Source organism: Carcharodon carcharias, chromosome 6 (genome assembly GCF_017639515.1).
Source record: "Carcharodon carcharias isolate sCarCar2 chromosome 6, sCarCar2.pri, whole genome shotgun sequence".
Taxonomy (NCBI): Eukaryota; Metazoa; Chordata; class Chondrichthyes; order Lamniformes; family Lamnidae; genus Carcharodon; species Carcharodon carcharias.
In genome coordinates this window covers 72,973,378-73,045,466 of record NC_054472.1, presented here as the reverse complement: position 1 = coordinate 73,045,466, position 72,089 = coordinate 72,973,378, and the positions used below count along the sequence as shown (strand labels likewise).

Genomic DNA, 72,089 nt, shown 5'->3' with positions numbered 1-72,089 from the left:
AACTGTACAAGGCATTGGTGAGACTGCACCTGGAATACTGTGCACAGTTTTGGTCCCCTTACTTGAGGAAGGATGTAGTTGCAGGATGTGGTTCAGAGGAGGTTCACTAGATTGATTCCAGAGATGTGGGGCTTGTCTTATGAGGAGAGATTGAACAGTTTAGGCCTATACTCACTAGAGTTTAGAAGGATGAGAGGAGATCTAATTGAGGTATATAAGATGCTAAAGGGGATAGACAAAGTAGGTGCGGTGCGGATGTTACCCCTTGTGGGGTATTCTAGAACAAGAGGCCATAGTTTTAGGCTAAGGGGTGGTAGATTTAAATCAGAGATGAGGAGGAATTACTTTTCTCAAAGGGTCGTGAATCTGTAGAATTCTGAATAAATTTAAGGAGGATATAGACAGATTTTTAATTAGTAATGGGTTGAAAGGTTATGGGGAGAGGGCAGGAAATTGGAGTTGAGGCCAAAATGAGATCAGCCATGATCGTAATGAATGGTGGGGCAGGCTCGAGGGGCTGAATTGCCTACTCCTGCTCCTAGTTCATATGTTCTTATGTTCTATAACACTCTTGTAAAGTGCCTTGGGCTGTTTTACTATGTTAAAGGAACAATATGAATGTATGTTGTTGTTGGTTGACTCAGCTGAATAGGCAAACATGAAGAAGACTAGAAGAGCAACGGTGATAGGTATTTCTGCAGCCACAGACATGAATCCAGGATGGTATGTTCCCTCCCTGATGTCATGGTCAAGGGTGTCACTGAACGGCTGAGGGGGGAGAGTGAACATCCAGTGGTCATGGTCCACATTGCTACCAATGACATAGGTAGAAAGAAGGATGTTGTCCTGCAGTCAGAATTTAGGGACCTAAGTAGGAAATTAGCAAGCAAGATCTCAAAAGTAGAAATCTCTCGATTACTCTTGGTACCATGTGCAAGTGAGTATAGAAATAGATGAATGCATGGCTGGGAAGATGGTGCAGGAAGAAGGGCTTTAGATTCCTGGGATATTGGGATCAGTTCTGGGGGCAGATGGTATCTGTACAGACTGGATGGGTTGCACCTAAACAGGGCAGAGGAGTCAATCTCCTTGTGGGCCAATTTGCCTGTGCTATTGGGGAGGGTTTAAACTAACTTGGCAAAGGTGTGGGAACCAGGAGGTAATATCAGAGGGGAATACCAAGGTGCACAGATTACTGAGAAAGATATATAGCACTAGAGTAAGAAATAGTAAATTATTAGGTGCGTTCAGCATAAGAGGGAAAGTAATAACACCTAAATTAGGGTTACTGTGCATGTATATGAATGAACAGTGTGCTAAATAAGGTTGGTGAGTCACTGATGCAGATAGCCACATGAAAATATAATGTTGTGGTGATAATAGGGACCTGATTCAAAGGAAGGAAGGACTGGCTATTAAGTACCCTGGATTCAAGGGGCAGAATTTTCTGCCTGTCGGGTGGGCGGGCCCGACCCAATGTCCAGCAGTGGGGAGCTGATCCCCGCCGGAGAAGTGGGCCCCGCCGCCATTTTACGTGGGCCGGCTAATTAAGGCCCACCCCGCGTGATGTCCGGCGGGAAGTGCTATGCGCTTCCTGTGCGGGTGGGGGGGATTCCCTAAAAGCAAGCATGCGCTTTTTCGCACATGCGCACGAAAGAGCACACATCTCCCTGGAGCTAAGTGCAGCCTCAGGGAGATCACTTACACTTTGAAAAATATTAAAAATAGAAAAAAAAACTCCCTAACATGTCTCCCTCATGTGACAATGTCACATAAGATGGGACACATTCATAATTTACAGAATAACGTTATTAAAATTTTTAAAACCCTGCTTGAAACCTCATCCCGCCAATGGATGAGGTTTCATGTTTTCTTTATTTGCCACCGGGGCTCCTGGCCTGCCCGCCAACCTTAAGGTTGTTTAAATGATCCCGTCGATGACCTCAATTGGCCATTGACAGGTCGGTGGGTCCACAGCTGATTTTGCTGTGCCCCAGCCTTCCTGAAAATTTAAATGGGGCGCGGTGACGTCGGGGGTTCCGCCCAACATCATCCCGCGTCATTTTACATGTCGGCAAGTGGGCCCCACCCCCTGCTCACTGATGGCAAAATTCTGCCCAAGATGTTCAGGAAAAATAGGGAAGGGAGTAAAGGACAAGGGATAGCAGTATTGATTAAGGAGAACATTGCAGTGCTGTAGAGAGAGGATGTCCCAGAATGGGCAAGGACAGAATTAACTTGGTTGCAGCTAAGGAACAAAAAAGGTGCAATTATATTGCTTGGTGTAGTCAATAGGTCTCCAACTAACGGGAGAGATGTAGAGGAACAAATTTGCAAGGAAATTACAAAGAAGTGCAAGATTGATGGTGTAGTTAAAATGGGAGGTGTTAATTATCTGAATAAAGGCTGTGATAGTAGTAGTGTAAAGGACAGAGAAGGGGAAAAGTTCCTAGAATGTGTTCAGGAAAATTTTCTACAGCAGTATGTCTCCAGTCCAATGAGAAAGGAGGCACTGCTAGATCTGAGTCTTGGGAATGTGTTGGGCCAAGTGGATCAAATGTCAGTAAGGGAACAATAGGGGACAGGGTTCATTGTGTCATAAGTTTAAGTTGGCTATGGAAGGGGACAAGGAACAATCAGAGTAAGAATAATTAAGTGGATAAAACCAACTTCAATGGATTAAGAATAGATCCAGCCTGGACAAATTGGTATCAAAGATTAACATGCAAAACTGTAACTGAACAAAGGGCTACCTTTAAAGAAGAGATAGTTCAGGTACAGTCAAGGTATATTCCCACGAAGGGGAAAGGTCAGGCAAACAAATCCAGAGCTGCCTGGATGATGAAACAGATAGAAATTAAAATGAAGCAGAAAAATTGTGCTTATGGCAGATGTCAAGTAGATAATACAATTCAGAAACAGCCTGAACATAGAAGGTCCATAGGGGAATTGAAAAAACAAATAAGAGAAGCAAAGAGAGTGTATGAGTGGAGACTGGTAGTTAACATAAAAGAGAATCCAGAAGTCTTCTATAGGCATATAAAAAATAAAATGGTGGTAAAAGGACGAGTGGGACTGATAAGGGGTCAAAAGGGAGTTATGCATGGAGGCAGGGGGCATGGCTGAGGTATTAAATGAATTCTATGAATCTGCTTTTACCGAAGAAAGAAAATGCTGTCCAGGTCATGGTGAAAGAGAAAGCAGTTCAGACACTTGAAGGGTTTAAAATTGGTGAACACAGATAGTAAGAGTTTCTATAAATATTTTAAAAAGAAATGAGTTAACAAAGTGAGCATTGATCCTATAGAAAGTGAGTCTGGAGAATTGATAATGGAAAACAAGGAGATGGCAGATGAATTGAACAGGTATTTTACATCAGTTTTCACTACAGAGGATAGAAGTAACATCCCAGAAGCATCTATAAATCAGGAAATGGAGGAGAGGGAGGAACTCAGGAAAACTACAATTACCAGAGAAGTGGTACTGAGTAAATTGTTGGAGCTGTGGGCTGACAAGTGCCCGGGTCCTAATGGACTTCATCCTAGGATCTTAAAAGAAGTGGCTAGTGAGCTAGTTGATGCATTGGTTTTAATTTCCCAAAACTCCCTAGATTCGGGGAAGATCCCATTAGATTGGAAGATAGCAAATCTAACTTCGCTATTCAAAACAGGAGGGAGGTAGAAAGCAAGAAACTACAGGCCAGTTAGCTTAACATCTCTCATAGGGAGGATGTTAGAAGCTATTATTAAAGCAGTTATAGCTGGGAACTTGGATAAATTCAAGGTAATCAAGCAGAGTCAATATGGTTCTTTGAAAGAAAAATCATGTTTAACCAATTTATTGGAGTTGTTTGAGGAAGTAATATGTGCTGTGGATAAAGGGGAACCAGTGAATGTACTGTACTTATATTTCCAGAAGGCATTTGATATTAAGTGCCACATCAGAGGTTATTGTGTAAAATAAAAGCTCACGCTACAGGGGAGTAACATATTGGCATGGATAAGAGATTGACTGGCTAACAGGAAGCAAAGAGCAGGCATAAAAGGATTTTTTCAGATTGGCAAGATGTAACGAATGGTGTGCCACAGGGATCACTGCTGGGACATCAACTGTTTACAATTTATATAAGTGACTTGAATGAAGGGATGGATGGGATAGTTGCCAAATTTGCTGGTACAGCAAGTAATTAGGAAAGCTTATAGAATGTATAATTTATGGTGAGGGGAATTGAATACAAAAGTAGGGAGGCTATGCTTCAGTTATACAGAGCACGAGTGAGACCACATCTGGAGTGCTGTGTACAGTCTTGATCACCTCTCTAAGGAGGAATGTAAATGCGTTGGAAGCAGTTCACCCACCCATTCCAGGCTAATACCTGGAATGGATGGGTTGCCTTATGAGAAAAGGTTGGACAGACTAGGCTTGTATCCACTGGAGTTTAGAAGGGTAAGAGGCAACTGATTGAAACATATAAGGTCCTGAGGAGTCTTGACAGGATGGATGTGGAGGGGATGCTTCCTCTTGTGGGTGAATCTAGAACTAGGGATCACTTTTTAAAAATAAGGGGTCACCCATTTAAAACAGAGAAGAGGTAATTTTTTTTCTCTGAGGGTCGTGAGTCTTTGGAACTCAGTTCCTGAAAAGGTGGCAGAAGCAGAGTCTATGAATATTTTTAAGGAAGAGGTGGATAGATTCTTGGTAAGCAACGAGGTGATAGGGTATCGGGGGTAGGCAGGATGCAGATTTGAGGTTACTATCAGATCAGCCATGATCTTATTGAATGGCGGGGCAGGCTCGAGTGGCTGAATGTCCTACATCTGCTTCTTGTTCGTATGCTTGTATGTAAGGTGGAGGTATAATATAGGCTACCTGTATGTAAAGTTGATGGGGCACCAGGACCGGATGAGGTTCATCCAAGAAACTGGAGTAAGTAAGAGTGGAGTTGGTGGAGGCTGTGGCCATAATTTTCAAACCTTCCTTAGGCCCAGGGGTAGTGCCAGAAGACTGGAGAATTGCAAAAGTTATACCCTTGTTCAAACAAAGATGTAAAGATAAGCCCAGCAACTACATGCCAGTTTGTTTGACCTCAGTGATAGGGAGGCTTTTAGAAATGATAATTCTGGACAAAATTAATAGTCACTCAGGCAAATATGGGTTAATTAAGAAAAGCCAGCACAAATTTGTTAAGGGAAGATCATGTTTAACTAATTTGCTTGAGTTAACAGAGGGCTGATGAGGCTAATGCAGTTGATGTGGTGTACATGGACTTCCAAAAGACTTGTGAGCAAAATTAGAGCTCATGGAATAAAAGCATAGTAGCAACATGGATGTGGAATTGCCTAAATGACAGGAAACAGAAGGCTGGATTTTATGGGGTGCCATGGTCCCTGCCCACCACCCTCCAGGTAAAACATTGGGAAGGAACCAGCCCACAATCCCGATGGCTGCTCTGCAGCAATTTAACTCTGGGAACAACTTCTTTGACGAAAGACTTCTGCCTCTTTTTCAGGAGGAGGTCCCACCTTAAAGAACTGCCAGCCAATTGGATGACAGGCAGCTCTGTTATCTAAGCAACACCAACTGGGTGTCCCACCACACCAAGGAGGCCAGGTATGTCTGGGCCAGGGATCTCATGGAAGGAGTGAAGTGGGCCAAGGGGAGGGTTTAATGGGTAAATGATGGGGTGGGGTGGGGGGGGGGGGGGGGGGGTTGGGGGGGGGGGGTTCGGGGGGAATGTGGGGCTGGGAGGGTGGTGGGGGGAGAGCGCTTCTGATAGGCTCAGGGCACTCACAAAGGAAGTTTTCCTCCCCCTTGACACCAGCTACAGGCTTCCCATGTGCATGGGCCCCTCCCCATCATAGTTAAAAAACCAATGGGGGCAGGATGAGGCAGCTTTTAGTTGACCATTTAAAGGCCTCAATTGGCACAAGGGCAGGCAGGCTGCTTCATGCCTCCCCTGCCCCCCTGTAAAATTTCAGGCAGGTTGGCAGTGGGCAGATAGACTCAGGAAGGGCACCCACTGGATTTTATGTGCTCTCCCACCCCTGTCTTCAAACCCACAAGTGGGGGAGCATAAAATCTAGTCCAGAACAGTTGTCTGGAGAAAGGTTTATAGTGTCCTGCGTCCTGTGGTTTAATCAGTAAGGGAATCAAGGGTTATGGGGAAAGGGCAGGAAAGTCGAGTTGACGATTATCGTATCAGCGATAATCTCATTGAATGGCAGAGCAGATTCAATGGGCTGAATGGCCTACTTCTGCTCCTACGTCTTATGGTCTTATGGTCTTATGGTCTGTTTAGCCTTTCATGATTTTGAATATCTATCAAATTTCCTGTCAACCTTCTCTTCTCCAACGAGAACAGTCCCAACTCCTCAAATCTAGCTACACAACTGAAGCTCCAATCCCCTGAAACCATTCTTGTGAATCTTTTCTGCAATCTCTCTAATGGTGTTAGGATCCCTGCTCCTCCTGATTTATATTAATGACCTAGGCCTTGCTGTGCAGGGCACAATTTCATAATTTGCGGAGACACTAAACTTGGGAAGTATTATGAACCATGAGAAGGATAGAGTAGAACTTCAAAAGGATATACACAAGTTGTTGGAATGGATGGATAAGTGACAGATAAAATTTAATGCAGAGAAAGTGTGAAGTGATTAATTTTGGTAGGAAGAACATGAAGAGGCAATATGAAATGAAGGGTACAACTCTCTGCAGGAGCAGAGGGACCTGGGTGTATATGTACATAAATCATTGAAGGTGGCAGGGCACGTTGAGAGCGTGGTTGATAAAGCATACAGCATCCTGGGCTTTATAAATAGGGGCATAGAGTACAAAAGCAAAGAGGTTATGTTAAACTTGTATAGAATACTGGTTCAGCCTCAGCTGGAGTATTGCTTCCAGTTCAGGGCACCACACTTTAGGAAAGATGTGAAGACATTAGAGAGATTGCAGAAAAGATTCACAAGAATGGTTTCAGGGGATTGGAGCTTCAGTTGTGTAGCTAGATTTGAGGAGTTGGGACTGTTCTCGTTGGAGAAGAGAAGGTTGACAGGAAATTTGATAGATACTCAAAATCATGAGCAGCTAAACAGACCATTAGATCATAAGACGTAGGAGCAGAAGTAGGCCATTCAGCCCATTGAATCTGCTCTGCCATTCAATGAGATTATGGCTGATACAATAAGCGTCAACTCCACTTTCCTGCCCTTTCCCCATAACCCTTGATTCCCTTACTGATTAAACCACAGGACGCAGAGTCACTCTACAGCACCACTACCAGTGACAGATTTGGCTGGGAACGGAGGTCAGCTGGAGCAGCGTGGGCCAGACCTTCTTTGCGGGTCCAGAGGAGCGCCAGCAAACTATGAATGGCCTTTGGACTTAACTCCTCTTCTTCCCTGCCATATTTTACTGAGCAGGGCAAAGTTAAAAATGCCATCAGGGCCCTAACGACATTAATGGACCCCAATTGGCAGAAAATAATGAAGCTCCTGTCTGAATGAGGTGGATTCTTTGGCAGTCTAAAATTAGGGCCCAGTTAAGATTGTGGTGGGAGCAAATGGAGCAGAAACAGGGCATTAAGTATTTGCATATGTTATTAAACTATGCACCCACCCTATTCCCATCAGATCGAGTAGGTTAAAATTGCCCCCTTTCTTTCATCTGATGACAATTCTACTCAGCATTTGCAATGATTCTACTTTTTTTTCAGGGTTTGGGCATTCATGGTTTTAAGAAATAATGACAGAATCATTTATCTGATTTATACCAAATGCTATGGCCTGAATTTTCAAGATGGAAGGGCTCTGCACCTTAGCCAAAATGGTGCCAGAGCCCAGATTCCAGAAGTGTCTCCACCTAATCCAGCACCCACCATTTTCGCTGGGTGGTGGTTTGGGGGGGTGGGGGGGGGGAGGGAAAGGTGGTACTTTGCACATCCATTGTTCGCAGAGGCAGCTATACATGTAAAAGTGCAGTTGCCTTCAAATGGGTCTAATTTTCATTACTGGGATTTCCAAAACGCAACTCATGGGATTTAGACATTTGAGGAAAAGGTCTAAAGCTGCCAGAGTTATTTCGAGAAATAAAGTAACCCTTTGGGAGAGGGAAGGCACCCTTTTGGGAGAGGGAAGGCACCCTTTGGAAGAGGTCAGGTGCTCCATGGAATTGTTAAGAGTAGACATGAATGTGCATAAAAAGTAAATAAGCTCCATGGAATTGTCCAGCTGTCACATCATTTAAATATCCAGGTCCTTAAATTTTTTGAAAAAAGCATCCAAGCTGCAGATGAAAAAAGTTCCTTTTTGTTATTTCACTGTTTGTTGACATAAGGATTAGTGTTACTTGGTGCCTTCCACAATCTATCATTATCACAGTGGAGAGGCCTGTAATGTCACAGTTTGATTGATAAGTCCAAGTAGTTATAAAGATATTAGCAATCTTTAATGTGGGTCTATGAATTTAAATGTGTGTTTTCATAAATGAATAAGTACTTGAAAGGGAATGTTTGTTTTTATAAAGGATTAAGTACTTGAATGGGTTTAAATGTTGTCATTAAAAGTGTTTTTTAATTATAGTGAAGTCTAGAATAGACACTTGGAACTTTGCTTTGTTTTATTGCACCATGGATCTTGAAGTCTGCCCATGGTGTGTACTGGCTAAGTTGACATGGAAGGTGTAAGGGCAAAGGGTGGTGGGGAGGCATGAGTTGGCACTAAGTTGGCTTAGAGGCTTTAAAGGGTCATGGGTATGAATGGGTGTCATGGGTTGCCATACGTTGGCACTAAGGTGTCAGAGGGGCTATAAAGGGCCATGATGATGAGTGGGCAGCAAAGGTTGACATGGAGAGAATGAGGGGCCATGGGAGTGGGTGGGGGTCATGATGTGCCATGAGTTAGCATGGATGGAGCATGCAGGCTGTGTGAGGGGTTACGCAGGTGTAAGGGGTGAGGGCTAGAGGGCTGGTTTTTGGTTTGTTGTTTTTATTACAACTGGAACAAAGTTCCAGAGCAACAAGGCGGGCCTTTTAAACAGCCCGCCTCAGCCCTTATGGCTGCCTCTGAGCTCTTTCTGGGGTCAGCAGGCCCAAATCCTGTTAGCACCCACCCCAAAGCAAAACTCCAAAAATTCAAGACACTTCCTCCCAAGCTGTATTTGCGGAGTTGGGAATTTTCCCAAGTCTGCACTCCTGACTCGGGAGTGAAAATTCCTTGTAAATACATTGCTGATATTGAAATCATATATTTTATATTGCACATTGTGTCAATTCATGAAATTGTAATGGGTTAGTACAGTCCTAAAATAATTGTGCGGTTCTGTAGTATAGCTGGCATCAGGCCCCGAACTCCATTTTCATTGTTATGAAGAAAAGGTAGGAGGCACAGGGAGATAAGTTGAAAGGGAATTAATCCTGAAGAACTGTAACTCAGAATGCAGGTAAGGAGAACAGAAAGGAGGAGAATTTATGATAGATATTAAGAGAATTGAGGATAGATCGAAGAGACAAGGTAGAGAAGGAAGGCTCGAGAAAGACTGTCAAACTGGCGAGGGAAAGGTTGCTGCTCAGGCAAGATGGAGAGTGAGAAGTAAGGAAGAATAGTAGTAAAATAGGATGGACTTGGATGGAAATGGGTGCTTGAATGAAATGGAAAATGTAAGAAGATAGCAAAAAAAACATTTGGCCTATCTAACCGTTTAATCAGTCGGGTCTGTGTAGACAGTCTATTTGATCAATTTACATATCCTTGTTGCCTTGGCACAAATCCCATATTCCCTATGCCCTATTAAATCAGGGATCTATTCATGCACTTTTCAATACATTAACTAAGCCCACATACAATGTGCTAGATAGCTGCCGACTCAATCATTTTAAGAGCTGAATTGGCTTTTTGTGTATTTTAGCCCATCTGTATTTTGGAAGTGATGTTTTATTCAGTAAAAGCATCAGTTCATGCCACCAAATAAACTGCTTATTTTTGACATGCTATAGTATTGCTGTACTACAATTTCACTTGTCACAAAGAACAATGTACTCACACAATGTGAGGAAAAACAGAATGGTGATTCCCTTCCATCTGCCAGAAGCAAAAGATAATCAGTACATAGTCCATAACTAAAATGATACATGAAAAAAATCACAAGTTTTTTTGGAACATTTGACCTACTGGGTGTTAATGATAGAAATTTATGAAATTATGATATATGGAAAAACAAAACTTGTGGATAATGCAGAGATGAAGGTGCCCTTCAGCATCAATTTAACAGTTCTTCTGGTAGCTGCTTACTGGCTGTGAGCTAGCAGCATGTCAAATGCCTCTCCCCTTTGCAAACCAGAAGATATAAATCTGAGGAGGGCTAGAAAGGGGCGAAAACCTGGAAAAGAAGGGGATGCATTCACAACAAAAATCAAAAAATAAACCAGAGCTAGGTATTGATACACCATTTTGCTTTGATTGGAGCCCACATATTTTGCCCTGTGGTAGTCACAGAAAGAATCATTAAAATGAACAAAATTTTGGTGAATGCATTCCAACTAGTGCAGTCGTATAGCATCCTCCACTCCTCAGATATACACATTCAAACTTAATATGCCACACGAAATAATTACATGGAAGGCAGATCATGGCCCAATATGGAGTGACAGGTAGGAAGTATGGTAGGACAAAGATTACAGGCAGGATGCTAACATGCAGGATGCTAATGTGAGAAGGCTAAGGTGATCCATGTAGTAATGGAAGTGCATTGGCAATAGAAGGCTTTTGCAGAAGGTGATGAAAGCAATTCTAATGGATAAGTGCTCTTCGCAAATAAACTATTACTTCTCAGGCCATACATATGATATTAAAATCCAGCATGTTTTTCATAGCTTTATAGCAATCTCTATGGCTAAAAGGAACAGCTTATACTCTTTAAAAAAGATTCATCATGGAAAAAGCTACAATACTGTATGAAATTTTTGTTACAATTAAATGAAATGTAGTAGGTCAATGCAAGTAATGGCAGCTGTCTAACACCAAAATGTTTTGTTTAGTTGCTTGTCCTGTGGTTATTTTGTTGCGCACTCCCCAGGCTGTGTGGTTTATCATTTAAATATTTTCAGTCATTGAAAAAAGTTGCAAATCACCTATTTCAAACAACAATGCTTAATGTGCGTCTGGTTACAAGAAAGGAGAAGCACTGTATACAGATTTCAGTGAAGGAATGAGTCATTTAGTGCCATGATACCTGAACACGGTTAACTGCCATTATAATTTTGGTAAACAGAAGTGCTTGCACATTCTGATGCCAGATATTCACTTATGTAAGGAACTTATCACTTTTAACATTTTATCACTGTATAAAACCAATTTTATTGAAAGATCCAATTGTCTTATTATCTTTAAGCTGCAGAAGTCTTTTTTGCACTTGGATCATTTTGCTGTTACTCTATTCAAAACAAAGGAAACTTTTTAGATGGCCATTTGTCAAAGAGATTTTAGTTGTCAATACAGATAAAAGGTAGCACACAAAAATCCACCAGCAAGTTTGGTTTAAAAAAACAATAAACTTGAGCTGATCCAAAACTCTGCTGCCTATATACTAAATTGTACCAAAACCTGTTCAGCCATCACCCCTGTCCTCATTGACCTCCTCATATACCATTGTCTTAAAAATAAAATTTATAGCAACATGTTCAAATCCCTGCATGGCCTCACTTCTCCCTATTTCTATAAGCCCCTGCAATCCTACAAGTTTACAAGAAATATGCATTCCCCACTCCTTTCATCTCTCCTACAGGTGGCTTTGACCAAGCATTTATTCACCACTCCTAATGTCCCTTTCATTGGCTGAGTTAATTTTTGTCTATGGTAACTAACCTGTAAGTAGTTAATGATTCCTTTAAATAGTGATTGGGGGGTTCTTTCTGCTGCTGAATGCATATTCAGCTGTGCTAGGTTAAGAGAGGGTGTTAGCTAAAGCTTTGAGATCCAAAATGGCACCGCTGGTGTCAAATCAGTGTTGCACACTGCTTGACATCATGATCTGCCTGCTTTGCATATTTCCAGGGGTTGTTCATGTTGCACAAATTAACACCATTGCCAATGTGCAGTGCAACTCACCATAAAAAATGCATGTGCACCCTCTGGTTGAAATTGTGATGCGCTAAGGGCAATTAAAGCACCCAGAAAAATAAGTGCAAATGATCCCAGTTTCTTGCCCAGTGACTTTTAGCTTTATTCTTGAAACATTCCAATTGTGTATAACATATATTGCGAAGCAATGCAATGGGATCAATACTTGATGCAGTACTTATTAAGAATAAGTGTTTTTACTGTAGTATTTTTATATTAGAACTTGCAATTTCAAAGTACAGTGAAATGTACAGTGGTACAGCATTTAATACAATTTAATACAAAGAAATCTGGATCAAATTATATCCAACATTTTCTAATAAGAGCCACACCCAAACATTCCAGGTATTTGTTTTTGTTTCAAATTTCCAACATTTGCATTGTTTTCCCAATTATATCAAAAACCAGTGACAAACATCTTTTTTGCCAAACTGATATATAATGACTTTTGCTGTAAATTTACTGGAAAATAACTATTTTGGTGAAGACAATTCACAGATTTAACTCATTTCATTTGAGCAAGTAAATATTTTATTAATTAATCATAATATATTTCAAGCAGTTTCTGGTGAAATACGTTTCAACTTGACAATTCATTTAAACATCAACTCAAACTTGAGCTCATCTATAAATGGCTTAAGGATGTCAGCTCTGAAAGAAATGTTAATATAAGATATTTCTGTATAAAAGTTCATAGCCTCAATATGATAGTGATTATAGTATGTTAGATAAGCTAACAGTGGGATAAGGAGTCAAAAAAATCAATATCCATTGATTTAATGAAAATTGTGGTGCACAAATGTATTATTGCTATGTAGATTTATTTTTGCTGCTGCATATCTAGTTTTGCAGAATAATTTAGTTTCTGTATTTAACTCAGCTCAAATTTTCACAGTTATGATTAAAGGCTACCTTTATGCTGTGACAAGCAGGAAATCATTCCCTATACCAGAATATGGATCGTATAGCCCGTAAAGCACAGATTCACAAGCACCTCGAGAGATACAAATAGCAACACTCACTGCTTGAGCTTCTCCGAGTCAAGACTGCAATCCCACTACTCCACCCACAAACAGCAGCACTGCAGCGAAAACCCAGTTTTTATATGTTAGCCCTTCGTTACTTATACCAACGCCATAATCAACTGGATTATATTTTAGTTAACTTTTCTCATAAATACGAATAATAATTTAATTTTACTAATAAATAATAATCACTTAATGTTTAGCATTAAAAAAAGGCTTTAGCACAATAGCAAGATATGTTAAACTAACCTGCAGTGCAGTTAGACTTGAGTAGACAGATCCTAGAATGGCGAAAGTACCAATTTATTTTTTTACATTAGGATGGGCAAGTAAAGAAATAAATGCAAACCAGTATTTAAATCTAATTATGTTGCATTCATATTTTGTAAAATCTGCATGGACTTTCTAGGAATCCGGTTCAAATTGGTTTTGGTTGGACTGGAAGAATGACATTAACTGCGATTGTGCTGTGTCAACTGCAATAAAGAGTCAAGTGGTCTTTGAATAATCATATTCAACAGCATTCACTGTGGAAATGAAAGCAGCCTTTGTAGTAAGAGGAGAGCAAACAACTGATGGTGATGATGGCAGTGGTGGTGATGGTGAGTTCAGTCATCCTGTGAGATTCTTGGACACACTTTCAAACCCAGTGCTAAATAAATTATAGGTACTACTTATAATAAATAAGGTCTTAATCAAATGATAGATGAATACTTTACATTAAATAGTGGATAAGCAGCTGCAAGAAAGTTGGACCTAGTTTTTAGCCTCCTGGCTCCATTAATAGTTGAAAGTGAAGCAAATGAACTGAAACTAAGAGGAAGTGTCTCCACGTACAGTTACCCATCATTAGAGCGCAACGTTGCTGCTCAGAATTTGCCAGGACTTTCCATTTGCCACCTGCCAGCACCCATGAGGCTTTCTTGTTCATTTCTCTGTGCTCTCAGTCTGCTGACACCACTTTTTAGATGATAAAAGTAAATTAGCTGAATGAAAGCCTTGTTTCAAGCATCTGTGAGTACTTCAGGTTAATCTGCAAAACCAAGGCATTATTACAATTAATGCAATACTAATACAACTTAGTTGCAATACAACTAATAGCTGGATACATTAAAATTCGAAGTGTTTCTTAGGAGTTTGATTTAAGGCAGAATTTAATGCATGGAACTAAGGGCGCGGCTGTCGTTTCCCCTCCCCCTCTGTGTGCTGGAACATTGCACCAAATGAATTGAAAATTGTCCGATTTTCGAAAATTGCGGTTCAGCACCACGGACAGCACATAATGTTCTCGCAAGAAAAGCACTTGGATGAATTTTCAGGTATTATAAAATGTGCTGCTTCCAAAACATCAATTATTGAAGTCAAATATTTAGCATTTTGCATGGAATGTGCCACTAGATAAGGAGGGAGGTGGTTCAATATTGATTTGCATTTCAAACTGCATACTGGCACTTTGTGCTTTAGCATCATTGGTGGATCAATATTTAACGCCTGGAGATCCAGCGAATGCACCAGTCATGTCAAGGGACCTTTTCAGCCAATCTGGTTTGCTTGGCAGGTGATTATTATTCATAGAAGTCGCCTGTATTCTTTCCTTTCCAGAGCTCCACACTGCTGACTCAGTGCCTTATTCAGTCATCTCGCTCCACGCTGCTGTAGCTGGACCCCTTTCCCTTCCAGCCTCTGAGCATTTGCATCCTCCACCATGTCTAAAACAGCAATCGGTAAGAATTCCTTACTTTTGTAATACACGGCGAATTTTTTTTCTCAGCAGAAAATGTAGTGTATTCAAATATACCGATTTTTAAAATAATCGAATCTCTATTTTCTTTTATGGTGGGCTTAATTTTTTAAGAAAGATTATGCAACTTATTAAATCTACCAGTGGCTAAATAAGTCTATTTTCAGGTTTTCCTCTGAAATATCTGTTCTAGGAGTAAAGTGCATTCCAAAATACCCAGACAAGTCAAGAGAGCAGCACCTTGAAAATTATTGAAATTAGTTCTATTGTTTGTAATTTGTAGCAACCGTTGTAGTTAGAAATATTTTTAATTTACATCACCTAAAAAGAAAACCTTTTGTGGCTTTTAGAGGCTCATTTAGATGTAAGACAGTCTAACAAAAGATAGTAACCTCATGCAATGTTTGTTTTATTCTTTTATAATATTGGTTTATGTTTAATTCTTTAATGGTTGTAAAATCCTCAACGTCTTCAGAGAATAAAAGTACCTTCGGGCATTTGCAGTGGTGTGCTTGCTACGTTTTTTTTTGACAGAACACAGCACAATGCAGGCAGACCCCACCCATGTGGCTATTCTTTCAGCATTGAGATACCATTTAAAATTCATTAGCTTTTATGTTACCTGGCTGAGATTCATGCGGGAGGGATGAAAACCAATTATAGAAATTGCAGCTCTTACAAAAATAAAATTAAGTTTGGAAATCCTAACAACGTGAAATATATCGGATTAATAAAGGTGAACAAGTGGCTGAAAAATTACAGTAGATCACCATTTAATAAGTGAGAAACTGCAAGAAAAACAAAGATCAAATAATCCAAATGCTGCAATCTCTTGTTTTCCACAATTAGCAATGGCTTGGAACTCAAAAGAGGGAAAGATACAGAGAGACATTGTTAGAAAACTACGAGATGCTAATTAGAAGGTTCTATTATTAAATACTACCATATGGGATTTTCAATAATATGAACTCATCTCTGGAATTAGTTTCCTCTTTAGAGACAACTGTCTCCACCTAAACTTGTTCAGTGAATGTGGATGAAGGAAGGAGGAAATTTGTATGTAAATTAAGTATGCAGTGAATAGCAAGGTGGAAAGGGTGGGGTACTTAATCTGAGACAGAGCTGTATGCAAATGCATTGAGACTAAACTCTGGGAGACCAGCCAGCCCTGCAGTGCTTACAGCAGCAATTCCTCCCCACTGCACCAATCTAATAATCAGTATTGATAATTTGTAGTTGGTGAGAGACTGATCATTGCAGAAAGCCCTATTAAGAATACTGTTGCCATGGAAAGCTCTTCTTTGATTGATTAATGAGCAAGTCATACGTGACAAACATAAGTTTTGGCTAAAGATGAGGCTTCTGATACCAGTAACTAAGGAAGGCCACCAATGTGAATCAAAGTTCAAAACAACAGAAACACCAGACATGCTTTATATTTGGATAGCCAAAACAAGCCTCAGGTGATGTCTAGGAGGAAAGAAGTTGCAAGGTTATATAACCCCATCACTATCACTTTGTAGTTGTTTACATCACAGGTACAGTTTGACAGGAATTAAATCTTTCTCCCACTTCCCTTAATGAAATACCTTTGGCTCAATTGGATTTTAATCTTTGTATTCAACTATAATTTTTTCCAACTCCAGTGGCATAATGATGCTGCAGGTATTCTGAAGATTTTTTCTGGAAAGTAGTTAATTCTATTCTTCCTCCTTATTGTTTTGTTAACATATTTTGTATATACTTTGCAACAGTTTAATTTCAGAGATTAAAATATAAACCCAAAATGTGTGATATTATAATCTATAAAATACAAGCTTTTATATTTGCTTCCTGACATGGAACAGAAGAATATATCCTATTTAAAAAAATTGTAGATCAAACGCAACTTACACAATTTCATATATATCATCATAAGTTTATTTACCTTTCCTTGCAAGCATTTAACTAGGAGAGCAAAGTGGTCTGGGATATTGACTTTTAAAATTTCACTGCCCATGTCATTCCATGACCATCCACCAGGCAGTGCAATTCAAGCATGATAAGCAGCACAGGCTCAAATTAACCCTCCCCTCATTCAAGACAGGACACGATGCTTCCATATGCTGCTCTTTCTTCTGCACTGGCTGATAGTAGGCAAAATGCATCTAGTTCAGAAAGGTGATTTCAAATAATAGGCAGCCCTGGACTGAAACACTCAAATTTTGTTGGAAATCAATCCCACTAATATACATTAGAATCCAGTTTTTTCAAATCTTTTGAAGAAAATTTCTACACCAATTCTTGCACAGTTGACATTTTCTTTTTAATTAGTATGACCTTGAAAAGAGGTCAGTGTTTAAGTGCATTATTTCACAATTTAACCCTCACCTCCCAAATTCCCATTTTCTTTATTATCAAAATATTGTCAACACATTCAGTTATATTTACTCAAAACAATTAATATTGGGTTAATTTATTTTATTCATGTGTGATAGTAAAATTATAGGGGACGGATTGGATTCCATCTGTATTGCTCTCATTTCGGGTACAAATTAGATTATTTCTGGTAGTTCAAAAAAAAGACATTTATTGGACCTTAGTTCAGAAAAATTGCCCCAAAAAATCTCTATCTCGGCTGGAACTTTAACTCACAATATTGAAAGATCATAGAATGTTACAGGAGTACTACTGAGCAGTCAATGCCTAAACACATCAGCTTATGTAAAACTAAGGATTTGAGGGCAATCTACAGTTTGCCACAGATTGATCAATACTCTTGCTTTTTTGTTGTTTAGGCATTAATATATTCTGAAATATAGAATGTTGTATTATATATGTGGATGTGTACACATCAATATACTCCTGCATTACACTTCCATGCCAGTATACTTCCCTTCCAATATAGTTGAGTCTTTAATGGCCTCAAGTGATTTAGTAAGTCAACCAATTGCATCAAATCACTGTCAGTGATTCCACTCAGAACTATGAGGGATGGACTATAACTGTTCATCTTGCCAACAATGCCCACACCCTGAGCATGAGTTAAAAACAACTTTCAAGTCCTTATTTTATCCATCAAACCTGAACAGAGAACTGTATTCATTTAAACTGCCACATAATCTCAAGCACTTCAAAGGACCCTGCCTCTGTCTTCCCTTGTTTTTGTGCTTTTTTACCATAAAACTATATCTCCGTAGAAGCAATGAAACTGATATTTTCTTCTGAATTTCTCCTCAGTGACATCATGAATGATGGGGATGAAATCATTCTTATGATGAGATTTAGGATTATATAGCAATTGACAAAGACATCATTCTCTTCTAAGGCATTTTGTAAGTAAATATATATTAGAAAGCAACAGGCTTAGTTCTCATGAATAATGCAGGAGTTGTTTAGATTGAATATAGTGATATGCAGCATGAAGAGAAATTAAATATTTAACAGAATATTTCTGCCTTAATGAAAGTAAGTTTTAATTTATTTGATGTTCTCCATGAAGATAATTGTCACTAATTTTGCCCAAGGAAATTAGAGCAGAAAGTAAAGCATTAATATAATAAAAATAATGTTATGACTGAAATAAAAACAAAATGGTAAGATACATTTCACAACCACATCAACAACTAACTATATTTATCAAGAACAAAAGCAAAATACTCTGGATGTTGGACATCTGAAATAAAAACAAGAATTGCTAGAAATACTCAACAGGTCAGGCAGAATCTGTGGATAGAGAATGTTTTGGTTCAATTACTTTTCATCAGTTCTGGAGGCTTTGGCATGGCAAAATGTTCCAAGATGCTTCACACTTGTAGGTCCACCTCCAGCAGCGATAGCAAGGAAATAAGGGGCAGATGGCGGAGGGAGGGGGGAATTGTGGTAGAGGGCATGGCTGAAGTAGTAAGTATGTTTTAAGATGACTTTTGGAAATAGCAAGAGATGTGTAAAGCAGCTAGCTTCAGAAGAGAGTTTTGAAATGTGGGGAGAAGGAGGCTACAGGCTCTTGCACCAACAATCAAGTAAAACAGGAGAGAACACACTGTAGGTTAGAGCAGAAAGTATAGAGAGAGCTGGAAGGGGTGGCAAAGGAAGTTGGATTGAGGCTGGAGGGGTATTTGTAGATGAGAATGAAGAACTTGAAATCTATGTACTGAGGAATGGGAAACCAGTAGAGGTCAGCAAGGGTGATTAATGAGTAACACTAGAGATAAGAAGGTAGATAGCAAAATTCTATATGAATCAAAGTTTATGCAGGGTGGTGCTTTGGGAGGTTGATGAGAGAGAGATTAGAAAAATCAAGACTAGAAGTAACAAAGACATAACTGAGGGTTCAGCAGCAATACAGATGAGGAAAGAAAAAAAAAACAAGTGCAGCTAAGAGTTGAACAAGATACTGCAGATTATCAAAATGAGTTTGAGCTAGCTTTCAAGAAGGGGCCTGTGATTAGGGACTACAGGAGTGTAGTGTATCTGATGGAAACTGAACAGGATTGCTTCCAGTTTGACAAATTACAGAAGTGTCATCTACACTGAATTGCCCCATAAACCTTAATGTTAATCAGCACACTAAAATAGTAGGATGTCAATCCCTTCATAATTCTTTGTTTTAGAGCTTCGAGCTGGAGCTAGCCTGGAGACAGACATTTTAGGGCTGCTTTTTTGACTCTATTCATGTTGCTGAGGTTTTCTAGATGTAAGTTATAAGAGTGTACTTCCCACAATTTTCCAACCACATAGGGAGTATATTTGTGACTTCCTAATGTTTCCATGTTCCGCGCTGGAGGCATGCATTTAAAAAATTATATTTTTGTGGAGCTCCATCTTATAACATTCTGAAATTTTTTTTCCATTGCTGGCATAGTGGGATGATGGGCTATAAATATTATTCGCACTGGAGTGGAGCTTCATTAGGTCACAATGCAAGACATCTGTTTATGCGCAGGAATGGCTGAGAGCTTTAAAACTAAATTTATATAAAATACAATTATATGGCAATCCAATAAATATAACCTCTTCTCTTAAACTTGAAACCAAATATAGTAAAGGTTAGTTGTAGTGATAAAAAATGTAGATTGTAAAACAATCATTCAACCGCAGGCTCAGCTTTGTGATCTGCCATCCTTTGTAGGACAAGGTTCTCTCCAAGAAATATACCTGGGGAAATTTCAGGTCAACTGCCTGTCAATCCCCCCCTCCCAATTAAAATTGATTAAAGCTCCTAAGCAAAAGATTTAAGAACAGATCTCACCAATACAAAGTGAGTTATTCACAACTATCAGGAAATTCACTGATATTTGATACAAACATGAATTATATTTACATTATAATACCAAGAATTGTTTCTTTTAAAATGACTTCCAATTAAATTTTTCTCTGTTTGCCACTTCCACTTACTTTGTTATTAAAATGATTGATTATGGTAAAATATCACCATGCGCTATAGGTTGGTAGGTAAGTGTGTAGCATAATGTGGTATAATATCATACTGCCCAGGAAGATGCAAATGCCAATCCCTGGTCTGTGCTGTGATAACATAGCTCAGCCAGTATGACAGTAGGATGACTGTAGTTGCCCTCAAAACTACTTGTTAGAAACAAAATAAATGACTCGGGGGGTGGGGGGGGGGGGGGTTCCTGCTTGTAACCTCATGTTGGGAAATCTCTAGGATTTTCCTGGAGTCTGCAGAAATTCAAAACTAATCTCCTGGAAACTGCTGCAAAATGCCAGAAAAAATGAAAGGGACATTAAAAAATACTTTTCTTATATAATTTTCTTCTATCACTTTTATTCAGTTAGAAATTGGCGGGTGGGGGCAAAAGACTGACAGTCATGAATCATGCAAGGGCAACAAAGGCTCAGTTGCTTGTGGGACTGGTGCACAGGGATGGGTGAATTCCCAGCTCTGCAAACCTGACCTTTAAAAATGGTTGCCAAGACATTGGACTTTAAGCCTGGGGAATGGGTTGGATTGAAAGTCGGGGCTGGTGATTCTATAAAAACTGAGGAGAATGCCAGGTATGGAAGCGGGCTGGGCAGGAGCCTGCCTTGGGGCGCCAGCGCTGCCTAAAATATAATAAAAAATAAAATACGAAACATCCTCCCCCACTCGTCGCTCACACCCCCTTGCCCCTCACACCCCCGCACACTCCCCATGACCCATCCATGTCACCTCATGTCCCCATGCCATGCCAGCAGCCCCACCCATCCCCACGGCCCCTCATACACTCCATGCCAAGGCATGCCCCCAAACAAACCTTATGGCCCCTCATGCTCCCCATGCCAAGCTCTGACTTCCACCCACTTCCCATGACTCTTTATCCCTGTGCCAAGCTATGCCCTCATGCACCCCCATTGTCTTTCAAGCTCCCCATGCCTAGGTATGCCCCCAAACAACTCCTATGGCCCTCATGCCCCCCATGCCAAGCTGCCATGTTATGTGCACCAAACAACCTCAATGGTTTTTCATGCTATGCCCCAACCCACCCCCTTAGCCCTTTATAACCCCTATGCCAACTTAGTGCCAACCCATGCCACCAACTTTTGTCTTTACACCTACTGTGTGAACTCATCTGGTATCCATTATGAGCAGACCTCAGGGCCCATGCAGAGATGAGATAAAATAAAGTTCTAAGAGTCTATTGAAGACTTCACCATATTGAAAAAATGCTCATTCTATAAAACCCACTGCTATATTCAGAATCCTTCAACTATATAAAGCCTTATGACAACAAATATTTCAGTCAAGTGCACAATCTCTTATAGCAACAAGTATTGGAATTCATAGTCCCACATTAAGGAGTCTATAACCACTTGGAGCTGTCAATCAAACTATGAAAAGGTAGGCACCCTACTGTGCTGATAGATAGTTGTGATATCAGTCAAACAGTACTAATCCAGTAATTGAAGCCTTCAGGCTTATGTCAACAGAGGAGTGAAATAGCAAGCATTTTTTAACACTCTAGACATGTTTTCAAAGATTTAAAGGACAGGACTTTTAAATGCCCTGACAGCTCCCTTTAATAGGTATTGCTCACTGACCTCTGGACAGTTCCATTTAACAGATCCTTTTGGCAGGTCCCCTTTACAGGTGCTTCTGATAGTTTTGACAGGTCTGTTGACAGTTCTAATGAGTTTGACAGTAATATGCTTATGCACTTTATACGAACATTTATGCCAACTTTTAATTCCAAAGGACACCTGACCTCCACCAAAGGTGTCCTGGGACTAGATCCAAAGGGGTACCTTACCTGTTGAAAGGAGTACCCTGGCTATCCAAACAAATCCACAAAGTTCAGACCTGGTCTAATCTGCACACTTCAGGTTTCAACCTCCAAGGCTACCAAAATCCACTTCCTTGGAAGAAGCTGATGATTTAAATGGTCACTTGCCTCTGTAAATTGCACTTGCGCAAAACGCACCCAATCCCCCAATTCCCACCCGGCGAAAATGGGAGCTACTTGTTTAGGGTAGTCTGGCGATTATCGGGCAGTTCCACTATTTTTGCCAAAAATGCCTGTTCGCTTTCCAATTGGCATAGATAGATGGTGAGGCAATTGGATGCAGGAGGTCATGTGATTGAAAAATCTTGGAATATGTCTAACCAGAGTTGACAACCCTTTTGTGATCACCTTTAGGAAAATGCATGTGTGTGAGCAATTGGACAGAAGTGCATTTGGCTATGAGGCTATCCCATTGGTTACATAGCATGTGGGGACTCTGACATAGAGTGGTGGGGTCCTGGGCCCTACTATCATCCAGAACAGAATTATGAATCACTACCTGCAGAACAGTAGGAAAGATAGTGATAAAACGGTTGGGAGTAGGGGTGAGGCAGGGCAGGACAGGACTAAAAGGAATGTCTTTTTTTAATGTATCCAACACCGTAATTTTTTTTAATTGCAGTTCTTTTTTTCATTTACTTGGAGGCAAATACAAAGGAGCAGGCTTGTGGAACAGCAAGTCATTGCTCAAACGGGCTGTGTCTCAAGGTGCCAGGGTTTATCCTTGCACCTGAGATTCCCCATGAGGTAAGTTCACAAATCACAGTTCTACAGTACTTCACTTCAAGGAAAGAAATGGAAAAGTAAAGTCAACTCACCTGTGTCTCCCTGAATCAACAGATTACAAGTGGCGCTGCCAAGCCCTGAAAACAGCATTTTGTTTTCCAGTACCCACCGTTTTGATTTTAAATGATTCTGTTGTGCAGGCAACCTTAAACAAGAAAGAAAACACTCGAAATGGAAGGTCATTTGACAGAAAGGTTTGAAGAGTTTTGTCAGTTCAAGATTTATCAGTATGGAAAGTCAGTGATTTAAAACATCAAATAATTAAACTGTTCACAATGAGGAAAACAGTGGGGGAGGGGTGTGGATAAAGGATGAAAAAAATACTTGTTTATGTATGCTGGCTAATTACTGGAGTTTATTACATAAGTAATAGTTTGCTGATCTTCTAGCAGATTCCGCTGGAAAAACAGTGTGAAACTGCGCAGTGACCTTTGATTGATAGCTAACAGTATCCTATTTCATTCTTATTATCTGATGCTTTCAGGAAGGAGGAAAAATCAATAAACGTGCTTTGCTTTTTTAAAAAAGTGAAGGCTCTCACAATATTAACTAGATTTATCAGAAATCTGGACAGAAATCTTTTAGCATGGAGGAGGTTCTTAGCCCGTCTATTATATAAGATCCTGTTTCAAAGTAGGACTATTGTCAAAAAGATTATCGTAAATTATGAGAATGAATAATTACTATGAAAAAATAATGGCATATAAATTTCCGAATGTTGTTCCAGAACTCCTCTTAGTGTTTGGTTTTGACTCCAATTAGGTCTAGGTACAATCTTGGGAAGCACAGATTCCATGTCGGAATGGAGGGCATAAAACTAATTAACACACAAGGGGATATACCTGTTACTGCTTTATATTTATATACAACTTTTTCCCTTTATATTTATTACAATTTAAGCTATAAACCCCTTAATATTCTCTATATGATGCTTACGATGCTTTTGAAATTTTAGTAATGTTCATTGTATGTGGGAACCTCATTATGGATTAGAACCTGCTCAACAGGTTCACAACAGAACCTGTTCTGATATATTGAAAAAGCCCGTGCCAGTAGAAACCTCAGCCACTTGGAGTCAGAATATTTCTCTCAAAATATTTTCATGTTAAAGATTGTGCTGTAGGGGGGATATGTTTTGATAATGTTGATTGTCTAGTATAAGCACCAAAAAGGAAGTTGTCTTTGGAAGTAGTTTATTTAATATTGTGACTTAAGGGCACTGAACTGTTCACTAAATTTTAATATAAACCATTGTAGTTACTGTAACTACATCATTCTCCTATCTTGATTCTAAATCAGATTACATAATCTTCTGACCATTTCAAACATACCTGATCCCATCTCCAATCTGTCCTTTCCTTTTTGGAGACAACTATAGCTATTTTTTCCTGTAGGCTGCCATCAGCACCTGTGCTGAGACTGTTATTTTTATCCTTCCACAGGCCCCCATCACTATCCTTCCTGGAAGTTGCCATCTTTATCATTATTGAGACTGCCATTATTATCCTTCCCAAGCCTGCCATCACTTTCCTTCCTGGGGCTGATGTATTTATCCTTCTTGAGGCTGCCATTACTATCCTTCCTGAAGCAGTCATCATTATTCTTCCTGAAACCTCTACAATCTCCCTCTAAAAATTTGACATTATCACTTGTGTTTCTTTGACTACGATTAAATTGTGTTTTTTTTTAAAAAAAAACTTCAGAAATCACCTGCCACTCCAATTGAGCATCTGATGATTTTTAAGACATCTAACTACCCATCAGCTATGTCATTTGAATTGATATGTTCTAAAGAAAGAAACACTTATTTTTATGTAGTGCCTTGTCTATTAAAAACATCTGCAAGTGCTTCACATGTAGTGATCTACCTTGAAATGGAGTTAGTGTTGCTATTTAGGCAAATATAGCAGCTGTTTTACACACTAGATGCCACAATATGTAAACAGTCTCTCCAAAAGTGAAAAAAAAGCACTATAGTCACATTTATAATTTGACTTATAAGATCAGATCAAATCAGATTTTGTGACTTTTGGTGTAAAGGAGAAACAGCCTTATGACCTTCAAACAAATCTGCAAGGAATGTCAAACACAGCATGTCAACTTTAACTGTTAAACATCTGTAGCTGGTTAGCCGAAACCATAGCCTATATAAAAAGGTTTATTGAAACTCATGTTAATTTTCACTAGATTCTAACTGGATAAATCAGAAGATTGTCTCTATTTCCTAAATAATAAACTGGGTTTTCAGATGTGAAAACATTATTGCTTATGTTGTGATAAAATTAAAAAGAAAAATACATAATTTAATAGCAACCAGTGCCACTAAACCCTTCTAGAGGCCAGTTATTGTTTTACATTTCATTTCCTTGGAGTTTTACAAAGAAATATTCCTTGTTCTACCTAACTATTTTCTATATTAACATCTTAACGTTTTAAGAGCGTTCTTTAACAATTTTTCAGCGTAATGCAGCCTAAGACCCTTCTTGAAATGAGCATGCCACTGTATAAGATTTAAATCTTCAACATAAAACATGTTATACCAGCTATGAGGGCTGTTTAGCCCATCAATCAATTAATTAAATAGAACTTTTCCCTGCCCGTCCAACTTTATGGCTGGAGGGCAGGTGAATAGGCCAAGCGGCCTTTGGATTTGTGAGGAAACCTCATTCACGGGCGGGTTGAGGTTTCCGATGTTAATTAAAAATTAAATAAAAGTTTTTAGAACTCATTTTCAACTTGTCCCTGCCCATGTGACAGAGTCACATGAGGGGACATGTTTACCTTAATTTAAAAATCTTTATTTTTCATATTAGAAATCTTCAGCACCCTGAGGCAGCTCTGTACCTTCAGGGAGCTTTCACTGAGCATACATGTGCTGACTTCCACGCTCACCCTCTCCCTCTCCACCCCCTCCCCACCCAGGCAGCGCTGAGCATTTAAGCGCTGGATGGCTGTTAATTGGCCAGCCAGTGTGAAATCACAGTTGGGGGTCCAATCGCGGGCGGCAGACCGTCACACGGCCGCTCCCCCTCATCGGGCAGGCACAGCAGGTGGGACCGGAAGATCCTCCCCATTGTTTCAGGTCAATGACCTGATGTCGGGAGGAGGGCACCCAGCAATCCGCATGCCCCTAATTAACCGGCGGTTAAGCTCGTTGATGAGCTCTTTTAAAATGGCTGCTCTAAGGCCTTTTAAGTTTTAATTGGGAGGTGCAAGGAAAATGGAGGGCCTGGGACACATCAGAGTGCAGTGTTATGAATGCAGAGGGGAGCCATGAGGTCTAATGGATTCACTGGTCAACATATTTAAGAAACAGGGAATGATGTTTCGCTGCTAAACCACACAGGGTTCCCATTGCTGGTGCTGAGAAGCTTGTGTTTGTGAAAAGTAAGTAGTGGGACTCCTAAGAGGGACATGAGGCTGCTGACACCACTTGGGCAGGAGAGTTTGGTATCAGAAGCCCCGGTAAACAAATAACCAACAGCTGAGCAAGTGCAAATGGGAGAACGCTGCTGTGACGGAGTAGAGGAGGAGCTTCAGTAGAGGAACTCGCCTGGTCAGGGGGAGACCAGAGGAGTGCAGTGAGGGACTGCGAGGGGAAAAGGCACTAACCAAGGCATTGGGTGCACCACCCAGCCATTAGCTAATAGCAGATCAGAGTGCCAGTGCCACTGGAGGCTGTGCTGACCCAGGCAGTTGGTCTTGGACGTTTATGCTCTGGTGTACAATGACCTGAGCTGCCCTCATGGCAATTCCCTACCTGCAGCCATCAATGTCACCATGGTACTGAATTTTTATGCTCCTAGGTCATTCCTGGGTGACATCTTGCAGTTGGCAGCTCATCACACCATCCATTTTGAAACTGATGGGCCAGCACAAGCACAGAGGACATTGGGTTTTGCCACATCCATGAATTCCCTCAGGTCCAGTGGGACACTCATTGCACCCATGTAGCCATCAAGGCACCAACAGACTAGACAGATTCCTGAACAGAAAATGCTTCCACTCGATGAATAGCCAGCTGGTCTGTGACCGCAGGAAGTCCACATTGCAGGTCTGAGCTAGTTTCCTGGGCAGCTGTCATGATGCCTTTATTCTGCAAGACTCTCAGGTGCCATAACACTTCCAGCCAACATCCAGACGCTGTGGGTGACTGCTGAGGGATAAGGATTATTCCCTGAAAAGGTGGCTGCTGACGTCCATCCAATATTGATGCGGAGACAACCAAAGCCACCTACAAACAGGGCTTGCATCGAACAGATCATTGGCATCTTGAAGATATGCTTATCTTGACATGACTATACAAAGGGGCCTAGATGAAGAGAAGGACCCGAAGCGCCACTCTTTTCTCCTCTCCAACCTCCTCCAAGGAAAAGATGAGAGAGAGGAGGATGAAGTCATGCTGCCAAGCAGTCCAGTGCCCAGACATTGGAGGAAAACAATCGAGTCTATCCCAAGCCTCACCGTGACCAAGGGCCACAGTGATTCAGCAAAGTTTCATTTGAGCGGCTTTCAGCCCTTATGGCAAATGATTCTGTAACTCGCCTTCCATCAGAGAGAGAAACTGTCTGGTAAGCATTCTGAATAATTCCACGGCTGCTCAAAGACACTGAGATTGGAGTTTCTGCTGCCACCATTGCCTCACATCACAGAACATGGAACCACACCAAGCCCAGGAACCCTTCTTCCTCCACCACCCCTTAACTCTCATCTCACTTTTAACGGCCAAACAAATGGAGAGTTTCGTCCAGATGATCCATTAGGTGCCTTACACTCTCGCCTACTTCTGTGAGATGCTCCCATTGTGGCTAGGAATGAGGTGGAGGCTGCCTGTTCCCTTGTTTCTGCTCTTGGCTGAGATGCCTGTGGCTTCTGTCCTGATTGTGGAGGCTCCTCCAAAGGTTGCTGCACTGTGGCATTGCAGGGGCAGCCTCTGTCATGGAGTCTGCAGCAGGGTTGTTTCCTGAATCGAAGGGGCCGATGAGATGGGGGTTAACACCACCATGAAGGGTGGTCCTGTCATTGGCCTCTTTGACTGCCTCAACCCTTACGTGCTTGATGAGGCCAGTGGCTGGGACGCAACTGACATCTACTCCAAGCATCTTTGTTCCATCAGTGATACTAAGCCACCAAAGCTACAGAGATTTTTACTCTTTCTTTGCAGTTCAGCATGCTGCTCCTGTACCTGCACGCAGCGGTGCTGAATATGACTCTCCAGTAGGTTGGCCACTCTATCTCAATATAGGAGCTTGTGCACTCAAATCCCTGGGTCATAACAGCATACAAGCACTGCATGAGCTCCTCCAGTGTCTGCCCATGGCTGTGCAACACCTTGGGTCTTTGACATTCAGGAGCTCATCTGCCTTTTGCTCTAGAAAGATCTCCTTATGTGTGAAAACCAAAGTCCAGCTACTTTGCCCAGTGAAGCATGGCTGTGTCTGTCCACCATCCTCTGAAGGGGACTGTCCACAGCTGACTCTGTCTCACTCTCCTCCTCCAGCTCATCTTATGATGGGCTGTTCTCCCAATGCTCCTCGTTCTAAGGTAGATTTAGGTACAACGGAGGTGTGTGTTTGTGTAGGTGCGCGGTACAGAGGTATGATGTTACAGCATTGGCTCTGGAGTCTCCCACCCACCGAGGAGTCCACTTACAACGTGGTGGGACGCTCGGCTCCAACGTTTTTGCACATCCTGAGGCTTCTCAGCAATTGCCTCAGCACAACTAACCCAATAGATAACTGCAGTCAAAGGAGCACAGTGTAGTTAGGCAGGAATTTTCTCCATGCTTTTCATACCCTCCAATCTTGCCATTGCTGATAACCACCTCGATGGCACCCTCACAATGTCCAGTGCCAACTCCATCAATGTCAGGTTGATCAGGTCTGCTACATCACTTGTTTGTGACACAACTATTGTGATCCCTCTTTTCCTGCAGGATAATGAGAGGAATAATGCACGAGTGGCCTGGCCTCTCTCACCTATTCCAGCATGATATCAACATGAGATGTTGCAATCCTCAGTAATACTCCCTGCTCAATGACACCCTGTATGTGAGGGTGGCTGACTCCTCAGTGATGCAACTGACCACTTGCCCTGTCAGTGTTAGGAAGAACTCTGGGCAAATCTGCACAGCTCATGTGCATGCTAGTTTAAAGAGAGCTAGAGAGCTGCCACCCAGGTGTCACTTGCCACCTACCTTTCCATATATCAGGTCATTGAATCTTTTACAACACTGGATCCACATCCTCGTCACATCTCTACTGCTGACCTCTGTAAGCACCTTGATCTTGCCTCTGGCAAATTCCTTCTACCTGACGCTGGGAACAATACCTCTCACCTCTTAGCGACTGCCTTGGTTCAGGGACATCAGTGAATGTTGGGGCTAGCTGTGAACTGCCCATGCCTGTGCTGGCACTTTGTAAACCGTCCTGTGCCATCTCCTCAGCTAATGGAAAGCCCAGTCATCGCTGCCACACACAGTTAAAAATTGTATTACATCACTGACGTGACATGGGATCAGGACCAGTGTTCCCTCTGGGCTGCGCACCTGAACAGCCATGCAACAGTCCATTAAAGGCCATGCATTTAATTACTCCATCCACACACAACCTGGTGGATAAATGAGATTTACTGCCACTCTAGCCCACAAACAGTGATCTGGTAAACTCTCCCATGATGGGAAATTAATGGATGCGAGCCAAGCCTGACGTGATAAATCAGGTGGAATTAACAGCCGAAATTCACTCATGTCAGTTCCCGGAACCTGAAGCTATCACTCAGCCTGACTAATGCACACCAACTGATTCCCTGAAATTAAACAGCAAGCAGGTGTCCTCCTGAAGTCTCCAGTACCCACTCGGGGAAGGGAGGCGACAAGGGGGAGGGCTGGGGTAGGGAGGTAGCAAAGGGCAGGGTCAGGGGATGAAGGTGGTGAGAGGGAGAGAGCAAAAGGTAAGTTGAAAGAGTTAGCAAACTAGAGGATTTGAGGCAGCTAATACCACTGATCAAGTCATTCTTCTGAAGCTGGCTTTGTTGAATTATTAAACAAAAATTGATCCCAAAGACATGTGACACATTAAAAACACAAGGAGCAGAATTTTGCCCTCGGCGGTGGTTTTGGCAGGAGCACGTGAGAGCGATCGGGAAGGTTGGACGGGCAGCGAAAAATTTAAGTGAATTAATATTTTAATGGGCTTTCTAATTGTCGGCAGGCGCACTGCTGATCCCCACGTGTGCCAGCCGACCGAACTATCGCGCGACTGCGCATTGAAGTTGGGAGTTCGCCTGACATCATCACGCGTCATTTCATGCTCGAGCGTGTTGGGCATGTGCCCGCCTGCCAAGGTGAGAATTCTGCCCAAGGGCATTTCTAGGGGGTTGTTTGGATTCCTAGCCCAGATCTCCAAATAATAATGCAATGGCTCTGGTGACGTTATCTCATTGGACATTTGAAAATGTGTATGACGGGATGGGAGGAGTGCCTCGCTACTTGGCAGGCTCTACCATTAATTTAGATGTTTAATTTTGTCACCAAAATTGCTAATTATGTTAAAAGCAAAAAACTGCGGATGCTGGAAATCTGAAACAAAAACAAAAATACCTGGAAAAACTCAGCAGGTCTGGCAGCATCTGCGGAGAGGAGCACGGTTAACGTTTCGAGTCCATATGACTCTTCATCAGAAGTAAGGAAAAATAGAAAAGAGGTGAAATATAAGCTGGTTTAAGGGGGGGTGGGACAGGTAGAGCTGGATAGAGAGCGAGTGATAGGTGGAGATTGTCCTTTTGTCTATGACATCTTTTGGCAAAGAGGTGTTGACGGTGGTGATATTAGCTAAGAAATGTGTTAGTGGTGACATTAAGGGTAGAAAGCAGGACGAGCAAGGGACAGATAACCCTAGTGGGGGTGGGGGGAGGGATCGAAATAGGCTAAAAGGTAGAGATAAAACAATGGATGGGAAAAACATTTAAAAATAATGGAAATAGGTGGGTAAAGAAAAATATGAGAAAATTATTGGCTAATTATGTACCTATACCTCCAGTACCCAGAAGAAAAGAGACTCTGACCAGGTTTCTTTCAAAAGCTCAGAATTACTTATTTATTTTTAATCAAAACTTCTTTTAATAAGTTGCAAGTATTGGTTGACATACAATTGTAATCAGGAAGTATAACTGTCTATCACTTCCTAAAGAATTCCCCCAGCGCGCGGACACCCAGACAAACAAAGGACAAACAAATAGGGCAGAATTTTCTGCCTGTCAGGCGGGCGGGCCCGCCCAGCATGACTCCCGGTGGGAAGCGCTAACTAGTTCCTATGTGGGCATGGGGGGGAATTCCCAAATGCGAGTGTGTGCTCTTTCACGCATGCACACGAAAGAGCGCACATCTCCCTGAGGCTAAGTGCTGCCTCAGGGAGATCGCTGACAGTTGTATAAACATGAAAAATAGAAAATAAAATTCCGCAACATGGCCCCCCTCATGTGACAATGTCACACGAGATGGGACATGTTAATAAATTTCATTAAAACTTTATTCAACTTTTTAAATCCCTAAATGAAACCTCATCCCGCCAGTGGATGAGGTTTCATGTTTTTTCTAGTCCCTGCCGGGGCTCGTGGGCTGCCCGCCAGCCTTAAGGTTGGACGGGCAGGTCCTTTAATTGTTTCAATGATCCTGTCAATGGCCTCAATTGGCCATTGACAGGTCGGCGGGCGCACAGCTGATTTTGCTGCGCTCCCGCCTTCCTGAAAATTTAAATGGGGCGCAGTGACGTCGGGGGTTCCGCCCAACATCATCCCACGTCATTTTGCACATCGGCGAGCGGGCCCTGCCCCTGCTCACCAACGGCAAAATTCAGCCCATAGAGTCTCTCTGCAGAGATGGGCTTTGGAGAACAGGCATTATCCTTTATTTTATAAAGTCTGAACGGACTTGAGGCTGTTGACCTGGAGTTCTCTCGTGTGCAGATGGGCAGCTGGTTCTGGCAGATGCCTGGAAGTTCTCACCAGCTGATGTCAGCTTTGCAGGTCCTAATGCAAACTGGTTACACTTAGATGAGGGTTCCCTGGTTACAGGTTGACAGCCACACACGATTTTAGGCAAAGTTCACAACTTAAGCTTGTTTTCTCTCTCCCATGTGGTTGCCTTTTTCTCTCCCAGCTTCATTAATTAAAGTTCTTTGCAGCTTAACACCAAACAAAACAATTCCTTCTCAACTACCATATAGGTCAGGTGATTTCTTGGGAGAGGCCATCTTGTTTGATAGTTCCACTATGACGTTCTTTAAAAAAAATCCCAGGTTAACATCCAAACATCCAGATCATGCCAGGTCCTTCCATTTTCAAAGAGAAAAATTCAGTCTTGAGAGACATGATTCTAACAATACTTTTAAATACTACTCCTCCCCAATTCACTTTTGTTTGCATTATGAGGGACAGCTTACTTTAAAAATTGTGAAGTGAAACAAATGCATCTCCTTCCCAAAAAACTACCTCAACAGTCATTCTCCTTCCTGGGATTCCATTGTCTCTTGACCACAATGCTCTCTTCCCTAGTTCCCAGTGCCTCTTCAATATTTACTAAATTTAAATGGACACTGTGTCTCACTGATCTTCACCCCCCAGCAAGTAACAAGAGCCAACCTCTCTCCAAATTCAGAGTCACTTTACCTCTGCCAGGTTATATTTGTTGAAGTGAAGAAATTACTGAGCTATATCCTTCACTATTCATAACAGTTTTAAGCTTTTAAAAAAAGTCTCAACAAGCTGAAAGAATAAAAGTTGCCTGTTCCACATTTTCTAACAATTCAAAAGGCAAGCCTCCTTATTAGCTCTTCCTATTTTGAGTTTGTCAAATTGAAACAAAAGGTCCTTGTCTTGAACTATCACCAATTTAGCTTTTCTTCTGTCGACTGACTAAAGTACAAGCTTCAACATAAAAATTAATAAATGCTTCTCTCGTTTATGGTGGTGTAGTCTTTATGCTACTGAACTTAAAACTTAGGGTTCGCGAGTTCAAATGCCACCATGGTGAATTTAAAATTGAATTCGGTAAATCTGGTAATTTGTGGACGAGCATGTTACTGTGTCAATGGCTGGGGGTGGTATTCCACTTCTTCCATACTTATGGCAACTATATATAAAAATATATATATGTAGATATGTTTTCTCTTTCTACTGATGGTGCACATCTACACATTACCTTCATATTGGTGCACATAACAAAATTCATTCTGCACATGGATGGAAAAAAAATTAAAGGGAACGTTGGTCAGGACCTGGGAAATGTTCTGGGTGTTGGGGTCTCAACCACAGATTGAAAATCCATCCCAATATCTGTGTCACTGGAGTTGTAGCTAGAATATTTTTGTTGGATTTTGTTTTATAGGGCTACTCTCTATTTAAGTTCGGTTAATAATTAATTAAAGACAATTCATTGTTAACAGCTTGATTACCTAAGGCCCAGAACCTCAAGGCTCCCGTTATTGGAGTTAACAGATTTCTCCAACAATCAGTCCATTATGCACAAACTGAAAGCTCCATCTGACATCCACTCTCCACTTCCTCATGCAGCAGCAGTGACCGAAACTAAAGATAAACTTCTCCCACATCTAGCTCACCAGGCGTGAAACATTAATTTTTCTTACACCAGCAGGAAATCTATCTTTTAAAAAAATAGAAACACAAAGCTGTAAATAAACAAATTTAATTGTGGCCGTTTTTGTCTTTTCCTTTAGCTCTACTATTCTGGCTTTACACAAAGGCATATCTACCTTTATCTTAGCAATTCCCTTTGTTACTTTAAAAAAAAACTTCTACAATATTTTAATCTTTTCTAGTTTGATTTCCATAGTGGCGCCCCTGTTCCCTTTTGAAGGATGAAGAGAAACTCAGAGGGAAAGTTCTCTAGATACTATTGCAGGCCTGTAGCTACTTTCTCAAAGGATTATTAAGCAGACCATCCACAGAGTTACTCAACAATCGGTGCTGATTACCCACGTGAAACATAAAAACTGTACTTCTGAATTTTTTCCATTGCCGATGTCTTTTCACCAACGTGTGGAACAGGTTTTTTTTTTCGTTCATGGGATGTGGGCATCACTGGCTAGGCCAACATTTATTGCCCTTGTTCACAGTGCAATGTAAGAGTCAACTGCATTGCTGTGGGTCTGGAGTCAGATGTAGGCCAGGTAAGGACGGCAGATTTCCTTCCCTAAGGGACATTAGTGAACCAGATGGGTTTTTACAACAATCGACAATGGTTTCATGGTCATCATCAGACTTTCAATTCCAGATTTTTATTGAATTCGAATTCCACCATCTGCTGTGGTGGGATTCAAACCCGAGTCCCGAAAGCATTACCAGTACAGTGACAATATCACTGCACCACCGCCTCCCCTGATGTATAGTGCTCCATTTGAGAGCTCACTAATATTTTATGGGGTAGTACCACCATTTTTATTGGACTTAAATTCTCTGAATCTACTCATTTGCCTTTGAAATTGGCTTTTGCTATGATGAAGTATATTGGTAAATAGTTTCAATTCAAGACTTTATAATAGTCTCTAAAATTTTCCTACTACAGATTTCAAGCTACAATCTACAATTTGCAGTATTGAGCTATTTTGTATCTATTCTCTACTTATTTTAATTTTGCTATATATGATTAACAATGAAAAATACATTTATGGATCCTCCTCTTCTATCTTCATGAACAACTAGCTCTGCTATGTTATGTATATCCCAGCACTCCCAATTGACAACCATTTTAGTAGTAATCCCTGCTTTGCCATAACCTCAAATGTAAGCCTTAAGTAATGATGCAAATTCTTAAGCCATCAATAATAATCACACATTTTCGATCTCTTACTTTTCCTAAAGGATCAAAATAATAATCTTATTCAGTACTATTTATTTGCACTTTACCAAAGGCGCACACGTGTACACAAAAATTACGTTGTCTCCCCCTGCCTTACTCTAGTCTATTAATTCAACAATTGTCTCACATTTTCATGTAAGTGTTAATGGCGTCTCCTTAAATTCCTAAAGTGGAATACGTTTTAATGTTCCTACTTCTCATCTATAGTTTCTATAACATGCTTTCTTTGGAGAACAGTAGCAGAATTGTAGAGGAAGAGTTTTCCAGATGACTATGGACCATATGTTTACTTTTAACACAATGTAGTGTAAATTCCATTTTGCTGCTGCTTGTGATTTCCGTTTTCTCTTAAGAATTATCGATGATGCTTAAGCTTGTCCCAATAGACAATATCTGGGTAACCTAACCTCAGCAAAATGCATTAAAATCTCAGTTTACTGCAGTGGTTACATTAATTCTACAGCATAATTGCATTTTTAACAGTCATAATTAACCTTGTTGAAGTTTCTGTCTGGATATGAGCCTCTTTGAATGTGTGTGAGCTAAAGTTGTAAAAGAAAATGGAGATTTTTGAATCAAAGAAACAACAGAATTTTCTGGGGGTTGGGTTGGCAATGGAGGAATGTAAAATTGGGTGCCATCGCGGTGATGTGTGCCTGTAGCTAACCCAGCCCATTTAAGGGCCTCCTCCCACCGCCACTGGGCTTTTACCCATGGCGGGGAGGACGCCGCCAAGTGTTTAGTATTGTGGGGCTAGTGGGTGGGTGCGACTCTTGTTTGGCATTCTGTCCAGTGGAGGCCCCCCCCCCCCCCCCCCCTCACCTCAGAAGATATTTCTCTTCCCCCCCCGCCCCATTTCGAAATAAGGCATCTTCCATTTAAGACAGAGATGAGGATGAACTTCTCCGAAGATCATTAGTCTTTGGAGTTCACAACCTAAGAGAGCAGCGGAGATTGGGTTATTGAATATATTCATGGCTGAGTTGACAGATTTTTGATCTACACAGATGTTAAAGGCTATAGGGGCAGGCAGGAACGTGGAGTTAAGGCAACAATCAAATCAGCCATGATCTTATTGAACGGTGGAGTAGGCTCGAGGGGCCAAAAGGCCTACGCCAGCTCCTATATCTGATGCTCCTTCGAGTTTCAGATCTGCCCTCCATCCTGCTGACCCTAGCTTCCTTAACCCCTCACCGGGGCCTGCCAGGCAGAGCTTGACTTCATTCAGATGCCGTAAGCTCTTCTTTGTGGGCTGACTGAAATTCCAGCAGTGGCCACCACTCCTGGTGCCACTGCTGGGCCCAGAGAGCTGCTAGCCATTTCTGGTAGAAGTCCTGCCTGAAGCTAATTAAATGCCAGGCAGCTGTAAAATGGTTGTAGTATAACCTGGCCAAGTGGAGGTGGGCTCGCACCTGACTTCTACATCAGGGGGATGGGGCCACTGTCCCCTATACAAAATATATACATAATTCAGCCCAATGATTTTATTTTGATTTCAGAATTTTTTTTGTAACGTGAACTTTAAAATGCAGAATTTAAAAAGAGAGAAAAATATGCAGTAGTTTACAATCTGTGCTCAGATTTTGAATTGAGCACCTTCATTTTAAATCACAGGTTTAGTGCAAAAGCTTTAAGCAGGGTACACACTATAAAATGAGCTTTCACTGATACAGATTCATCCAGAGTTTGCTGGAATAAGGAATCTGTGTGTGTGTCATTTCGACTTTATCCCTCATCCTTGAAGATTGTTTGTGCCATAAACTGCTGAAAGTACAAGTTGCCAAAGGTGTGTCAGATACAACAGAGAACCTGGGATCTTGGTGAGCAACAGAACAAACAGTCTGTCTTCATAAACTATGAAATTTAGAAATAGAAAAAGAAACAGAAAAGGTATTAGGGTGAATTAGAGGCAATTAAGTACAGAAGGAGAAATGGACAGGGGAAAGAAAGATTGATTTGAGAGAGAAGAAATACATACTAACAACGGCGAGCACATTAAAATTGCTATTAGTTTCTAAGCAAATTTTGGGCCATTACAGAATAACAAACTAGCCTTTTAATCAGATGGAGCAATTCAATTTGTAAATTGTCTGTATATATAATTGTACTTTCTGTCAAACTAGTCCTTTTGTGGGTTTTGCACCATTGTGTTGGTAACCCTTCAGTAAAAGCTGTGCTTCGGCAAAGCACTGAATGGTTTTATATATACATCGTAAACAATTATATAGCAGAAGGTAATATAATGTACTAATTAAATTATGACACCATTAATCATATACAAAATTCTAAACGTAAGACAGTTTTAGTCTATTCAGAGTTTTCAAACCTCTGAGGTCTCTTCTGCAGGTGATTAAAATAAATTATCAAGAACTGAATTGTTATGAGGATTTCTGACCTACAAAAGCATTACACGTCAGTGCAGTATTTAAATAATGACTAACTATAATTGTGTTTTAGTGGTTTGGCATTAAGTTTGTCTAAAATGAGGTGCATTTTAATTCTCGTTAGAGTTTGGACTGAAATTCAACTACACTTCTGGGAAAGCCTGCATTTTGATAGATGAATTTACCCCCTACAAAGCAGCAGAAACACAGTTTTTATATATTTCATTTACTGCTCGATTGCACTACATAAGATGGGCACGTCTGCTTCCAGAGTTTCTCATAAGCAAAAGGCTTGAATGAGCAGCACTAACATATTTAAACCAAAATTCAAAGCCATTTACTGCTTCTCCATAGAGAACATCTGTTATTGCCTATGTCCATTTTTCATTTTTAAAGCCAAGCACAAGGGAAGACTGCACAACACAAACTATACAAGTTATCATACGGTAATTGCATTTATACAGCCCAGTATATGTGCAATAATATGTGATAATGAGGTTTTGTATCACATTTCTAGCTGGGTTTTTAACCAGCGTTCTATAAAAGTTGTATCTAACTTTTTTGCTTTAGTGGTCTATACCTTTATTTAAAAGCAAGAACTTAAGAAAAATTGGTGCTAAATGCAGTTTAGGGGTGTGAATGTCACTGGCAAGGTCAGCATTTGTAGCCCATCCCTAATTGCCCTTGAAAAGGTGATGGGCCACTTTCTTGAACCACTCAGCCCATTAGGTATGAGGAACTGAAATTTTAAGGTGCTGGATGGGGTGCCAATCAAGCGAGCAGCTTTGTCCTGGATGCTGTCAAGCTTCTTGAGGTTTTGTTGGAGCTGCACTCACCCAGGCAGGTGGAGAGTATTCCATCACTCCTGATTTGTGCCTTGTAAATGGTGGACATGCTTTGGAGAGTCAGGAGGTGAGTTACTTGCTGCAGAATTCCCAGCCTTTGTAGCCACAGTATTTATATGGCTGGACCAGTTGGTCCAGTTAAGTTTTTGGTCAATGGTAACCCCAACCCCAGGATGTTGATGGTGAACATTTAGTGATGGTAATGCCATTGAACATCAAGGGGAGATGGTTAAATTCTCTCTTGTTGGGGATCATCATTATTTGGCCCTTGTGTGGTTCAAATGTTTTTTTTTACTACTTATCAGCCCAAGCTTGAATGTTATCCAGGTCTTGCTGTATATGGACATAGATTGCTTCAGTATCTGAGGTGTCTCGAATGGTGCTGGACATTGTGCAATCATTAGCAAGCATTCCCACTTCTGACCTTATGATGGAAAAAAGGTCAAGTTAGTTGTTTTAATTGTCCACCACCATTCACAATAGGGTGTGGCAGAATTGCAGAGCTTTGATCTGATCGGTAGATTATGGGATTGCCTAGCTCTGTCTTTTACATATTGCATCTGCTGTTTAGCAACCATCTAGTCTTGTATTGTAATTTCAGGTTTCCACCTCATTTTTAAGCATGTCAGGTGCTGTTCCTGGCACTCCTCACTGAACCAGGGTTGATCCCCTGGCTTGATGGTAGAATGAAAGTTTTGTGGTCACGGATTGTGGCTGAATACAATTCTGCTGCTGCTGATGACCCACAGTGCTTCATGGATGCCCAGTTTGGAACTGCTGAATTGGTTCTGAATCTATCCCATTTGCACATTGGTAGTGCCACACAACTGCTGGAGGGTATCCTCAGTCTGAAGACAAGATTTTGTCTCAACAAAGACTCCTACTTGGACAGATGTATTTGTGAGCTTGAGGGCATGTATGTTTTACCCTGTTGTTGTTTCTTTCTGTACCTGCAGCAGACTCTACAAACCTGTCCTTCAGGACTCGGCCAGCTTGGTCAGTAGTGGTACTACTGAACCATTCTAGATGTTGGACATTGAAGTCCCCCACCCAGAGTATATTCTGTGTCCTTGCTACCAAGGCCAGGATTTTTCAGTCAGCATGTGGGGACGAGCCCGACACGCTGGCGCATAAAATGATGTGCGATGATGTCGGGCACACGTCCTGATGTCTTCGCGCTGTCTCGTGATGTTTCATTCAGCGGGCGGGTGCCGGAGTCAGCTGTGCGCCTGCTGACACTTAAAAGGCATGTTAAGGCCATTAACAAAGTAATTAAATTCAACTTTACACTGCCCAGCCCTTACGGTTGGTGGGCAGGCAAAAAGGCCAAGCGGCCTTTACGTTTTTTAGGAAACCTCATCCATGAATGGAATGAGGTTTCCTAAAGCTTTTATAACTTACATAAAAAGTTTCTATGAAAAATAAAAACATGTCCCATCTCAGGTGACACAAACACATGAGGGGACATGTTTCAGGAAATTTTCATTGTTTAAAAAAATAAATAAAAACAATCGCTTCAATCTCCCTGAGGCAGCTCAGTGTCTCAGGGAGGTTGAAGCACTCTTTTGTGCACATGCACGAAAGAGCGCTGGCCCCGACTCTCCATCCTCTCCCCACCCGCACAGATAGCGCTGCTACCACTCGTGTATTACACTGGGTGGGTCTTAATTGGCCCGCCTGTGTAAAATGGTGGTGCGGAGCTGACCGCAAGCAGCAGTCGGCTCCATGACCACCCCTCCCATTCCCGCCAACACGGGAAAAATTCTGCCCTTAGTGTTTTTTCTGAGTGGTGTTCAAAATAGACCAATACTGATTCATCAGCTGAGGGGAGGCGGTGGTAATCAGCTGGAGGTTCCCTTGCCCATGTTTGACCTGACTTCATAGATCTGGAATCAATGTTGAGGACTCCCGGAACCACTTCCTCTGACTGTATACCACTGTGCTAACAGCTCTGATAGGTCTGTCCTGCTGGTAGGACAGGGCATACAAAGGGAATGGTGATGGTGGTGTCTAGGACCTTGTCAGTAAGACCTGATTCAGTGAGAATGACAATGGGCTGAATAATATGGGGGGGGGGGTTGAATGGCATTCATTCCTGTTGGCGTGGAGTCGCAGCCATAAGGCACTGTGGGGTGGACTAATGAGGACTGAGTCGGACTTCCACCCCTCATTGGGGAGGAACTCCTGCCCTCTGGAACTGCCAACCAATCAGTCCTGGCAGTGCCAGGTAGGCATCAGTGGCTGCTGCCAGGACTGCAGAAGGAGACCACCAAGGCTCATGGATCCCTGGAGCAGGTAAGTCCAGGGTCTTGGGCCAGGAGGGTTTGGGTAGGTTAGGGAGAAAGGAGTGGGTTTAAGGGAGGAAGCGAGTATGAGCGAAAGGACCCCACGATCGGCAAAGGGCAGTCGCTGAAAACCTTCAATAAAGTCATACATGAAGAGTTGCTATACAAACTTAAAACAGTGGGCTGCATGTTCCACATTACAAGCTTGGAACCTGGCAAATAAGTGCTCCCCTTAAAAAGGGAAGGGTTGGGCCATGTGAGCTGATATTTTAAACCAAAATTTAAAGCAAATTGAACCAGAACTGTATATGCAGTGATAACAGAAACAGGTCACAAAAGGCATCTAGAAACCCAGGAGACACCTTGGGGTAGGATAGTGGCATAAATTGGTCAGTATTGGATTGGGCATCGGATATACACAGCACCTGATATTCTATTTTATTGCAGTCAATTTTCATCTTTGCATGGTCAGTAATGTGAAGTAGCAGATCCCCCTTTCATGACAAAACCTGTCACTTTTCACTGCATTGATTTCAATATAATGAAAGCCAGGCAAGCAATTTAGCCCCATCTAGTGCAGTGAAGGCAAAGACGTATCCTAATGCCTTTCAGTGTCTCAAGCAGTTGGATTGCAAGCAAACAATTACACTAGGGCAGCAGAGTTCCAGGGCATCGACCATCCATGACCGCACTTCATTTCAACCATCAGAGATTTCTACTGGATCATTAATGATCTGAAAAAGTTCAAGTTATCTAAGGACGTATTGGAATATGTGTGAGAGTGAAGTGGAGTACCTGCATGTTAGGCCTGAGTCCTGACTGTTAATGGGTGAGGGTGTAATGCATTGAGCAGCTCGAGAGTTTGGTAGTGTGTTAGATAGCAGATTGTCATTGAAGAAGTAGTCACTGACTTTAACAACCCCCATGAGGTCGTTGAACTTCTTGCGGCAGGGCTAGACTCTGGGCATTGACCCTAGCCACCTGCTTCCATTCCTTTCTGAGGATTTGCCTTGAGGGCCGCCAGCAGAATACATGATTTCCATTCCTGCTGTCAACCTGCACCACCGAGGCCTCCAGCGCTGCATCCACGAACCTAGGAGCCCTCCCTCTCTCTTCCCTGATGCTCCATTTATTCAACTATTTAACCAGTGTCAGCACAAGCTGACAGCTCCAGCTCCCTCCCCTCTTTAAGAGGGGCACTCTGCTGAGTGCACAGGCAGCCAACGGTGCAGACCTCGCTTGGGCCAACATTACTACGTGTAGTCGCAACTCCCACACCCAAAAATGGGCCTTAACAAATTTTTGTCCCTTTATCTGAGATGGGCAGCGTAAACTTGGTGCTCTCAGCGGCAACGATTAATAACATTTTCAACCTTCTCAAGTTTGATTCTTGTCATTACACCTGTACTGCAGACAATGGTAAACCATCTGATTCCCAGAAGTCACCACTATCAGCTCATATGAGGTGCTTAGTGTTGTGATGTGTTGCTTAATCAGTGTTCACATTAATGCAAATGTATTGGAAAGACACAAGTCTGTTAGATCGATACTTATGTATGGATTTTCATCTGTTAACTCCAAACTTTGTGCAGACCCTTCATTGCTGAAGCTGCCAGCTAAACCAATTCTCCCTGTACCTGGCTTGCTACATGCATTGGCTGACAGTTTGCTGCAAAAGTAGATAAGGTAGTCCGCTTCCCCATATTTGCCAGTCAACTTGAATAGCTTTGTGCCAATACTGTGAACTTTTGCCTTTGCCCAAGAAACAGTTGTATAGAGATGACCACCTCGGACTAAAATCTCTCCAGTGTGTCTCTGAGATCATTTGTGCCCTGATGAAGGAGAGAGATATCATCCCCATTGTCCAGGTTAGGAATTAAAGTCTGTTCGATGGTGAAGCCAGTATTTGTAGAGGTGTGGTGCAGATCCAGTCCGTTGCATAATAGAACCAGATTGGAGGCAGGATATATTGCAGCCTTGCTCCAGGTCTGGTGTAGAAACAATCAGACTTGTGGTTCTCTAGTCATACTCGTACTCCTGGGTCAATATGTAAAGCTTGAATTATCCTCAGAAGAACATCAGGGGCAGAATTTAGCCCATGGCGGGCGGGCCTGGGCGAGGGCGCTCAGGAAGCCGTCTGCTGGCCATGATCGGGGTCGGACCACGATTTCGCACTGGCGGGCCGATTAAGGCCTGTCCAGCGTGAAATGCGAGTGGCAGTGCTCAGCACTGCCAATGGAGATGGGGAGTGCGAGCGCAACTTCACGCGAGTGCGCACTTGTAGATCTCCCTGAGGCACAGAGCTGCCTCAGGGAGATGAATAGTTTTCAGAAAAATAAAGGCACGTAAAATGTTATAAAACATGTCCCTCCATGTGACTCCATCATATGAGCAGAGACATGTTACTAATTAAATTTATTTGCTTTTGGAAATTCGCCCGTGGATGAAGTTTCCTAAAAAGTGCAAAGGCTGCTTGGCCTTTTTGCCTACCCACCGGCCCTAAGGTTGGATGGACAGCGAAAAATGTAAGCTATTTACAGCTGCAATGGCCTTAAAAGGCCTTTTAATTGTCGGCGGGCACACTGCTGATTCCTGCGCGCGCCCGCCGACTGAAATATCACGACTGCGCGTTGATGTCGGGATGCTCGCCCGATGTCAACGTGCGTCATTTCACGTTCGAGGTGGTAAATTCTGCCCCAGGAATGCTGATGCCTTCTGGAACCTTCCACTGAAAGCAGTTCAATTCATGCTGAATCTCAGACAGCAGTCAGGCAGCAACTATGGCAATCCATTATAGATTACCCATTGGGGAAACCCAATTACTCAGTGTGAAGAGTGGCTAAAGCCAAGCAATTTTGGCATATGTATAGTTCTTTTCAGGAACAGACAGGAGAGCAATTGATCTAAGACTGCTGCGCTCACTCCTTTTTATAAAGTCAGATAATTATCCCTTTCTTTCACCCTGCTGGCATCTTCTCAGAAGTACAAACGCAAACAAAAAGTTGATCTTATGTCAACTCTGTCAACTGCTGATGGAATTTGCCTTTATTTGTGTCTGTAGCTTCCTCAGTGGGTGTGTAAACCACAATAATAAGTACCTGCATGTGACAATGCACTATCCTGATACATAAAAGACGATCAGAAATAAGATGCCACATTAGAAGAGATTTATTGAATTAGTGTTGCTCCATTCATGTAGCTGGTTCCTCCAGAATCTCATGGCCTCCACAAGATTATGCCTGTCATTCACATGTCTCACTTCAGTCATTCCAGCAACTGGAATGCTATATCTCTGTAATTCATATGCTAACTATACCAAGTATCTAACCCAGTTAAGGGACAGAACAATTGAAGGAAATCTGTAATTCTTCACATATTGGGCCTGTTGGTGACTAATTTAGCCGAACCCAAGATCAGACCCACCAGGAAAACCGCTAACCTGCTCATCTGCACATAGTGACTAAAAACAAATAATGGTCTCAATGTAGATATGAAACAGACCTCTCTGTGAGATAGAAGAAGCAAGCAGAAGGGAAGTCCATGGAATAGCTCAGTAGTCAGTTACTTGTAAAATTCCAGTAGCTCTGATTTTAAGGCTCGATAACAGAACTTAACATTGGGAATACTCACCATTCTGAAGATGTTAGCACTGCTTGCCGGGAGGTGTCTTGACTGAAGACAGAAACGGGGAACGTTTTTACCTTGTTGAGGGGAACTCTGACATGGACAATGATGTGGCTGAAAGAGATGAAGCAGTTATGAGCAAAGGGAGCAGGAAGGGAATGGACAAAATGAAGTTCTTCAATAATTAGTGCTGGATCCCCTTCCACTTCTAACATTGGTAAACAATCTAGATACAGGATCCCATGTAAGCTGGTTAAATTCACAGGTAGCATGAAATTAGCAAGCAGTTGAAATCTGATAGAAACATAAAAAATAGGAGCAGGAGTAGGCCATTCGGCCCTTCAAGCCTGCTCCGCCATTCATTATGATCATGGTTGATCATCCAACTCAAAAGCCTGCTCCTGCTTTCACCCCATATCCTTTGATCTCTTTCACCCCAAGAGCTATATCTAACTCCTTGAAAACATGAAATGTTATGGCCTCAACTACTTTCTGTGGTAGCGAATTCCACAGGCTCACCACTCGCTGGATGAAGAAATTTCTCCTCATCTCAGTACTAAATGGTCCATCCCATATCCTCAGACTGTGACCCCTGATTCTGGACTCCCCCACCATCGGGAACATCCTTCCTGCATCTATCCTGTCTAGTCCTGATAGAATTTTATAGGTTTCTATGAGATCCCCCCCTACCCCCTCACTCCTCTGAACTCCAGTGAATATAATCCTACCTGACTCAATCTCTCTTCATATGTCAGTGCCGTCATCCCAAGAATCTGTCTGGTAAACCTTCGCTGCATTCCCTCTATAGCAAGAACATCCTTCCTCAGATAAGGAGACCAAAACTGCACACACTATTCCAGGTGTGGCCTCACCAAGGCCCTGTATAAGTGCAGCAAGACATCCCTGCTCCTGTACTCGAATCCTCTGGCTATGAAGGCCAACACACCATTTGCCTTCTTTACCGCCTGCTGCACCTGCATGCTTACCTTCAGCAACTGGTATACGAGGACACCCAGGTCTCGTTGCACATTCCCCTCTCTCAATTTATAGCCATTCAAATAGTAATCTGCCTTCTAGTTTTTGCTACCAAAGTGGATAACCTCACATTTATCCACATTATACTGTATCTGCCAAGCATTTGCCCACTCACTCAGCTTGTCCAAATCACACTGAAGCATCTCTGCATCCTCCTCACAGCTCACCCTCCCATCCAGCTTTGTGTCATCTGCAGATTTGGAGATATTACATTTAGCTCCCTCATCTAAATCATTAACATATATTGTGAGTAGCTGGGGTCCCAGCACCGATCCCTGCAGTACCCCAGTAGTCACTGCCTGCCATTCGGAAAAAGACCCGTTTGTTCTTACTGTTTCCTGTCTGCCAACCAGTTTTCTATCCATCTCAATACACTACCCCCAATCCCATGCACTTTAATTTTACACACTAATCTCTTATGTGGGACTTTGTTGAAAGCCTTCTGAAAGAACAAACCACATCCACTGGCTCCCCCTCATCAACTCTACTAGTTACATCCTCAAAAAATTCCAGTAGATTTGTCAAGCATGATTTCCCTTTCATAAATCCATGCTGACTCTGTCCGATTCTGCCACTATTTTCTAAGTGCTCAGCTATTAAATCTTTTATAATGAATTCTAGAATTTTTCCCGCTACCAACGTCAGGCTGATCGGTCTATAATTCCCTGTTTTCTCTCTACCTCCCTTTTTAAATAGTAGGGTTACATTAGCTACCCTCCAATTTGTAGGAACTGTTCCAGAGTCTATAGAATCTCGGAAGGTGACCACCAAGGCATCCACTTATAGAATGATGAAGCTGCCAAGAAACTGAAGAAGAAACTGGATTAATTTAAAACAAAAACAGAATTACCTGGAAAAACTCAGCAGGTCTGGCAGCATCGGCGGAGAAGAAAAGAGTTGACGTTTCTTCTTTTCTTTTCCTCTCTTCTTTTCTTCTCCGCCGATGCTGCCAGACCTGCTGAGTTTTTCCAGGTAATTCTGTTTTTGTTTTGGATTTCCAGCGTCCGCAGTTTTTGTTTTTATCTCTGGATTAATTTAATACCAGTTAAATGCAAGGTCACATGTCAAACATTAAGGACACAATAAATGGGATCAAACTAACTCCAGTTGACTGGAAGAGTAGCAGCAATGATAGTCAATTAGCACTCGCCTTTTTGTGATACAGTAGAGCAGCAATTGATAAGCAAACAGAATATTGAGTTATATTAAATTGGTGCAACATAACTGAGGCTAATTTACTTCAATGGAAATAAAAATCGGGAGAGATGTAAAACGGGCTGCTAATTCACTATTGCCTGCGTTGCGCTACTTCCCAAGGTTCCACTTGTGAGTGAGTCCAGAACCAAAGGGCTTAAATAAAAGATAGCCACTAACAGGTCAAATGATGAATTTTGGAGGGATTTCTTTGCAGAGAGAGCAGTGGGATTGTGGAGCTTGCTGGCACATTGAGTGGTTGAAGCAAATTGCATTGCTGCATTTAAAGAGTGGTTGGATGCACACATGAAGGAGAAGGGAGTAAAAACGATGCAGAAGTATAGCAGAAAGAAGCAATTGAAGTGGAAAGGCTTGTACAGTATAAAAATAAGTGTGGACCTTCTGGGGAAGATGAGCTATTAACGTGCTGCAGATTTTCTGTAAGTTAAATCACAACTGATAGACAAGGGAGTATGGGTGCACATTGGTAAATGGCAAGATCAGGACTGAGGTCAGGAAGCATCAGTTCATTCAAAGAGTGATGAACATTTAAAAAGTCCTTTCAAGTAGGGTATTAAAAACAAAAACTAAAGCCTCCCAAAAAGAGTTGTTTGCTCCAATAGACAACAGGGGGCAAATTTTTGTCTTCCTAGTGTCCCATCAGAAGCTTGTTATCGCTGCCAAGTACATGACCCTAGCACAGGCTCGGAAACAAGGCATTCTAAACCTGATAAGGTTGGATCTCATGACCCATATATGAACCACTGTCTGAGTAAAGGCTTGTAAGCAATAAGTCACAGGATGACTTCATGGGCAGAGGAGGGGTTTACTTTGAATACCTATCCCTCAGTGATTGGATAAATGGGATAAATTAGATAGTTTTGAAGTGCAAACACTATGTGGGAAGGTTGGTTAAAATGTTACTTTGATTCTGAGTAGTGAGGATCAACACATGGTTACGGAATAAAAACATACTACCTGCTTCATGTTTGGCAATGACAATACCTTGAGGTCACTAAAGAATTAAAATTCCATGTAGCTAGAGTAAGCATTCTCTGAATACTGTTGTAGACTCTAGTGAGATGTCTATGCTGTTGAGTAGACCTTTTATGAAAAAGACACAAATGAAACTTGATATGGAACATAAGGTAATTTTGGAAAATCAGTTTGTCTGCTGTTTACCTATTCAAGGCATTTTTGTATCCCCTTAACAAAACCTAGTGCTTCTCAAAGTGTTAGGAAAATACTAATGGCATAAGTGAAAATAATCAAATTGTTTTAAGTTTACAAAGAGAATTTGCTCATCCTACTTGTCAACAATTAAAATTATTGCTAAAAGATCAGGTGTGGTTGATGATGAGTACAAGTATTTGAGACTAATAGAAGAGATTAGTGTGAATTACAAAATCCGTATAAAGTATCGGAGGACTGCACCATGTCCTATTTATTGTAAGCCTTCCATTTGTGTGTGAATTCACCAAGGTGGTTGCCATGGATCTAAAGGTACAGGACAAATAAATATTTTCATCCTATGTTTTGTTGACTTGATTATAAGATTTAGTATTTCTACAATAATATGTAGTAAGGACAAGAGGTTTTGTATAGACAAAATAATAAATAAATGGATAGGTTCTGGACTTCAGACACCATCAAACTTTCTGACTGATGATGAAAGTGAATTTGCTAATGACATGAATACAGAAGCTGGGAGTCCTTTCAGGGATACACTTCATGAAAGGAATCATGCTGTGATCGATGAAATGATGCTGAAAATTTTAGCTAATCAGCTAGACTGTAAATTGACGACAGCTCTTGATTGGGCAGTTCATGCAAAGATGGTTGGAGGATATAGTCTCTATCAATTACTCCATGGGCAAATTGACTTCTGTGCTATGCGATAGTTCTCCTGTTCTAGAAGGTGCTACAATTAGTTCAATTTTTTCTGCACATTTGAATGTTTTACATGTAGGGAGACAGGCTTTTATCAAAGTTGAGCTATCAAAGAAAATTTGAAGCATCGTAAAAGACCATCTGAGACACTGCTCCACTCAGATTTAGTGCACTACAAAAGAGAGGGTCTTAGGGAATGGAAAGGCACTAGTAAGGTATATAGGTTGTGATGATAAGACATTACTTATAAAGCAGTTAAGGTTCATTCCTTACTATTAATCAGAATTAATTACAAAATCTCAGACTGAGGCAGCTGATGGAAGTAAATGAACCATGTACTTCAAATCCATATGAGTTTTGTGATGAATTTCCTGAGGAATAGCATGCCCTAGATCAAGGGATGAATAGTGATAATGTGAATGATCATAACACATGACAGAAATATCAAACACAAGACAATTGCCAGAGTGAGTGCTCAGATGACATATATTTCAGAGGGGTCTAATGAATAGAGCGACGTGACAATTGTGGTACTTGCAGGAAAAGCAGTTAGTAAGCTTGAATGTTGGTTGAATGTTCAGGATGATGGCAAAGAAGTGAGGTTTATGGACTGGCAGAATGGGGCAAGTGGTGTAGTATTAGGGTCTTCAGGGTTGAAAGGGTTAATGTGGGACTGGGAAACAGTACCACCCACCTGATGATGTAAAGGGAGTTACATGACCAGTAGTAGTCTGGAGAAAACTCATGGCTTGAACTGAAGAGACCTTCTGTCTTGTATATCTGTACATAGTTATGTTCTACAATAAATAGTTATTGTTCGGGCTCTACGCCTCTGAACCTCTTCCTTAGTCAACCACAACAACATACAACATGGTGGCAGCAAGTGAAGGACCCCAGAATCTCCAAAAATAAAAATTGAAAAATCTGCAGTCTGATCTGAAAAAATTGCACCAAAATGGAAGACTTTCACAAAACAGTTGGAAATTTACAGAAAAGCTCCATAACAGACATGGAGGCAAAGAGGGAGAGAAGGAATCAACTGGGCAGCTCAAGAAAAAGTCCACCATAGCATGTGGAGGTTTATTGAAAATCCCAACCAAAAAGCAGAGTCAAAGAACCTAGTGGCAATCGAGGAAGAGTGAGCAAACTATAAAAAAAAAGCTTTAAAAAGCTTCTAAACAAAGAGCTGTAACCAGACAGCTCTGGGAGATGGTTCAATTTTAAGTGAGCAACTTGAAATATGCCACAGACCAGGTGCCGAGTCACCATGACAGCACATGGTGACTGCATAGTGAAAAAAGGAAGAAAAATCAGCCACTAGATTCAATCCTCCAGCGACACCAAAATAACTAAATAGCCTTATCATTTTAATTATTTTTTTTTAAATTTGGAGGGTATTTGAAATAACTCAGTAACCACGGCAGGTATCCGAAAAACCCGGATCAGCAAGAGAAAACTCGATTACTGCAGCACCATTTTAAAAAGTTAAGACAAACCTCTCCTGAGCTGAAAACAGCGATGGATTCAAAATTGACTTTGCCAGAACAATCTGGGATGATGGAAGGGCCAGACCAGACAGATTAGGACACCATGTAGGAGGAGATTTTTAAAATACAGAATTGCTTCAGGATTAGGTAATAAATCAGTGACTGAGCAAATTAATATATTATTGTATTCAATTGGGGCAATTGCTGACTGTGTGATAGCCAGACAAAGCATTAATGGATCACCTGACAAATGTGAAGCGGTCATAAAATCCTTTGACGGTTACATTAACCTACTGAGTATAAAATTTGGAAAGAACAATGTTTAATAGAAGAGCCTGAAAGCCTGGAAACCTTCATCAATGATCTGTATCAGTTGGCTGAATGCTGTGAATATGGTAATCTTAAGTCTGAACTGATAAGAGACCGCATAGTAGTTGGGGTAGCTGACGATACCCTTTCTGACCTGTTTCAATCCAATGAAGATTTAACATTGGAGAAGGCGATACAGATTGTCTGACAATCTGAGGTCTGTCAGCAAAAATGATCCATATTAAGGGCAGAAATTTCCCCCTGTCGGGGGTGTTGTGCAAGGGCAGGCGCAAACCCGATTGGCACCTCTGTGCTTCAGGGAGATTAGTTTCAGTTATGAAAGATTGAAGAAAGGTTTGGTTTGGTTTAAAAATAAATTAAGGACATGTCCCCTCATGTGAAACTCACATGACCTGGGACATGTCTGTTAATTTTTTCAAAAAATTTTATTTAATTAATAAACCCTTCATGAAACCTCATGCCACCCATGCATGAGGTTTCATGAAAAATGCGAAGGCTGCCTGGGCTCTTCACCTGCCCACCAATCCTTAAGGTTGGACAGGCAGCTTGCTTAATAAATTTAATTACTTTTTTAATGGCCTTAACAGGCCTTTGACAGTTCAGTGAGCTTGCAGCCGTGTTGGCTGCGTGCCCACTGAACTGACAATTTAAATGACACAACGTGACCAATTCACCGCATGTCAATTTACGTGTCGGTGAGCGGGCCCCGCCCCCACTCACCAACCAAAAAATTCTTCCCCAAGACTGGAAGATAAACCATGCCACAGAACGCCCCCAATGATGGTTCAGCTCATTAAACAACAAAATGTGAAAGACACTCCAGGGCTAAGACGACCATATGCAACTAAAACTCAAGATGGCGTTAAACCATGTTAGCTCTGTGGTGCCAAAAATGCAGCATGAGCAGTGGCCTGCAATCATGGCAGAATGCTTCAACTATAAAAAGGCTGGGACACTTTGGGGAAAATGTGCAAATCAAAAACCTCTAAACATAGAGGATCACCAGCGAACCTTTGTAGAAAAAGCCACCAACAAAATAGAGTCACACCAAGATGAAGTACAAAATGCTCCCTAGATGAGATTAAGGATCTTTGATATACCTTCTGGAATGCTGATATATGCATCAACAGGCACATTATTAATTTTAAATTAGACATAGGAACAATTCCTGCGTAACCGTCCTGTCAGATGGAGAACCATAGCTAGCCAACCTGTGGCTGTGGACAGCAGACGCACCATTATATGGCCCAGGAGGAATTGGACTCTGTTATAGGCATGCTTCTGGAACCACTGCATCTTAACTTTTAACCTATTTTCCCAATCCACTTTAGCCACCTCTGTCTTCACACCCTTGTAATTGCCTTTATTTAAGTTTTAAGACACTAATATCAGACCTAAATTTCCCACCCTCAAACAATGTGAAATTCAAACATGTTATGATCACTGTTACCTAGAGGACCCTTTGCTATGAAGTCACTGATTAATCCTGTCTCATTACAAATTACCAGGTCTGAAATAGCCTTTTCCCTAGTTATTTCCAGAATGCATCATTTCAAGAAACTGTCCTGAATACATTCTTCCAACTCATCCTCTCGGCTGATTTGATTGATCTGATCTATTTGAAGATTATTCCAACACCTTTCTTATAAGTCGCCTTTATTCCTAGATTTATATTCCATCCTACAGTGAAGCTACTGTCAGGGGGCCTATAAAGCACTTGCCCCAGTGACTTCTTTCCTTGGCTATTTCTTATCTCTACCCAAACTGATTCTACATTTCTACTGATCTCATCCTTTATTAACAGAACTTCTCCAGCTCCTTTTCCTTTCTTCCTGTCCTTCCGAAATGTCAAGCACCCTTGACTATTCAAGTCCCAGCCTTGGTCGCTTTGTAACCATGTCCCTGTAATGGCTATTATAATCACATCATAAAGGAAGATGGTTGTGGTCATTCATCTCTGTCCCGGGATATCACTGCAGACAAGCTCCTCTGTGTCCTAGGTCCAACTATCTTCATGTGTTTCATTGACCTTCCCTCTATCAGAAGGTCAGAAGTGGGGATATTCGTGGATGATTGCACAATATTCAACATCATTCATGACTCCTCAGATAGTGAAGGAGTCCGCCTCCAAATGCAGCAAGAGCTGGACAATTTTCAGGCTTGGGCTGATGAGTGGAAAGTAGCATTCATGCCACACAAGTGCCAGGTAATGACGACTGTCTTCAACAAGAGAGAATCTAATCATCTCCCCTTGACGTTCAATAGCATTAACATCTCTGCATCCCCAAATATCAACATCCTGGGAGTTACCATTGACCAGAAACCGAACTGGACCAGCCATATAAATACTGTGGCTCTTTTTATTTATTCGTTCATGGGATGTGGGCATCACTGGCTAGGCCAGCGTTTAATACCTATCCCTAATTGCCTTTGTTCAGAGGGCACTTAAGAGTCAACCACATTGCTGTGGGTCTGGAGTCACATGTAGGCCAGACTAGGTAAGGACGACAGATTTCCTTCCCTTAAGGGTACTAGTGAACCAGATGGGTTTTTTACAGCAATGGTTTCATGGTCATCATCAGACTGTTTGTTTGTTTTTAAAAATTCCAGATTTTTATTGAATTCAAACTTTACCATCTGCCATGGTGGGATTCAAACCCAGGTCCTCAGAGCATTACCCTGGGTGTTTGGAATACCAGTCCGCTGACAATACCATGATACCACCACCTCCCCATTCCAAATTTCCCCTCACGTGAACCCTCCCTGCCCCCCACTATTTAGTTTAAAGTCCTCTATACTGCCCTAGTTATATGATTTGCTAGTATACTGGTCCCAGCATGGTTCAGGTGAAGACCGCTCCAATGGTACAGCTCCCTCCTTCCCCAGTACTGGTGCCAGTGCCCCATAAATCGACACCCATTTCCCCCACATAAATTAATAAGAGAGGCAACACTAACTGAATTAGATAGTTGGAGAGTTTAAAGTATATTTTTAGGTACCAGAGAAGGAGCAACCAGGATTACAACTTAGGTGAATTTGTGCTGAGTAAGGTCTTGCAGATGGTATTAAAATGCTAAAACGAGCCTAGTTTCTAGGGCTTTTGAAGAACCACTGGGTGATACAGATGCAAGAGTGGGCTCTCTCTCAGATGGAAAAGTAGTCTTAAAAATCTTTTTAGCTCTTTTGACTACATATCACTGGGAGTGTAGGTTAAACAGAGCAGAGGCAGAGAGAGAAATGTTTCTGAACCTGCCTCAAAGTGGCAGCAGAAGGAAAACTTTGGAAATGAAAGAAACGTGTGTATGGTCTGAATGATGCTTCTGAGGTATGGTTTTCCTTGGGGTCTGTTTTGTTGAAAATAAATTGTCTTTAACCAAAGGCAGATTCACAATGTTTTATTGGTGGTATAAAGGAAAATATGTTGCCATCTTTTTGATGCTTGTTAATGATTTCTTATGGGGTAGTGATGCAGGATTTGTGAAATGTATTACTACTAAAGATTAGACAGGTATTTAAAATTGAGAGTCAGGCTTGTGAGATTTTTAAGTGTATTGGTTTAGATATTAAGTATTAAGTAGATATTAAGTGGAATAACTTTAAATCAACAATTTTATGTTCCCATCCCAGTTAACCACATGAAGTCATCACAGAAATATAGCATCATATCAAAAGAAGGGACAGAACAATTTCAAATCTTGATTGGTCAGTTGAACTGGTTTGGACACTCAGACTAGACCAAATGCCATTTGAATGTGTTAGAATTGAAGTACTAGAAATACCCTAAAGTAGACAACATTTTAAAGGTAAAGAGAACATTAAGAAAATAAAACCTGGATAAAGTTCTCATTTACAGGAGACTCAAAAAAACATGCAGCTAATCATTTTATTGATGCTTCACATGCTTATCTTCATGAACATTCTAGTGCAGCTGGTTTCATAATATTTCTAATGGGTGAGAATGGGAGATGTTGTCCTTTTAGATCGTGAAGCTCAGAAAATAAAAACGTTTGTTGATGGTACTCTGGCTGTTGAAGCACAGGCTCTTGTGGAGGCAGTGAATATGGGATTCTATTTGTCAAATATTTAAGTCATATTCTGTACAATGGACATACTGAAGATTAGCATATCCATTGAATGCTATGTAGATAATTGTGCAGTGTGGGATAATGTCAACTCAACAAAAAGTGAGTGAGCAATGGTTACAGTTTGATCTTGCCAGCTTTAAACATATGCTGGAGAGAAAGGGAATCTCAAATTAAATGGGTGGATTCAAGCCACCAACTGTCAGACTTTTGACTAAAAAAATTGCCTGTTTGAAGAAATTGTTAGGGTTCAAAGAAACGGGCTGTGACAGAATGTAATGCTTTGTACAGAAAATGGAAGTTTTTGATTTTTTTTTGACACACCCCATGGGACACTCCCCCCCCCCCCCCCCCCCCCCCCCCCCCCCAACCAACTACCTGCTCCCCCCACGGTATTCCGCACCCAACCCCTTCCCAACTCCCCATGGGATTCCCCCCAAACTGACCAACCAGACATCCCCCACCAACACCTGACACTGTTTCCCCACCCCTGCTGCAAGGGGGCGTGTCCTTCTTCAATCTGTCTCTGCTGGACTGCAACACTGGGCTTTAGAGACAACTGCACTGCCTGGATCACACCCAGCTTGAGTCGGAAGGTATAGGCGAGACAGGCATGGAAGAAATTTCCAGTAAGTAATCCAACACTGATTGCCACTCTGAGGAAGTTATGGCCTTTTTGGTTGTACATAAGTCTAAATTTAATTAAAAGAGAGAAATCTGTTAACTGTATATGAATTGAATGTTTGATGGTATTCAGCCATTGAGGATTAACTGGGAATTACTTGAGTTCCCATTTTTAGGATCAGACAAGCTGTAGCAGTTGGACTTGAAGGTGCATGTTTTTAATGTAAATAAATGTTTATAAGCGTGTTCAGATTAAGCTCTAGTTCTAGTCTTCACTGCCTGGCTTTAATGAATGGAACAGCAACCTCTACTGTCTCAGCTCTGCAACAGAATAGCCCCGTAACAGGTTATCCCTAGAATCACCCTGTCTTTATCTGAAATTTAAACGACATTTATTTTTTGCTTTAAGTTATGAGGTTTACATAATCTTTCCAAAACTCAGTGCACTTTTCAATAAGGGGAAACTTTTTTGTTCACTTTTTTGTATGCTGATCAGATTAACATGTAAGTCCACGAAGTATGTCACTCTATGTTGCTATTCGTACTCGTCTTGTAGGTGGTAGAGAATCTCGCAGAGCATCTAAATGCCTCCCAAAGATATGGTCAAGAAAGGAAGCTAATTTTGTTAAAAGCGATAGATACTTATCAGTGCAGTGCTGCAAAATGAAGCTAGTTTATTAAATATAGAACTGAACTCCTAATTGTAGAGCAAAATATCCCACAAACAGGGCTCTATATAACCATTAGATTAGAAACAGAAGAGAATGGCCACTGAGGCTCCCTCAGTAATTACGAGTCTTGAGCCCTTTCATCATTCTGTGAAGCTTTCTGACCTGGTGGGTGCAGATTTTTAATGACTGAAAAATTGATCCTGCAACTTTTAGTATCGGAAGTCATCCCCATCATCATTTAAACTGAATGCTGAAGAAGGTGAGGTAATGTCCGAGCTATCCAAACAAACCCACCACATTCAGACCAGCTCTTACCTGACGTGATCAATGCATTTTGGGTTTCACACTCCTCGTCTTTCAAAATCTGACTTCAGTGGAGGAAGTTGGTGATTTAAATGCTCCCGCCCCGACTCCAGTCCTGCCCCCACAAAAATAGGAAGTGCCTGGGGTGGGGCCGGTGGGGCACACTTAGAACTTCCAGCCATTTCCACTATTTTTGCCATGACAGAGGCTCTGGACCTTTGCTTTTTCTTTTTGATATTATTGATTATAAAGTGGCAACTTCAGTTGAAATACCCTGCCATTTTTTATAATAAATATAAGCATGGGATATTTCCCTAAATACAATTAAATCACACTTTTAAATGACACGTACTACAAACAAGTTCTTACTGAATCAAGTCTTGGCCTGTTCCCGTTGTTATAGTCATCCCCCTGGATGTAATTCTGATATACAATTTAGTTTTAGTCTGAAATAAAGACAAACAGAAAATGCTGGTAAAATTCAGCAAGTCTGACAGCATCTGTGGAGAGCAAAACAGAGTTAATGTTTCGAGTCCATATGACTCCTCTTTAGAACTAAAGAGAAATAGAAAGTGATGGAATTTATACTTTTTGAGGTGGAGAGTTGGAGCAGGTAATGCAGGAAAGAAGGTCAGCAATAGGTGGGGGCTAAGGAGAAATTGACGAAAATGTCATGGACTCAAGACAAAGGGAGTGTTAATGGTAGTGATAAGGGCTGAAGAAGGTGCTGATGGTGGCATAAAGGTAAGAAAGCAGAATGTGATAATAGCAGAACAAGAGTCAGCACTCTGAAAGAACAACATAGAACAAGTGACAGATGGCCCTTTATTTTAGTCTGTCCTTTCTCAGAGTTCTGTTGTGTTTAATCTTGTAATTTCTGCCAGCCATCTATGTAATTAAGGAAACTGCAAGTTAATCATGTTTGCTTTTGTTTTATTGCAGCATATAAGGAGAAAATGAAGGAGCTTTCTATGCTGTCTCTGATATGTTCCTGCTTCTATTCTGAACCACATGCTGCCACGTTCTATAACTATGATGGTGAGTCTTTCTTCATGACTGGAAATCTCTGTTCAATCAATATAACAGGAATCAGTTACTCGTAACAAATATAAAGAGATGACAGAACCAATTACAGTAACGGATGGATTTTATTTTTCTGACAGTCGTTCAGATGGAGCCATTTTGACTTCCCTAAAGTTATTGTTGTTCTGCTAATTAACTTGCCCTCAAGAAGTAACCATTCGGTAAAGATAACCACACTCCTTTAAAAAAAAACTTTCTCTTTTCAGTATAATAATGTGATAAAGCCAGGAAAATGTTACTGTGTAGGGCAAGGATGAGCATTAAACTCAACCAAACTGTGTAAAAATAACTTGGGCTTATTAGGATAAAGTAGGGCCAGGGTTTTCCCAGTGGGGGGGCGGGGCCTGCTCGCTGACACATGGTGAGGTCAGGCGGAACTCCCGACATCACAGCACCCCATTTAAATTTTCAGGTAGGTGGGGGCTCAACAAAATCAGCTGTGCACCCGCCAACCTGTCAATGGCCAAGAGTCATTTAAGTAATTAATGGACCTGCCCATCCAATCTTAAGGTTGGCGGGCAGGCCACGAGCCCCGGCGGGCAATAGAAAAAACATGAAACCTCATCCACGGGCGGGATGAGGTTTCATGTAGGTTTTTAAAAATTTAATTAAAGTGTTTTTAAAAGTTACGGACACGTCCCAACTCATGTGACAGTGTCACATGAGGGGACATGTCAGGGAATTTTTTTTCTGATTTTAATATTTTTTAACGCACAGCCAATCTCCCTGAGGCAGCACTTTGCCTCAGGGAGATGAGTGCACTCTTTTGTGCGCATGTATGAAAGAGTGCGCTCTCGGTCGAGAGAATGGCCCCCCCCCCCCCCCCACCCGCACAGGGAGCGCGTAGCACTTCCGTGTGGATGTCTCACTGGGAGGGCCTTAATCGGCCTACCCATGTAAAATGACGGACCGATTGGAGGCACGCCTCCGCCTGCCCGCTCTTCAATTCTGCCCTAAGATATAAACTGACGTTTCATTCAATTCATGTGGTGACATTTTGGGCACTATTCATTCTGGTTATGCACAGAATCATATTAGGGCTGTTTTCAATTAATGCAATGATTCAATGCAAAATAGTTATTGTAAAATGCATGTGTTTACATTATATTAAATATTCTTCAGACATGCAAGTTAAACAAATCAACAAGCGTGCCTCGGGTCAGTCCTTTGAGGTGATCTTGAAGCCACCTTCTCCAGAAGCAGCACCAGCACTGGATCGCCCCCTCTCTCCTCCAAAGAAGAAGGATCTCTCTTTGGATGAGATCCAGAAGAAGCTTGAGGCTGCTGAAGACAGGAGGAAGGTAAAAATAATGCTTTGGGTCATACCAAACATAATTCCACTTGCAAAAAAAAAATGAAGGGCTCCCTTGATGACTGCATGTGGCCATACAAATTGGAGTTCAATCCCTGGTCTGTGTGAAGTTAGTTCGCCTCAGCCAGCTGGCAATGAGAATGTTACAATTGCCTACTATGCATATATGGATGTCAGGTAAGGACAGAATGTGCTCGACCTATCATGATTCCCTTTATTGGAAGTTCACCAATCCTCACTGTACAGATTCCAACATGGTTATTTGAGGGAGGTACGGGACAACCATTGGAATCCTGAAACAGTCTCTTAATTGAGGTAGTGCCTTCAGGAGAACAAGGTGGGGTGAGGGGATAGGGGAGAGAATTTAAGAAAAGTGATATTTTGTGTTAACTCAAATTTATGATATTACTTAATAGTATACCTTGCTTACTGATATTGTGGCTATTGCCAACAAACTCATTTTTCTATAAAGTCTACAGAACTGATTAAAAGCTCATGATTCAGGTACTGAAAGATGGGTTGATATGTTTTGTGTATAAAAGCAGGTCTGTACCAATCGCAAACCTTTCAGTATATTTCTGCCATCTGATTAGAGTGCTTTCTGGTTGTCATTTAAATCTTCATTAAAATGTTTATATTCAATTTCTTTTGGTGCTTGAGGCTGCTAAGTCAAATGCAACTTCAACGGAACCAAGGGAAAAGGCCTGAGTGTCAGTAAAATGAGTTCTCAACCAATCTGAGCCTGCCTTTAGTCTTGCCCATAATCTACTTATGAATAATTCAGGTCCATTCATCATTGCATGATGTCTATGATCATAGTGAATTTAGGAACAAAAATGCCAATTCCCATTATGCAAGAACATTTAACACCAGATTTGGGAATAATATTGTATATTATAATTCCAGATTAATGTTTTGACTGAGAGCTATGTTATTGGGCCATACATCAAACATAATTAAAAAAAATGAAACCAAACTCAGAAATTAAAGTTTGTTGCTGAAGGCCCAATGCAATAATGATAATAACTGAGAGTCTGTGCTACACATTAATGACTGTAGTTGCTTATAATTTGTTTTAATGGCAGAGGCAGTTTTATTATATTCCCAAGGAGCGGTGGTCAAACATTCAATATTTGTAGTAGTTAATGTCAGCTCACGGTTAACTAAAATCATAAACCAAGATTTAAACAAAAAATCAAAATGGCAACAACTTTGATGCAATCCACCAAGGGCAGCACAATCCTACTGAAGCCAATATTCCATTTACTTTTCGTAGTGACACTGTAGAACGGACCTCATTATTTCAAACTCCATGGAGTGTACAATCAGGCAAGGTGAGAAAACAGGCATCCGACTCGAGCTCTCCCTGGTCCCATTGGGTTGATTAGGCTTAAACTACCCTTTAGGTGTCTGAATGAAGCAGCTCAATTTGTACCAATTAATGCCAAATTGGGTATGGTTTATGATGTGTATTTGTGTTTCTAATGTTGCTATCAAAGCTAATTTCACTTTGGAGACTTTGCTCGTAAGAAAAATGTGTAAGGTCGTTTTTATTCATCTATGCGCCTGAATAATGAGTTTTGGAAGTCTGCTCGATAATGGGGGCTTTGACGACAATTCCAATCTTGTTCTTCCCTCATCCTTTAGGATCTTGTTTCCAGCAGTCAGGACCATCCTCCCTATCCCAAGGAAGATGAGACCAACTGATATCCTGACACCTTTGCCAATCTATATGTTTGTTATGGATTTCTTTAATGCAAAACATAAACACTTTTTATGTGCAGTATACTACCCCTCACTATACCGTGACTTTGGTTCTGTTCTTCTCACCCTGAATCCCATGTCATGTACAATTTAATTTATTTTTGGTCAGCCATTTGTCTGAAATATGTTTAATTCTATCAACTTTCAAAAAGGTTTCTAAAACAAGCTCCTGAGAAATTCACATAGGCAGCGTTTTCACTTGCTTGATTTGTATCTCTCAAAAAGTAACAATGTACCTGAAAGTCAGATGGGGTGAATAATACACTGGTAGAACATTGCAGCTTCATTACCTTATTAGGTTAGATTCACAATGTTTTCATTCCAATTTGGCACATTAGCTAACTACATATTTAATGACTGCCTTTGACATAATTAGCCTTCATGAATACTTGAAAATAGATTCGACCCTTGTTGGTAATGTGACACTGCATTTATTATGTAAATGACGATGAGAAATTGGTGGCTTCTCACACAGTGCCATACTTTGTCAGCGGACTTTAAAGAACAAGTTTCAATGTTTGAAGACTAGCAAAGGGATACAGTACCTCATGCTATAACATGTTTGATTAAAGCACTGCTCATTGTAACATGTTGTTAATAAGCATACAGTGATCCCTCAGTGTGACACATTTGCTAATAAGGATTCTATACCCCCTATATCACACTGTTTATAATAATACTGTTCCCCCCCCCCCCCTCCCCCCACCATTGACCTGGTAATTCTACTTTGCATAATACTACTGTTCTTACAAAATCTATAACTTACCATGAGGAATACCACAGGAGATCAACTATTACATAAGCATAGAAAGCCAGAACACTGGTATTTTGATTGACAAACCATCAATTTAGCAGCATTACTACTTGTATCAAATGCCCCAAGCACCATGTAAATACAGATTAGATGGAAAATAAAGTTCCCTCTATTCAATTCTGCTTAGTCAAGTACTTCCAAGTCATGGATAGCATGAGTTGATTATAGAATAAAAAGAATGTACCCCCAGTCCATGATTTTCCTACCAGGACCAATGAAGACCAATGAAGTAAAAACTGGCCTATAATTCCCCAATTTATCCCTGATTTCTTTTTTGAAGGGGGTATCATATTTAATGGTAAAAGCAAAATATATAAATTCCGTCACATTTCTACTTCCCTTTAGCTCTGAAGAAGGGTCATATGGACTCGAAACATTAACTCTGTTTCTCTATCCACAGATGCTGTCAGACCTGCTGAGGTTTTCCAACATTTTTTGTTTTTATTTCATACTTAATGGTGTTTATGCTGTTTTCCTGGGGTCTCCCTACTTCATCCAGATGAAGTTGAGAATCCATGAGGAAATTCACCTGCAGCATTTATTAACTATTTTTGCTACTCCCCTCACTCTCCATTACAAACTTCCCACTTTATTTTTAACAGTCCTAACTTTATTTTGTCTATCCTTTTATTGTTAATATTCCTGCAGAGAACAGTGTCATTGTCCTCTAGGTTCTTTTTTATATGGTCTTCCTTTTTACAGTTTCCTATATACTTTATATCTCCTTCCATTTTATTACCTGATGATCATCTTATTCACCAGCTCCTTCACCACATATTCAACAGCCCTTTCACCACATTCCTTTTCATTTCTTGTTCGCATATTCTTGATTTTCATTCTTTCCAGTTGTGATTTTAGATATCTCTCATTGCTGCTCAGTTTACCAATTTCCCTACTATCTAATCTAGGGAAGGTTCTTTTTAATTGCCCTACAATTAGTGTTTTACAGATCAAGTCTTTGACTTTTTCTATTCTCACAAAGAACCTAATTATATTGTAATCACTGCTTCCTAAGGGATGAAATGGTGCATTTTGCTTTTAGAAAATTCTCATCATTGCTGCTTTCATAAACTGATGAAAAAAGATTTTTGCCAAACACCTTTATTTAATGATGAGCATGTAATTATGGATGAAGTTGAATCCATTTATTGGAGATGGATTTGCCAGCTTATGGATTTCAGTTTTCACTTTAAGAGAACAGTTGTTCCATTGAGACGACTTATGCTTGCTGCATTTATACTAATGAATGTGGCTTCACTTCTATGATAGTGTCCTGCACTAACTAATAACACTTGTTTTGTACTGAAATCATTTTCTAATCTGTACACTGTTGTTTCTGCAATTTATAATCAGAAAACTTAATAAGTCACTCAGTGAATCACAGCACACAGAAGATGGTGCGATCATTTTAAAAGAAAAATAGAAGTGAATCCTATACTTTATAGCACCTTGCAGTATTGTTTCAATGATGTGTACACATACGCACATAGTTAAACAGAGTTGCCATATTTTCTGTTGTCTGCAGTCCCAGGAGGCCCAGGTTCTTAAGCAGCTTGCAGAAAAGAGAGAGCACGAGCGAGAGGTCTTGCAAAAGGCTATGGAAGAGAATAATAATTTCAGCAGGACTGCAGAGGAAAAACTGATCATTAAGATGGAACTGAACAAGGAAAACCGCGAGGCTCATTTAGCTGCTCTTATGGAACGTCTCCGCGAGAGGGTAAATATTGAGCAGAGATTTGTTTAACACAATCTACAGCTATACTTTCCCTCATGTTCAACTTCATTGCCTAGGTGGGAATGTAGTAGAGTATATTGACCACCTGTTGTCAACCTAATCTGGTTCCCATCCCTTTGTGATGAATCCACTCTTCCACATTACAACCCAGCTAATGAAGTTGAAAATTATCTGTCTCTATCACATACTCTGCCTGCTAGTAATTTTGCTCATATCTAAATTCAAATACTTCACAACAATTTTAAAAAGCTTCACAAGCTCTGAACAACAGTACATTCTTTTTTTATTATTAGCACTGATGGCATGTGTTCATAAATTTCAGGAGATTATTCATCCCACGTCATGTCCTCGTACGATGTTGCTCCACATTCGTTTTTACTCAACAATTTACATGCCTTTCAAATCAGAGACACTCTACAGAAAAGTGAAAGAAACAGAGCAGGTATAGACATTATGGAAGGTGATCACAGTCATGACTGAATAGGCAAATTTTGACAAGAATTTAAAGGTGGGGTAGGAGGCGATGAGATAGATTGATTTGAAAACAGAGTGCAGGGCCGTAAGGGCTGAAGGCTTTCCCATCAGTGGTAAAGCAGGGTAGAAGAAAGGATGGTGGAAGGACAGAGGCAGAAGTAAGCAAGGTGTTTCCTAGAATATAGGGCTGAAGAAGATTACCCGGGAATAGGCTTTCTTTTTCTAAACTGTCTGTTTATTGGCGGATTTTTGTGGTGCTAAAGAGAGGGAACAAAGGGCTTGGTCCAGATTTTGCAGTCAGTGGTGAAACATGGACCTGTGCCACTGACCTCAAAAAAACTGCCACAATGATTTGGTGATCTCTGTAGCGTGATTTTTTCCCCTTTCCTGATGGCAGCTTATAATTGGCACCGAGTCAAGGGAATTCAGCAGCAGTGATGTCAGCAAAGAGGTAGGCAACCAATCATATTAAAGTATACTTGCAGACAACTAACCAGGCACTTAAAGTCCTTCACTTTTAATATTCAGACAGCCAAATAACAGATTGATTAGATTAATATAGAAGCTGAAATAAAGATAAACAATTTTTAAAATGGAAAAAAAATTAAACTGTAATCTTTTTAATCATAATAGAGGAATTTGACATTCCACAAGTATGACATTAGCTTTTCAGGGCTGGTGAAGGTGTTTATCAGTAATTGTGAAATTAGGATCACTGACTGCACCTTCTGGATTTCCTTGTTATTCTGTGCACACCCAGTCTCCAGAAGTTACTTCAGTGAAGTAATGAAGGCAAACACTGACCGTTTTGCATCATTACTGAAATGTATAGGCCCTTGTATTATACCACTGCGATTCAGCCCCATCACATGGCATCAGAATCTTTCACCGAGAGAATCACCATTCACCATTACCGCCAATTGTGCTGTAAGGAAATTGGTAGATGTGGCCAAGCTGTTCACACAATTTAGCAGCCCAAAACCCGGATCAGGAAATACTGCTACCATATAAGTGGTAGTAAGAACAGTCCTAGTAGTGGCTACCACATTGAGGAGGCCATTATTGGAAATCTTTATCACATACTCCTGGAGACTTGTTCAGATGGTGAATTTTGGTTGCGGCTCTCAGGAGCTGCACTGAAAAGATCACCTGTCATTTACAGTGCATTGTGGGGAAATAAAAATTTTAGAATGGAGAGATGAATTCCCAATGGTAAACCTTCTCTTGTATCTACGAAAATGGTTGTTTTCAATGCAGTAGTGTCCATTCCACTCTGTTTATAGATTTTTCCATAAAGAAATTCATTACCACAGACAAGAAACTTATATCTACAAGGATCAAGATCTTATCAGTTGTTAAAGTGACCACAGCAGAATCTTCGGGGTAATTTTAACCTAAATCGCCAGGCAATTTTACACCTTTCCTAATATTGCACTCCAGTGAAGTCAGTGAAGAGTAAAATTAGCCTGGGTGTAAATTCAGCATTGCATCCGATCCAGTCACCTCCCCATTGGGCAGGATAGTTTAAACTTGGCCCTTTTGTATCATGCTACTTTCAGTGACCTGCAATGCATAGCCATTTCACAGTGCATCACTAAGTTAATAAGGCAGTAGATATTCTATTCAGGTTGACATTACAATTTATATCCTTCCCTATGAAAAGCAACAACAAATGAACGGTGAACTTACAGAAAGTAACAGAAGGCCCAGATGACAACTTTCCTTGAATGCCACCTATAGAAAGGTATTTTCCTATTAATATGCAGCTATTGTAGGAATCCCACCACCCAATCCTGAATGTGATGCAGGAAGCTGGCATGATGCTTTTGTACAATTAACTGTATCAACATTGATGAGCATGACCATAGTTTTAGGTTGATTGATTGGATACCCACTGCAGCCAGTGACACCTCTCCAGCATTCAACCTTCACAGCAAAGATTAGGTACAACAAAGATTGTAGATCCATCAGAAGTGTTATGGAGGACATGTTGAAATCCAATTTCCCTAAACCATTTAAGGGTGAGTTTTTACTTCGTGTTTTTGCAGCAGAAAGGCTAAGGTAACTGACTTCAAAGGCACATGTTCCTTATCTATTCTAATTAAATCATGGCTGTGAAATCATGTAAAGGGCTTTTGTTTTAACTCTATGATTGTACCTTAGATTAGAATTTGAAAATTTCAGTGCCTTATGCAAAGTGGAAAGTCCCATCATCAGATCCATGTACAGACCAAGAATGGTCAAGACCAATGGAGTAACCCCTTCTACCTACTTCTTTGCTAATTGATGCTGTTAATCTCTTACTTCTATTTGGTACTTTCTCAGTGACTGAAAGGGGTGCTGGGACTCCTGAAGGACACACTTCCAGTTGTGTCTTTCTTGTGCTTTGCAAAAGTAGCAAGACCCTAGCCTAAAGTTCCTTGTGTGCTGGCATCAGGTAAGGTACAGCAATGTCAGTATCTAGAGAAGTGGAAACATTCGCAACCATTCCTTGCAGCTCACTGCTGGTGGCCATAGATTCATTTGTGCTAATGTTTGGCTAGAGAACACACCACAAATAGTTCCAATTAAGTCTTTAAAGCTCAATTCTATGGGCCTATTAAGGGTGTCTCACAGTCAATCATTGGAAGTAATGGCAGCTATCATACTAGAAACCATAATTGCCCTTAGGATCTCATTCTGATATTTTATGGACTGTGACATTCTGCAGGATGTCTGCAGGCACTGGCAAGCTTCCAGCATAGGGCCAGATTTTTGCTACCGAGGTAGCTCGAGTCAGGAAATTTCCCAACTCGGCAGACTCACCTTGGTTTAAAAGGCCTAACTTTTGCTTTGAGGGGATGGGACCAGGATAGAAATGGGTCCTCCAACCTCAGAAACAGATCAGAGGTGGCCAATAAGGTGGGCAAATGCCAAGGTGGGCTGGTTCACAGGCCTCCCTTGGTTTTCTGGGGCTCCATCCCATTTATTTTAGAAACTTTAGGCCTACTATCCCTCACTCTTCATACCCCTTCACTCCCCATGGAACCTCATACTTTCCATGCCAACTCATGCTGCCCAGCCACCCCCTATGCCACCTCCATAACCACTTGCTGAGTCTCCACCATGGGCAGACCTCAGGAGCCACATAGAGATGAAAAAAAATAAACTTCTAGCAACCTAACACAGCTTTCACTCAAACAAAGTTGTTAGTGGGAAAAAAAACCTCATTCATGAAACCCATTCAAAGCTTTTAAATTTCCTCGTGGTTAATCTCTCATAAAAACAAATATCTATTCAGACCCCACATCAAAGGCAGCTATTCCTTGAATAGCTGCTTTAAACTGTCAATCAAACTGCGAACTCAGAACCCCCTGCTAAGATAATTGTTGCTTTTGAAACTCAGCCAATCATTCATGGTGACATAATAATAGCCTTTGGTAAATGTCAACAAAAACCACTATTGAAACTGCATGAAGAGATGGTCATTTCTTTTCTAACCTACACCAGATGATCTGTCAATCAAAGCAGTCCAGCAGAGGATTTTTTTAAACACTGACTTGACTGCTTGATCCTAGTTTTTATAATGTTTAGAGTGGAGGATTTTTTTAAAATTCAGATCATGACATTTGAAATAGACTTTACCCACCCTTCACCCTACTCCCATCAATTCAGGACTCCTGCACTATCGGTTAAGGCCCTTGCAACAGCCAATGTGGGGCCTGTTTGAACTTGACACTAAGTTCAAATGGCCCTTGTGAGTTCGGGTTTCCCTCGTATGTGAATCATGCCTTACCCCCTTCCCCCTACCGGCAAAAGTCAGATCTGTTACGTTGTGAATCTCTGGAATTTTCTACCCCAGTGAACTATAAAGGTTGAGCCATTGAATATATTCAAGGCTGAGATAAACATTTTTTTTTTAACCAAAAACCTGCACCTGTCTAATCTGCCTGTGTCCGGGTTGTAGGAAGTAAGCAGGAAAGTGGAGCTGAGGCCAAGATCATATCAGCTATGATCATATGGAATGGTGGAGCAGGCTCGAGGCGCTGAATAGTGTACTGCCTTATAGTTTTAATGTCTGCTATCACTCAAGCTGCTTGACTGGGGTTTGTCAGTTTACAGCCCACCACTAGGTGGAGCATGAAACAATAGTAAGCCACTGCTCAGAAAGAATGGAGAACTGAATATAAAACTGATTCTATTGCTTGTCTTCATGGTTGAGGCAGGGCTATGTCATTTTATGGTTTTGTTTTAAAAAAAAACTTGTGATTATACCATCATTCTTCTGTAAAGTATTTTTATTTTTGCTCCAGCCCATCTGTGACCAAGCCAATCCTCCTTCAATATTAGCTGGAGTGACAGACATGAGTTTAATAATGAGTGGGGCCTATTTTACCGTCACCATGCTGTCCGAGAGGCAGACATGGAGGTAGAAAGGATGCACAGTAATTGGCAACTGGATTTGTCCCGAGGTGCATCTCTTCCCTCTCCACACCCTGGAATATAACACAAAAAAATGAGGTGTTCACAGAGATGAAATGAGACAAAATTCTTCAAAAGATGATCCCATTCAAATGCCCATTCCAATGAGATGCCAAATAAACACAAACACTTTAGTGAGAGAGGCAAACGTTAGCTGCCTGAAATAGGCACAAACCTTGTGGCATGTCCATGCCAGCAGCTGTTGCGAGCATCTGGAGACCCAAACTGAGAATTGTGGGTGGCAGAAGAATTCCTGGCTGCAGCTTATTGGCTCTGGGAGATAGGAATTTAGCCAAATCCCACACTGAGAATGCTGACAGGCTGGGTTTGGTAGGGGGACGGGAAGGGGGAGGGGGTGATTGTTCCATGGGAAGGGCCTCTTATGGGCATGCAGTGAGCTGGGGTTTTTTTGTAGACCCAGGAGAAGCAGTCCAGCTCTTCCTGAATGTACAAAAATAAAAACTGCAAGGTTTCTGGGCTGTTCTCTGAGCAAACCCCAGTGGTCCACCTAAGGACAGCTGCTGAGGCTGCTCAACAGCCTAATGACAGGTACAAATGAGCAGAGTAGGCACTGCACAAGTTTCACTCTCTAATACCTTAAAATCATTAAACCAATGTGCATCCCTGGTCTGCATATTTAAGCAGCCTCCTTGCTTGAGGGGACAGAATGCTAAAAATGGCAACAGGCAGGATTCTGGTATCAATGGGCAGCCAAGATGCCCCACTTCCCACCCACCCTATTTTCAGGCGAGAAACAAGTAGCTTACTACTAAAAAATTGTCCTCACCACCATCTCCAATTTTAAAAAAGCCGAGAGAAACCTACTTGCGCTAACGAGTTTCCTTAGAAGCAATATTGACTTTGGCCAATAGTGCAAAATGGGCAATATTGAATCAGCCGCACATTATAATCTCTCCTGACAGTGGAAATGAAAATCAAGAGATGGATAAAAGGCAGTACATTTGATATCACCCGTTTTACACTATTGTCCATAATCAATCTTGCCTCCCTTCTGAGATAAGTAATCATGGTGTTAAGAACAAAACCCATCAAAGCCTCTATCACAAGGCCACCTACAGGCGTGATGCATATCGCAGTTAACTCAGAGCCACTTCTATATTGAGGTGTCTTTAGGACAAGGCTCACATCAGAGTTGGCAATGCATTTGAAAATGGAATGCTATGCCCCACCTATTATTTATATTATTAATATTTAATAGATATATAAACAGGCAATATTAGCAATCCTAATGACAAAATAATTAATTAAGCATTCTTTGCTTCTGGCTATTTCTTTTTATCTGATATTTACTTTTTGCCTTGTTTTTCTCTGTAATTACTTCACTTGGACCTGGGGTGCAATTTGCCTCATGATGAGGGCAGCAGAGGGTGATGTAATGTCTGCTGCTATGTGTCATTCATCAGGTGATGATCATGTTGCACCATTGTCACTAATACTTACTAGTGACATAGTGTACTGCTGTGAGACTACATGAGCGTTACACTTAGTAAACATGTCCCATTATCCTCACAGGAGAGGCATGCCACAGAGGTCCGCAGGAACAAGGAACTTCGGGAGGAGATCTCCGGCTGAGAGCTGATGTCTGATGCGTTTCATCATCCTGAACAAAGCCTTCCGCCCGTATATTCTGGATAGTGATACATTAGTATGGGTGTCATAAGACATGGTTTAAGAAAAATCAATAAGTCAATTAATATAATCAAAATTTTAGTTTAAAAAAAATACACAAAAGAAAGTGAACCAATCAATTTGCAAGATGATTTGCTTGATGTGGAAACACAACTTGGGTCTTGTTTTGTAAATACCAACTTTTTTGTTAACAATGAATCTGGCGTGATACAAGCTGTTACATATCTTACTGCGTCCTGCAACAGGTTTTTTATGTTGTCTCCTTTCACTGATTTAACTTTGCTCTATCTGTTCTTTGGAAGCTCTATACTCATCAGTTTATAGAGAGAACCTAAGGAATATCAAGGTCAGATAGTCAATGGTGCTAGTGATTTCTGCGTACACATCAACCCAGAACTGTCATGTTCTGTATCCCACAACACACGCTGGCCTTGACCCTTCACACTCAAGCAACTTGGTCTGTTTTTTATTTGTTCAAATCCCGTTGATCTGTGAGCAGGGCGTTGTACTGGTCTTTTTGAGGGGGGGGGGGATTGTGCCAAGTAAGGTCATTAAGAGCACCCAAGACCCTACAAATTGGTTCCAGCTGTTAAAGTTATTACCTAAGAAGGTTGCTGCCTGCTTATTCTAATCTTCATTTGTGGTATTTTCATGTATGTCATTGTGAGCAAGCTGTGATAATAAAGAATGGAGTTCTGTGAACTGTAAAATGTACAGCCTGTTCATTGCTTTATTCTCCTCTGAACACTGTTGTTTTCATACCACAATGACAAACTTGTGATCACTGTAAAAGAATCTGGTTTGTTCAAAGTGCATCAGCAAAGCATTTCCCGATGGTTCAGCTGGCAGACTGTGGTACCAGGACATTAGGAACAGATGTCAGCTATTCAGCCCTTGGCTGCTCCACCATTCAACCAGAGCATGGTTGATATGTACCACAACTCGATTTACCTGCCTTTGCTCCACATCTCATGAAGAATAACTGCTTGGACAAAGGCACCAAACAGCTACCATATTCAAAGGGGATGTGATTTCTGAATTTTGAAAAATTCATGGGATGTGAGCATCGCGGATAAGACCAGCATTTTGTTGCCCATCCCTAATTACCATTGAGAAGGAAGTGCTGAGCCGTCTTCAATCATATCAGTCCATGTGGTGTAGGGTACACCCACAGTGCTGTTAGGAAGGGAGCTCCGGGATTTTTACCCAGCAACAGGGATATAGTTCCAAGTCAGGATGGGGTGTGTCTAGGAGGTGAATTTGGAGGTGGTGGTGTTCCCATGTGTCTTCTGCCCTTGTCCTTGTAGCAGTCATGGGTTTGGAAAGTGCTGGTGGAGGAGCCTTGCTGAATTGCTGCAGTGCATCTTGTCTATCGTACACATTTCTGACAATCTGCATTGATGGTAGAGGGAGTGAATGTTTAAAGTGGGGTGGATGGGGTTCCAATTGTATGGGCTGTTTTGTCCTGGATGGTGTCAAGCTTCTTGAGTGTTGTTGGAGCTGCACTCATCCAGGCACATAGAGAGTATTCCATCACACTCCTGACTTATGTCTTGTAGATGGTGGACAGGCTTTGGGGAGTCAAAAGGTAAGTTACTTACTGCAAGATTCCCAGTATCTGACATGTTCTTGTAGCCACAGTATTTATATGGCTAGTCCAGTTCAGTTTCTGGTCCATGGTAATCTCCAGGATGTTGGTAGTTTGGGATTCAATGGTAATGCCATTGAATGTCAAAGGAAAATTGTTAGATCCTGCCTTGTTGCAGATGGTCATTACCTGGCACTTGCGTGGCGCAAATATTACTTGCCGCTTGACAGTCCATGCCTGAATGTTGTCCAGGTGTCCCCATATTTGGACATAGGCTGCTTCAGCATCTGAGGAGTCACAAATGGTACTGAACATTATGCAATTATCAATGAATATTCCCACTTCTGATCTTATGATGGAAGGAAGGTCATTGATGAAGCAGCTGAAGATGGTTGGACCTAGGACACTACCCTGGGGAACTCCTGCAGTGATGTCCTGGGCTGTAATGATTGTTTTCCAACAACTGCAGCCACCTTTCTTTGTGTTAGGTATGACTCCAACCAGTGGGGAGTTTTCCCCCTAATTCCCATTGACTTCATCAGAAAAGTGGATCATTATCTGAAGAGGCAAAATTTGCAGACTACAGAAAAAAGGTTGGGGAGCAGCACTAGGTGAATTACTATGGCAGAGAACCAGTATAGACATAACTGGCCAAATGGCCTATGTGTTGTAACCATTCTATTATCCTATGAAGTCCAGAAACTCCTCACACTTATTGTTAGAGGTAAGGATGGAGGAGACAGGGGAGAGCGCTTTAAGAAGGCGTTTTGCATTTGATAAAAGAAGCTGAGGTTATCTTTGCATTGCTGGGTGATCCTGGAATAGTGAGCAGGGTTGCCAGATGAGGGGAGGACCCAATAATGCTTTGTGGTCCAGCCAAATCTGGCAGTGAATGGCTAATACAATTGTCCACCATATTGGTTCAAGCCTGTGTCCCTTGGACTTAAGGGAGCAGAAATGAGGACCGCACTGACCAGGGTGAGAGAGAGAATAGTGATTTTAGTGGGGACTGTGGCATCAAAGATGGTGGTGAGGATGAGGTTGAGCAAATCAGTAGTTGCAGAAATGTCATGGTGACTGAAGGGCCAAAGGCTAGACCATTGGGATTTTGATAATACAGTTGTAGCTGAATAGGGGGATAGATTTTCCAGTGGGGGGTACAGAGGAAGTAGGTTTGGGGCAAGGAAAGGGGATGTGGGTGAAAAGTAGTCTTATCTGTGATTTATGTGATGGGAATAGTGAGGCCATGTGAGATGGCAAGATCAAGGAGGTGACTGAATATGGGTTGGGCTGTCTACATAGAGAGTGACATCAAGGGAAGATAAGAGGGCAGTGGAGAGAGCACAATGAGTTGAGGTGGAGGTTGAAATCACCGAGGATGAAAAGTCACTAAGTGCAGAGGCTGAGGGAGGAAAGCTTCGAAGATATCATGGTGAGCAAATGTTTATGGTACTTGGGTGGGCAATAGGCAACGCGGACTTTAAATCTGAGGTGAGTGGAGTGAAACCACAATAAGCCACAAGTTTTTCAGTATACAGAAGAGAAAAATTCACTTTAGTTTTCACAAATTTGGATGCAGTGAATACTGCTGTAGGTGACAGGAGGTTTAGATAGGTCAGTGATAGCCAATGTGATTACTAACCTGCCAAAAT

General features: G+C 41.3%; 1 protein-coding gene across 2 annotated transcripts; it reads left to right on the top strand.

The window, feature by feature from the left end:
• Window positions 1–14,731: 14,731 nt before the first annotated feature.
• On the top strand, window positions 14,732–69,551 carry stmn2b (stathmin 2b). Of its 2 annotated transcripts, none has more exons than XM_041189892.1 (5): window positions 14,732–14,862; window positions 56,499–56,594; window positions 57,762–57,940; window positions 62,055–62,246; window positions 68,733–69,551. In XM_041189892.1, the coding sequence occupies exons 1-5, from the start codon at window positions 14,844–14,846 to the stop codon at window positions 68,790–68,792; spliced, it is 546 nt and encodes a 181-aa protein (XP_041045826.1). In that variant the 5' UTR covers window positions 14,732–14,843; the 3' UTR covers window positions 68,793–69,551. The 2 variants fall into 2 exon arrangements, with proteins under 2 accessions (XP_041045826.1, XP_041045828.1); XM_041189894.1 differs by lacking the exon at window positions 14,732–14,862 and adding an exon at window positions 54,535–54,587.
• The last annotated feature ends 2,538 nt before the right edge of the window (window positions 69,552–72,089 follow it).

Excerpts from the sequence above, each read along its gene's own strand:
- stmn2b (XM_041189892.1), top strand. Across the intron at positions 57,941-62,054 it reads CTGCTGAAGACAGGAGGAAG|TCCCAGGAGGCCCAGGTTCT; the intron begins GTAAAAATAATG and ends TGTTGTCTGCAG. Across the intron at positions 62,247-68,732 it reads TGGAACGTCTCCGCGAGAGG|GAGAGGCATGCCACAGAGGT; the intron begins GTAAATATTGAG and ends TTATCCTCACAG.